The sequence below is a fragment of the Budorcas taxicolor genome, chromosome 5 (genome assembly GCF_023091745.1).
Source record: "Budorcas taxicolor isolate Tak-1 chromosome 5, Takin1.1, whole genome shotgun sequence".
In the NCBI taxonomy this organism is placed as follows: domain Eukaryota; kingdom Metazoa; phylum Chordata; class Mammalia; order Artiodactyla; family Bovidae; genus Budorcas; species Budorcas taxicolor.
Window position 1 is genome coordinate 105995873 of NC_068914.1, and position 72089 is coordinate 106067961.

Below are 72089 nucleotides of genomic sequence, written 5' to 3' on the forward strand. Positions count from 1 at the left end.
TGGCAGAAAGTGAAGAGGAGTTAAAAAGCCTCTTGGTGAAAGTGAAAGAGGAGAGTAAAAAGTTGGCTTAAAGCTCAACATTTAGAAAACGAAGATCATGGCATCTGGTCCCATCACTTCATGGGAAATAGATGAGGAAACAGTAGAAACAATGAGAGACTTTATTTTGGGGGGCTCCCAAATCACTGCAGATGGTGACTGCAGCCATGAAATTAAAAGACACTTACTCCTTGGAAGAAAAGTTATGACCAACCTAGATAGTATATTCAAAAGCAGAGATATTACTTTGCCGACTAAGGTCCGTCTAGTCAAGGCTGTGGTTTTTCCTGTGGTCATGTATGGATGTGAGAGTTGGACTGTGAAGAAGGCTGAGTGCCGAAGAATTGATGCTTTTGAAGTGTGGTGTTGGAGAAGACTCTTGAGAGTCCCTTGGACTGCAAGGAGATCCAACCAGTCCGTTCTGAAGGAGATCAACCCTGGGATTTCTTTGGAAGGAATGATGCTAAAGCTGAAGCTCCAGTACTTTGGCCACCTCATGCGAAGAGTTGACTCATTGGAAAAGACTCTGATGCTGGGAGGGATTGGGGGCAGGAGGAAAAGGGGACAACCCAGGATGAGATGGCTGGATGGCATCACAGACTCAATGGACATGAGTCTGAATGAACTCTGGGAGATGGTGATGAACAGGGAGGCCTGGCATGCTGCAATTCATGGGGTTGCAAAGAGTTGGACACGACTGAGTGAATGAACTGAAGTAAACTGAACTGAAGTTGGAGTGAAAGTGAAAGGGAAGTTGCTCAGTCATGTCCGACTCTTTGCGATCCCATGGACTTTAGCCCACTAGGCTTCTCCATCCATTGGATTCTCCAGGCAAGAGTACTGGAGTGGGTTGCCATTTCCTTCTCCAGGGGATCTTCCTGACCCAGGGATGGAACTCAGGTCTCCCACATTGTTGGCAGACGCTTTACCATCTGAGCCACCAGGGAAGTTGGAGTAGGCTGACCCAAAAGTGGTTAAGTCCTTTGTCCCCAGTAATGTTCATACAGAAATTCATGACCACTTGATAGTGAGGACATCAGCCAGGAATGAAAAAGTTTAGAGTCAAAAAGAATTGAGTTGGACCCTTTGCTCTGTCCCTTAAAACTGCAACCATAGCCAAGTTACTTACTCTCTCTAAGCCTGTTTCATCTTGCAATGGGAGAAACAGTCTATCTCTTATGAAAATTGAGGAAACAAGTTGTCCTGAGGGGCCCCCAAACATTCAGTGGTTCTTTCTCCCTTAAGATAGTCCACATCTTTCAAGATGGTGGAAGGTCAAAAAGTACCGTTTCATTCTTGACTTTGATACTTAGAGAAACATAGCCTGAGCAAGGGCTTCCCTGATGGCTCATTTGGTAAAGAATCCATCTGCAAAGCAAGAAACTGCCTGCATGAGACATGGGTTTGATCCCTGGGTCAGGAAGATCCCCTGGAGAAGGAAATGGCAAGCCACTCCAATACTCTTGCTTGGGAAATCCCATGGACAGAGGAGCCTGGTGGGCTACGATCTATGTGGTTGCAAGAGTCAGACATGACTTAGTTACTAAACCACCAGACTGAGCAAAGTTTTAAAATAAAATTCAAAGGTAACCACTAGAAATAAAAATAAAATGTATACTTTCCAAATCATTGGAGAAACTGAAAATAACTGAGAATACAGGAAGAAAGAAGAAAATCTAAGATGATAGAGATAAATGATATAAAAATAACATATTTATTAATCCAAATAAAAATAATGATGTCAGGACCCATAGCAAAGACCTTATATACTTTATATCATTTAGTTCTCCTGTGTCCCTGAGAATAGCATCATTATCAGTTGTGCTCATTCTACAGGTAAGAAAACTATGGCTTAGGGAAGTAGAAAATTACTAAATTTACCTAAATTTGAACCATGGAAGCCTAACTGCAAAGTACATCACCCTAAACATTATGCCACCCTGTAGGAACAACAGAAGGGTGCCTATGTCTAGATGTTTAAATATGTTCACAGATTTATACTGGTAGGAAAGAAAGGATTGTAAATAAATGAAAATGTTAAGATAGTGTTTATTTCTAGGTAGTGGGATTATGAGCAATCTTAATTTTCTTTTTTAGCATTGTCCATATTTTCTGAAATTTTCTGCGGTGAGCATATATTTTTATAGTCAGGGGAAAGACTATAAAATTTACAATAGATTGCTTCTTTTCTTGTTATGCTAGGAAGCCTTAAGTCACGGTATAAAATGCTTGAGATTTTCATGGGATTTATGCTTCCTGAGGGAAAATGCTTCCAAAGTGCTCTTATTATTTCTTCCAGTGGAGCAAGAATTAAAACTAGTAGATGAAACTGTTTGTTTTGTTGTGCCTAGTATATGGACTTAAAAAAAAAAAAAAAGAGAGAGAGAGAAGGTTTTAAGTCAAAAAATTATTCAATAATCTCTCATCCTATGTTATAATTCAAGTCAAAGTTTAAAAAGTTTTTAAATACAGTTGCCAGAAAGTTCTATGATGAAGCTGAAGCACTATTGTAAAGCTTGTCTCATCTGAGAAGTTCAAAGAGAACCCCCACGTCCAGGAAAATCTCCCCCCACATACCAGTCATATGGTCACACAGCAGCATATTCTCCCTCAAAGTGTTTCCATTCCACCAAACCAAGAAATTGCCAGAAAGCATCCTACTGTTGCGTTCACTCCTTCTGCAATGAGGAAATTGAGATCCTGAAGGGCTGTATCACTTTGTTTCCAGCATTACCTTCCTAGACTAAGCTGGGGTTATCACTTTACCACTCACCTGGATTCCTCCCAATGGATTAGACTTGCCCCCACCCCAGCCTTCTCAAATTCACTTACCACCAAGCTGACGACCCCACTTTCTCACTCACGGGTTCTCACTCACTGTTCTTAAAAGTGTTCTTACAATGTTTGACAAGGTCCTCCATAATCTGACTCCCTCCCTTTTAAGATTATCTAAATTACCCTCTTTAGTTCTCTAAGTTCCAACGACACTCTTCTTTCTGTTTCCCAAACTTGCCATTCTACATCTGACCAAGGAATCTTCACAGGTACTCTCTTCCTCTTCCTGCCATTCCTCTGGATAATTTGCACACAGAAGCCTTCCCAGACTCTAGTCCAAGTCAGATTCCTTTCACCCATCATCTACATATCCTGCCTAGAACTCATCACAGTTGTAGCTTTACATTTCTATATTTTCTCCCCACTAGGTTGTAAATCCCATGGAGTAAGGATATATCCATCACCAGCACTGGCCTCATGCCTGCCACATTGTATGACTCCATCAACATTTGTTAGATGAATGAATAGGTGGCACACAGGGAGTCAAGGACAGTGCAGGGTCAGTGCTTCAACCCACAGTACTTATTTTACACTTTGGGGGATAGAAAAAGGAACTTCTGGAATCCCAGGAATTTGTCCACCCAATATTGTCTAAAATTGCTTATTCCTCTCCTATCTTAGTAAAAGAGTTTTAGAACCAGCTGGCGCTTCACAAAGCAGAAATAGAGACACAGACATAGGGAACAAATGTATGGATACCAAAGGGGAAAGGCATGGTGGTGGCATGCATAGGAAACTTGGGATTGACTGTATATACTATTGATGCATGTGTGTTAGTCACTTGGTCATGTACGACTCTTTCTGACCCCATAGACTGTAGCCTGCCAGGTCTCCTGTCCATGGGATTCTCCAGCAAGAATACTGGAGTGGATTGCTATTTACTTCTCCAGGGGATTTTCCTGACTCAGGGATCAAACCCAGGTCTCCTGCATTGCAGGAAGATTCTTTACCATCTGAGCTATAGAGAAGTTTATAAAATTAGATAACATGAGAACCTACTGTATACCAAAGGGAACTCTGCTCAGTGCTCTGTGGTGACCTAAATGGAAAGGAAATTCAGAAAAGAGGAGATCTATGCATGCATAAAGCTGATTCACTTTTCTGTACAGTAGAAATTAACACAACATTGCAAAGCAATTACACTCCAATTAAAATTGTAAAAAAAGAAATATGCAGATGTTAAAGCTATGCATCAAGCCATTTACAGTGCTGAATATCAGCAAAACAATAAGACATGACACTGTGATAACAATAAAAAAAAGAATCAGTTGAGGCATTAGAAGTCATCTAATCCAAGCTTCTCATTTTATAATCAAAGAAATAGGGGTCCAGAGAAGTTACATGGTTTTCTCCATGGTACACACCAGTAGTGATAGAATGAAAACCCAAAACTAGGACTCTAGCATTGTTTGTAGAGAACCCATCATCTCTTCCACACAGGGCTGCCTTTATCCATTCATCATCAGTTCAGTTCAGTTCAGTCACTCAGTCGTGTCCAACTCTGCAACCCCATGGACTGCAGCACACCAGGCCTCCCTGGCCATCACCAACTCCTAGAGCCTGCTCAAACTCATGTCCATCGAGTTGGTGATGCCATCCAACCATCTCATCCTCTGTCGTCCCCTTCTCCCCCTGCCTTCAATCTTGCCCAGCATCAGTGTCTTTTCCAATGGGTCAGTTCTTCGCATCAGTTGGCCAAACTATTGGAATTTCAGCTTCAGCATCAGTCCTTCAAATGAATATTCAGGACTTATTTCCTTTACAATTCACTGGTTTGATCTCCTTATGGTCCAAGGGACTCTCAAGAGTCATCTCCAACACCACAGTTCAAAAGCATCAATTCTTCAGCACTCAGCCTTCTTTTTGGTCCAACTCTCACACCCATACATGACTACTGGAAAAACCATAGATTTGACTAGACAGCCCTTTGTCAGTAAAGTAACGTGTCTGCTTTTTAATATGCTGTCTAGGTTTGTTACAGCTTTTCTTCCAAGGAGCAAGTGTCTTTTAATTTCATGGCTGCGGTCACCATCTGCAGTGATTTTGGAGCCCAGGAAAATAAAGTCTCTCACTGTTTCCATTGTTTCCCCATCTATTTGCCATGAAGTGATAGGACCAGATGCCATGATCTTCCTTTTTTAAATGTTGACTTTTAAGCCAGCTTTTTCACTCTCCTCTTTCACTTTCATCAAGAAGCTCCTCAGTTCCTCTTTGCTTTCTGCCATAAGGGTTATGTCATCTGCATATCTGAGGTTATTGATATTTCTCCCAGCCATTCATCATAGTTAAAGCCAAATACTTCTGACTTCTCTCAAAATCTACCTTTCCACCCTCAACTCCAAGTCCCCATTGAATTTTTTCATATTATTTAGAATTGCAAAATTACTTGCTTGTGTTTGATTTAACATTCATGACATTCTGAAGTCTCAATAAATCAACCAGTGACAAAAAAAATGTGTTCAGTCCCTTCTGTATTTTCAGAACTAATCTGGGTACTGCAGGCAATAAAGGAAAGACACAAATGTCCTTATATCCATCAAAAAACAGAAAGGCTTTTTAATGACATAGTTTGCACAACTAACACTATTACTAGAAGGGGAAAAAGGCAGTAGTGATGGTAATCAAGTTTTTGAATATAGACCCTAAGTGCTACAGGAATTCAGCCAAAGAAAGACAAGGAAGACTGCATACGGAAGGTAAAAACTGATTTAGAGCTTGAAGGAAATGAAGAACTTGGACCTGCAGAGAGGAGAAAGAAAAGCATATCACCATCTCCAACAAAGGATAGTGTCTTAAAAAGCTTCATCAGCATGTTTTATAAAATATCAACCAAATGAAGATCAGGGCCAAGGACAATGATGTGAGAAAAAACAAGGGCATAAGGTCTTTCCCAAATTCCATAGACAACTGAGAGAGAAGTTAGGGAGGTTTGGAGTATGACTCTTAGACTCTGCTATGACCTCTCCATTATCATCTTGTCCAGATGTCAGTATCAAAAGTTAATGACCAAGTTAACCATTATTGAACTCTAACTACACAGCATGCATTCTGTTGTGCTTTGCATATATTATCTCACTCACTCTCACTTAATCCTCCCAATACTTTTATGAAAATAGATAATGTTATTATCCTCACTTTCTATGAGAAAACTGAGACTTTGGCAGAGTGAACAACTTGCGATAGAAGTTTACATGGCTAGATTACATAAATCCAGAGTCTCAACTCAAAATTTCTGACCTCATCTCAGAACCTGAAACAATAAAGATCACTCAGACATTTCCAACATCATTTCTAAAAATCTAAATAATAGCACAAAGCAGGAACTGAGACCATCCATTCTACCTACTATAGATAATTATAAGCAACGTTTTTGAGTTGTATGGGAATAGAGAGATGCAAAAAAGTCAGTTCTCGCAACTTTATGGTATCAAAATTTCATTAGTTTAAAATCATAAAGTCAAAACTAAGAGGGGGAAAAAGCTAAAGTGTAAATGAATTGGTGACCCCAAAACTAATGAATTTCTCTCCATTCTTCCCCCAACACTGAATTGTTCCTCTTGATGTAACTAACAATAACAGCGTTTTAACACACACATTGTGTAATAGACACAGAGGATGTAAACTGCAGCATCAAAGGAAAGAAGGGAGGGAGGGAGAGGGAAGATCCAAAAAATTGTCTTCTGTTACTGTCAAAGGATGCCAGCCTCCCCCCAACCTCCGGTAATGTGAGTTGACAACAGTGACACCTCCTGGCTAAACAAACTCAATCTCCTATAGGATTTCCTTTTGCTCACTCACTGCAAATTACTCTTGACTCTTCTTGTTGCCACCAGGTGTAATTTTCTTTCCTTTATCTGTAAAAGTGTACACTGACACGGTCCATCCTCAACCTCAGAAACTCAACAACGCAGTGCTGTCCTGACCACAGAACTCCATTATGGAAAGCCACCCCCACCCCGCCCCACCTAGTTTCATCCTGAACACTTCAGCATGATTAGCCCAGAGACCCAACTCACAGTCTTCCCACTTACAGTTGCATTAAATATAAATAAAGCAAACTAAATACCAGCTACTGAAAAATAGTTCAATTAAACCCTACAGTGAGAATGCCTCTTGATTTTAATGTGCTTGATCCCCTGGGAAACATGGTTGGTGTATGCCTTTCTTTTCTTGTAGAATGCTTTTTTGGCTTCAGACTTGTGTAAGTCATACAGCCACCAAAAAGAATAAGAGATATTGGCTTTATTGTTAACCAGAAGCAGAAGAAGATTTTTTTAATGAGTGTGGAAGGTATTGTTTCATCTCATTTGCAGAACATTCTAGGGCATGATCCCTGTGGTGACTCGCCTTGATAATAGATTATTGGAAATACAGTGGGGTGTTTTGTCCCTTCTTTGAAAGCAGTGCAGCATTTTGTTTGTTAAACTAGACCATAGAATAGACATAGCTGAAGGAGAGAGGAATTGGCCAATCACAAGAGAGAGTAGAGAGCTCAGACCCCATGGTATTCTCAAATTTTATAAAATAGCTGAAGACATCTGTTGTTCTCTCTAAAAGGAAGGCATTGAGCATTTCAAAGCATGAAGATTTACCTTGAAACTGGGTTTGCTTCTATTCCATTCACAGTCTGCACAATGTGAGTGTTTGGCTAACTAAACTTTGTAAGTTCACAGGTTAGAAAATGTCTATGAACTTTCCCTTAGTTATGCTTTTATTTTGAAAAGACTCCTCCAAGAGACATGCACACTAATTCTCAGGTGTGCTTGCATCCCAAATTAATAAAAATTCAAACCCTAGCTCCTTCCCACATCTAGCAATTCTTTTGGCAAATAAACCTTGGAGATTAGATTATGTCTTTGCTATGCATGAACAGAAAACACTTGTATTAGAGAGAACAAAAGCCCTTCAAACTGATCAAAAAGGAAAAGGCAGTTGGGTTGAGGAGGGTATGTTTTTGCTTCTGTTTTGCTTTTCAGTGAAAATTGTGGCTGAAATTTCAACTTCATTCTGACACAGTGATGATTTTAAACATGGGCCTTTCAAGTCATTCATGCAAAAGTGAACTGTGGTGGGGGAAGGGGGAGAAATTCCTAAGCTCTCTGCTTGCCTTAAAACACATATGAAAGATAGACAACAGGACTAGAATGTGTTTTATGATGAATACAGTATCAAAACGACAGCTCTGGATCAAGTCCGCACATTATATACAAATAACAAATATATGTTTAGATTTCTTAAGTAGTTCATTCCTTCTGTCATCAGCGAATAAGGTCTGTGCAATGGGTTAGGCAAAATGCTAGGTGTGGGGAACAAGGATGACCCTCAAGTGAGATCAGTCTGGTGGGAGAACAATCGGCTGTTTTGGACACACACATGCTAAAAAATCATTCATTGTTTATCTGAATTTCAGGTTTAACTAAGTGCCCTGGATTTTTATCAATTATATCTTATAACTCTCAGAGAAGGTAAATGGACTATTTCAACACAGCATAAAGTGAAAAGTGTGATCTGAGTGGTAAAGAAGTGTATAGGAGATATTGGTAACCCTGACTTGGGAACCAGGATCTGAAAGGTGAATAGGAGTTAATCAGGAAAAGAGAAAGAGGGAAGGAATTTCAAGAGAAGGTTCAAGTTCTTCTAAGTTCACAGGGAGTCCAAGAGACTGGCACCTGTCACAGTTTTTCAGAATGACAGGGCACAGTGTGACAAGGCAGAGGAGATGAGCAGATGCCAAACCATGGGGACCCTATAGAAGCATTTGGGCACTTTGAGGACAGTGGAAAGTTGTTAAGATTTCTAGGCAGAGGCATTATACTATCAGATATATGATTCTGGGTGGATGGTGGAAGATAGATTGACAGCTGGCAAGACGGGAAGCGAGGAAACCACTTGAAATAAGTTACCTAAGGGACGCTGTTCGCTTGGACTAAAATCCTAGCAATGGGGATGTAAGAAGTTGGTAAATTAGAAAGACACTTATCACAGAAATAGAATAGGAGATAGGCACAAGAAGCTTTGGTGATCAACTGGATATGGAGCTGTTGAAAAAGAAGGAATGAATTATAATAAAAAATGACATGAATTGAGCACTTATTATAAATCAGCCACTGTGCTGACTGTCACATATATATACATTCAACTCTGACAAGTCTGTGAAATAGGTACTATTTTTCGTGTTCTATAAATGAGAAAAACTGAGACTTAGAGACAAATAAGTAATTAGCCTGTAAGACAAGTAAGGAGTGCAGTAAGGACGATGATGAGATTTGGAGCTTGGGCTGAGTGCTGAGCAATGAGATGAGATTAGACGCTCATGAGATGAGATCACCACTGAATGAGACTAGAAACACAGGAGGCACACATTTGTGGGAAAGATGCTGAGCTGCTTTTTAGAGTTATTGAGTCTTAGGTGCCTGGGAATGATGTCTGAAGGAGACTGGGTAGATGGGTTTAGAGCTCAACCAAAGGATTGGGCCAGGGATAGAGACCATGGAGTCAGCGGGGTAACAATCAAAATTGAAAGTTTAGATAAAATGAGAGTATAGGTAACTATGAGAGTAGAAATAAGATGACCCAGAGAAGAGAATGAGAATGAGACCAGAAAGGGAGCTAGTGAAGATCAAGAGTCTGGTGTGACCAAGGTAGCAAGAGAAAGACCAAGACACTGTGCCAAAGAAGAAAAGAGGACATTCTAAGATGTAGGATGCGTCAGTCCTGTGATATGACCTATGTGAGATGGGATTCTGTACACGTTCTGTATACAGAACAGAAGTTTCAAAGCTAGTTCATTGAAGTAAAAGGAGTTAAATTAGTACTTTTAGGATATATATTGGTATACAAGGAGAAATGGATACAGCAGGAGAGAGAGGAGGTTGGGAGTGTAAACTGCTGTGTATTGCTGATGGCCCTGTGACTTTACTCCAGATAGGAATAAAGTCAATTTCAGTAAAGACTCTAGTAAAGACTTTACTTCACTAAATTCTCCAGGCCAGAATACTGGAATGGGTAACCTTTTTTTTCAGGGGATCTTCCCAATCAAGGAATCAAATCAGGGTCTCCTGCATTGCAGGTGGATTCTTTACCAACTGAGCTATCAAGGAGGCCCCATTCAATAAAGACTAAACTGTACATTTTCAATTCAGTTCAATTGCTCAGTTGTGCCCGACTCTTTGTGACCCCATGAATTGCAGCACACCAGGCCTCCCTGTCCATCACCAACTCCCGGAGTTCACCCAAACTCATGTGCATGGAGTCGGTGATGCCACCCAGCCATCTCATCCTCTGTCATCCCCTTCTCTTCCTGCCCCCAATCTCTCCCAGCATCAGGGTTTTTCCAGTGAGTCAACTCTTTGCATGAGGTGGCCAAAGTACTGGAGTTTCAGCCTTAGCATCAGTCCTTCAAATGAACACCCAGGACTGATTTCCTTTAGGATGGACTGGTTGGATCTCCTTGCAGTCCAAGGGACTCTCAAGAGTCTTCTCCAACAACACAGTTCAAAAGCATCAATTCTTCAGTGCTCAGCTTTCTTCACAGTCTAAATTTCACATCCATACATGACCACTGGAAAAGCCATAGCCTTGACTAGACGGATCTTTGTTGGCAAAGTAATATCTCCGCTTTGCAATATGCTACCTCAGTTGGTCATAACTTTCCTTCCAAGGAGTAAGCATCTTTTAATTTCATGGCTGCACTCACCATCTGCAGTGATTTTGGAGCCCCCCAAAATAAAGTCTGACACTGTTTCCACTGTTTCCCCATCTATTTCCCATGAAGTGATGGGACCAGATGCCATGATCTTCGTTTTCTGAATGTTGAGCTTTAAGCCAACTTTTTCGCTCTCCTCTTTCACTCTCATCAAGAGGCTTTTTAGTTCCTCTTCACTTTCTGCCATAAGGGTGGTCTTATCTGCATATCTGAGGTTATTGATATTTCTTCTGGCAATCGTGATTCCAGCTTGTGCTTCTTCCAGCCCAGCATTTCTCATGATGTACTCTGCATAGAAGTTAAATAAGCAGGGTGACAATATACAGCCTTGACGTACTCCTTTTCCTATTTGGAACCAGTCTGCTGTTCCATGTCCAGTCCTAACTGTTGCTTCCTGACCTGCATATAGGTTTCTCAAGAGGCAGGTTAGGTGGTCTGGTATTCCCATCTCTTTCAGAATTTTCCACAGTTTATTGTGAAAAGTGCCCTAAGTTCTATGAAATAAAAGAGTTATTTCATGTTTCATGTTTCTAGTAGTTGGCCTAAAGGAACCATGGATTCCCCTGGTGCCCCATGAGATTGACTTAGGATCAGAACTTAGATGGGTTACCCTAGGATCAGAGCTTAGTTTGCTCTTACTGTCCTGAAGTGAAAAAAAGTGAAAGTGTTAGTTGCTCAGTCATGTCTAACTCTTTGGAAGTCCATGGACTGTAGCCACCAGGCTCCTCTGCCCATGGAATTCTCCAGGCAAGAATACTGGAATGGGTTGCCATTATGTTCTCCAGGAGATCTTCCCAATCCAGGGATTGAACCCAGGTCTCCTGCATTGCAGACAGATTCATCTACCATCTGAGCCACCAAGAAAGCCCTCTTACTGTCTTACTCTCATCCAAAGCACTGGGTCTGCCCAGAGGAGGTCCTCAAAGAAGAAAAGGTAGTTGGATCAGGCTTGGATCAATGATCAGGGTGATGGAGGCCTTGGAGCATAATTGATTGAGTCCAGCAGAATTCTCAAAGCAGATGGCAAGCTGTGTTACTGGGCTTACTGCAGAGACCAGATCACACTGTTCTTCCAAGTCAATAAAACAAGGACTAAAATAGTCTAGTGGGCTTAGCAACTGCATCACTGCTCCTCTTTCCAAGAACAATTCTGATGGAGTCAAGGAGAAGAAAAATTGTATTGAGATGAAGTTGGAAAGGAGGTGAATAAATAGGCAGTATGTGAAAATGGTGCTGTGATAAGCTCAGTTCTAAATGAGAGGACAGATAATGTAGTCTTCAAACATGGTATCTGCCCATTCTATCTATTATAGAAAGGCAAAATAATACATTCTTGGAAAATTTTGGGGGGGGGGGGGTTACTGGTGAGGGAGGGTTTCTCTGGTGGCTCAAATGGTAAAGAATCAGCCAGGAATGCAGGAGACCAAGGACAGAGGAGCCTGGCAGGGTACAGTCCATGGGGTCACAAAGAGTCAGACAGGACTGAGTGACCATTTCACTTCACTTTTCTAGTGAGGGAACCTAGTTTAAAACTAGTAGTTATATTGAACCAAAAGCTCTTGAAACAAAGGATTTCTTCATGAATATTCTTCCAGATTTGTTAAATTAGACCACTGAAGAGACATAATAAATTCTTGTATATTAAATGACTTTTGCCTTTTTGATCCAGTGTGAATGAACATTTAAATGAATCCAACTTGCTTTACTCCACTGACTAATGTACATTTATATCTTTCTCTGATGTATTCTAGTTGACAATATGTATTCAAAGTGCTCTTCTTCAAAAATTTCCTGCAACCAGATTATCAGCTGTCCATGGCCTCCTCCACCCTCACATCATTATTCTAAGCTAATGAGGTCTGGCTGCCTAGGTAATAATTATGTTTAGAGATATATAAAATACTTCTTAAAGTTCTGTTCATGATTTCCAACCTGGAAGAGTAAAATGTAAAATAGCATTGTCCTTGCTATGGAGGCTGTCCAGAGAAAGATCCAAATATCTTCCTCTTGGTAGAGAAGTAAAGTCATTCAGACATAGTTAATAGTCTAGTGATTCAGACTCTTTTGCTTAGAAGACATATATTATCCTGGTTTCATTACTCTAGCCAAAGATATGTTTTGATATATTCTCTTTTTGCAACTTATCTCCCTAAGTGAAATGGAGCTGGTGGGGCCAGTCAAAGATGTCTTTATTCCCTGAGGGTCAGTGAGAGGTCAGAGCTTTGAATCAGAGGATCAATGAGAGGTCAGAGCTTCATTCAAGGGTGGGAATGCTGTGGCCTGGATCTTGCTGGACCACCTGATACACCAAAGTTAACAATTCATGACTTCTATAAGAACACAGCAGGCAACTAAAGATGGGAACATGGCAGCAGTCAAATCTTCATCCAAGTAGAGTTATTTGCATCATATCCAATGTCATCTACATCCTTCCTGAAAAAAAGCATCCAGGTTGTAAGAACCGGTATCATTTTTAAGCCAAAAACAAGAGAGAGGGATGAGCCAATGCATGCCAGCTATATTCTTCTTTTGGTCTATAGCCTTTAAGTCAATAAATGTATTTTCTTTTTGCTAAATATTGTATGTTTATGCAGGCTGAATTTGAAACGGGCAGCTACATTATTCCAACTAGCTTAGAAAACTTGCAAAAATGGAACAAATGCTCCAGAGTTTCATTTGTCTGACTGGTAGGCCTTGATGTTTAAATGTTATGGTGCTGGAGAAGACTCCTGAATGCAAGATCAAACCAGTCAATCCTAAAGAAAATCAACCCTGAATACCCACTAGAAGGACTGATGTTGAAGCTGAAGCTCCTATAGTTTGGCCACCTAATGCAAAGAGCCGACTCACTGGAAAAGACCCTGATGCTGGGAAAGATTGAAGGCAGGAGGAGAAGGGGATGACAGAGGATGAGATGGTTAGATGGCATCACCAATTCAATGGACATGAGTCTGAGCAAACTCTGAAGATGGTGAAGGACAGGGAAGCCTGGCATGCTGCAGTCTATGGGGTCACAAAGAGTTAGACACAACTTAGCAAGTGAAAAATAGGGGTACACTACTCAGTTTCTCATCTCTGCTATAACACATTTTTATTGGCTTAAAATAACAGAAATTTATTATCTCATATTTCTGAGGGTCAAAAGCTCTAAATCAGTATCACTGGGGCAAAGTCAAGGTGTAAGCAGGACCATACTCCCTCCAGGAGCTCTAGGGGAAATTTTATTCCTTGCCTTTTCCAGCTTCCAGTTGCTGCTGGCATTTCTTTGGCCTGCAGCTATCTCACTCCAATCTTCAAGGCCAGAATCTTGAAATCCTTCTGCTCTGGCTCCACATTAGCTTCTTCTCAGTGTGTGTCAAGTCTTCCATTCATATAAGGATACTTGTTACTGCATTTAGGGCCTAACAGGAGATGCAAGAGACATGGGTTCAATCCTTAGGTTGGGAAGATCCCCTGGAGGAGGGCATGGCAACCCACTCTGTTTTTCTTGCCCAGAGAATCCCATGGGATGAGAAGTCTTGTGGGCTATAGTCCATAGGGTCACAAAGAGTCAGACACAACTAAATGGACTTAGAATGCACACACATGAAAGAATAATCCATTATATCAACCTGTCTCAAGATCTTAACTTAATCACATGCATAAAGACCCCTCTCTGAGTCCAACAAGGTAAAATTCACAGGCACTAGGGACTAGGATGCAGAGATATTTTGAGGGCCCATTTTTCAGTGTACCACACTCACTGCTTACCTATCATTTAACACATAAAGTCACATAGATAGAGGCAGAGATCCAATCTGAAAGCCAGTGACAAATTATCAGATTACTCTTCTTAAAATTTTGCTATATTCAGTTATCAGGAAAATTCACTTAGAGGAACTCTTTATTCATACAATGCTAGATGAATAAGATGCCTAGGAAAACAAAACAGAAAGCTTCTTAGGATCACCATTTTGCGTCATGCTGAGGAAGAGCTTAATATGGAAATGAGAGAACAGAGACCCTGAATCTCTCTGCATCCTGAGACTGTGCTACATCTACCCTCAGTTTTGGTCAACTGAAGCAGGTGTGTGAGGAGAAGAGAAAGAATGGAGTTGTCCACCCTTGGAATTCAGTATATCCTTACAGAAACTCTGTGACAAAGTGAAAGCCATTTGCTTCTGTATTGGAAGAGGACATGCATCCCTGGGGTAATAAAACAAAATTCAATTCAATCCTGGGCCCAAGGGAGTATATAGAATTGGATTCAGAGTTAAACCATTCAGAATTTAAATACATCAAATTCCTAATATCTCCAAATGTCATGTTGGTGAGTCATCCAGGCACCATGGTGTGGTGGAAGAGATTAGGGGTGGAGACAGATCAAGAGTAAAAACAAGGGCTGAGAGGCTGCAACTCCAGAAGAGCCCAAGGCAACCCCGAACCTCAGAAACACTGAGGAGGAGGAAAGCTGCCAGTGAAGTCTTCCAGAGGAAACCTTTGTTTTGTGTTTCCACATTTCATTTCCACTCTTTTCTCTCTTCCATTAAATAATTTCTAGCCCTATAATAAACGTAATGTTCTGAATGACTGTAAGAGGTACTCTGGGATTTTAGACCAGAAATCACCCAACAGACCAGAGGCATATGCACACCCGTGCTCCCCGCCCCCCCCCCGCCCCCTCACACACACAGAGTCATCCTCACCATAAGACTGTGAAGACACCCATGTGTTGTGCAGAAGGTAAAGTGACTCATGAAGCTAAATTGTGCTGACAGTTTCTAATCCCAGCTCACCAGGGATTTAAATTGTACAATAAGGAAATGACTTATTGGATAACTTCCAGAGTTTGTCTTAAAATTTAATTGCAATCTACCTAACACTTTTATAAAATATATACATTTTACTTACGTTTCTTAGTCAAAATATTCCTCTAACCTTTTTTCTAAGTAAGTGACAAAAGTGTTCTAGTTGTAATTAATGGAGTACAAAAATATTGGGGAAACATGCCTAAAGGCTTAAACTATAATTCTATTACTAATATATTCCCTTGGCTTGCTTTTTGAACTCCACTGCCTCCTGCCTTGCAGCTGTGTTTAATGAGTGGAGAGATTATTCAAATGAGCCCACAGCAGAGCATTATTTCTGAGGCGCTCGCCATCTTGAACAGGCATCCTCTCACAATCAGGCAGTCGGAGCAGACCATCCATCCCACTTTGGTTACCTGACCATGTATGTGGTAATATAACTCCACAGACATCCGATTACATCCCTAGATATGGAGAGAAGCTACTAATGATCCTGTGACCAAAAAAAAGGACAACAGAAACAGACTTCAAGGTGGAAAATGAGAAGATACCTACACCAGGCTCTACCCCACTTCAGCTTTCAATTGGTCACTGCCTGTCAGTGATGGAGAATGTGAGTGTCTCATAACAAAAACATGCAGCCATGCAAAATAGTCTCTTTTAAAAAGCACTGTTTATGGGCATATGGCCTTTGCCCCAACTAATAATTGAAATGCAACCCTTTGCAAATGGGCAGGCCGATGTTTAATGATCTTTAGGATGTTAAAATGAGCTTCTACTCATGTAAGATTTAAAGTAAGAAAACTCTCTAGGGGAGAAACCCCTGAGATGGTTACAAAGTTGCCAAGAAAATTTAATAAGAACTAATTTTGAATTGATAAGTGTTCATTCCAATATGGTGGGATTAAGCAATAAGAATTATTCCTGGGAATTTACAGAGAGATAAGCATCTCATGAATAAGTAAATTCTGAAACAGGAGGCTACAGGGTGTTTACTGATTTTGAAATCATTTGTTTGAGAAACTGCCCTTGAGGAAAAGACTATTATGGTTGATAATATAATAGTTATATTCAGAGACAACCCACTTCTTTGGCTGATGGCTGAATATAAAGATTACCCACCCAATACAAAATTTATAAGCAAAAATTTAAATTGTAAAACCTGGGTTACTCATTATTATAAGCTTCCATTTCCTAATTTCTAGAAGTTAATTTTCAGATGCAATACAAAAGTCAAAAATAAGTAAAATCTAAATAACTGAAATCCTCAGTCCACTAAATATTTTTGCTACAACTGGAATTGGGGGATTTGGAGTGGGAGGGGACTCTCTCCAGGGACATCCTAAATTCCATATCCATTAATATCAATGTCTTACACCATCTGTATCTACTTCTGCAACTCAGGAGAACTGGAATTAAAATGTGGAGGCATACACGTGCTCCCCATCCTGAACCCCCCCTCCCTCCTCCCTCCCCGCACCATCCCTCTGGATTGTCTCAGTGCACCAGCCCCAAGCATCCAGTATCATGCATCGAACCTGGACTGGCGATTCATTTCACAGATGATATTATACATGTTTCAGTGCCATTTTCCCAAATCATCCCACCCTCACCCTCTTCCCAGAGTCCAAAGTCTGTTTTATACATCTGTGTCTCTTTTGCTGTCTTGCATACAGGGTTATCGTTGCCATCTTTCTAAATTCTATGTATATGTGTTAGTATACTGTATTGGTGTTTTTTCTTTCTGGCTTACTTCACTCTGTATAATAGGCTCCAGTTTCATCCACTTCATTAGAACTGATTCAAATGTATTCTTTTTAATGGCTGAGTAATACTCTGTTGTGTATATGTACCACAGCTTTCTTATCCATTCATATGCTGATGGACATCTAGGTTACTTCCATCTCCTGGCTATTATAAACAGTGCTGCGATGAACATTGGGGTACATGTGTCTCTTTCAGTTCTGGTTTCCTCAGTGTGTATGCCCAGCAGTGGGATTGCTGGGTCATAAGGCAGTTCCTGTGGTGGATTCATGTTGATGAATGGCAAAACAAATACAATATTGTAAAGTAATTAACCTCCAATTAAAATAAATAAATTTATATTTAAAAATAAATAAATAAATAAATAAACTTTGGAGGCAACTTTTGAATCACTTCAAAATTTTTAAAGCAAAATATTACTTCAAAGTATCATTCTCATGAAAGAAAAAAACACAATCATTTTAACAATGGTTGGAAACATAAAGGGTTTCTCTGTAAATTCTGAATTAAAAAACTCTATATTTCCAATATACCAGTATTTCCAATACAGAAAACCCTCTGTGTTTTCTAACAATTAAAACAACTGTTTTTTCCTTAACACTTCTCATGAAGAATGTCTCCTAGTTGCCACATTTCTTAACTGTCATCCAACATAAAGTAAGTTAACAGAATTCAATTTAGTTGCCAATAATGACTCAGCTTCTATAAAAAAAAAAAATATCATCGTCTGTTCAGGTCATACCACCCTCAACATGCCCATCTCATCTATAACAATACCATCTTCCACGACCTGATGAATCACTTGAGTTTCACACAGGTAGTAAGATGCTTAGCCTTCTCTCTTTATCTCTAGTCACTGAGAAAGAATGAGCAACTCTCCCTCTCTCTGTCCTCTCAATTTCATCCCTTCCAGAACTTCAGTGCATCGTGCCCTCTTCTGTGTCTATACTTACCTCTTCTATTGGCTATTTCTTTCCGCTCAGTCTAGTAATGTGCTCAAGTGATCTTACCAGCAAAAGTCGCTCAGTCGGGTCTGACTCTGTGACCCATGGACTGTAGCCCACCAGGCCCCTCCGTCCATGGGATTCTCCAGGCAAGAATACTGGAGTGGGTTGCCATTTCCTTGTCCAGGGAATCTTCCTGACCCAGGGATCAAACCCAGATCTCCCGCATTGCAGGCAGATGCTTTAACCTCTGAGCCACCAGGTAAGCCCTGATGAAGTGATCTCACTTCACTAGAAATTAAGATCAACCTCTCTCAAGTTACCAACTCATCTCCCTCCACATTCTTAAGTAACTACATACTGGTCTCTACATGGTCACTTCACATACTGCTTCACCCTTTGATCCATTTTCTATCAACAAACTGAAATGTCTCTTAAACCTCACCCATGTTTAACTGCTTCAGGTTCTCTGCAACATTTAATGCTATAAGGTAACTTCCTTAATCCCTCTCTCTGGCTTCCATGACCCTGCATTCTCTTGAAAAATTCCTGTTCCTGGCAAGTCTTCTTGCTGGATTCAGAGCCTGAAATACCATGCTATCTTCTTCTCCTAAAGAAACTATAAATTCTTCAAGGTCAACTGCAAATGCCACATTGTCTATGGAATCTCCCCTGACTATCCAAAAGGAATCATCCACACCTGTACATACCTCTCACCAAATATTATTGACCATCTTCTTGGTGCCAGGTACACTTTCAGGAACTTGGGACATCTCAGTGAATAAAACCAGGCCCCTGCCTTAAAGAAGTTGCATTCCAGTGGGATGAAATAGTTCATTCAGTTCAGTCGCTCAGTCGTGTCTGACTCCTTGCGATCCCATGAATCGCAGCACACCAGGCCAGCCTGTCCATCACCAACTCCCGGAGTTCACCCCAACTCATGTGCATCGACTCAGTGATGCTATCCAGCCATCTCATCCTCTGCCGTCCCCTTCTCCTCCTGCCCCCAATCCCTCCCAACATCAGGGTCTTTTCCAATGAGTCAACTATTCTCATGAGGTGGCCAAAGTATTGGAGTTTCAGCTTCAGCATCAGTCCTTCCTATGAACACCCAGGACTGATCTCCTTTAGGAGGGACTGGTTGGACCTCCTGAAAGAGTAGTCAACCATAAAAAGGAATGAAACAGTACCATCTGCAGCATTGTGGATAGACCTAGAGACTGTCATACAGAAGACTATAAGTCAGAAAGAGAAAAACAACTATCATTTATATGTAGAATCTAGAAAAATGGTGCAGATGAACTTATTTGCAAAGCATAAAAAGAGACACAGATGTAGAGAACAAATCTGTGATTACCAAGGTGGGAAGAAGTGAGTGGAATGAACTGGGAGATTGGAGTTAATACATATTTGCTGCTAAGTATAAAATAGATGAAAACTAATGAGAACCTACTGTATATCTCAGGGAACTCTACTCAATGCTCTGTGGTGACCAAAGGGGAAGGAAATCCAAAACAGAGGTGATATATGTGTACATATGGTTAATTCACTTGGCTGCATAGCAGAAACTAACACAATATTATAATGCAACTATATCCCAATAATATTTTTTAAAATGAGAAAAGTTACATTCCAGTGGGAATAATTGTGACATATAAGAATATTGTACATTCAGTTCAGTTCAGTTCAATCACTCAGTCATGTCCGACTCTGCAACCCCATGAATCGCAGCACGCCAGGCCTCCCTGTCTATCACCAACTCCCAGAGTTCACTCAAACTCATGTGCATCGAGTTGGTGATGCCACCCAGCCATCTCATCCTCTGTCGTCCCCTTCTCCTCCTGCCCCCAGTCCTTTCCAGCATCAGAGTCTTTTCCAATGAATCAACTCTTCACATGAGGTGGCCAAAGTACTGGAGTTTCAGCCTCAGCATTAGTCCTTCCAAAGAACACCCAGGACTGATCTCCTTTAAAATGGACCGGTTGGATCTCCTTGCAATCCAAAGAACTCTTAAGAGTCTTTTCCAACACCACAGTTCAAAAGCATCAATTCTTCAGCACTCAGCTTTCTTCACAGTCCAACCCTCACATCCATACATGACTCCTGGAAAAACCATAGCCTTGACTAGACGGACCTTTGTTGGCAAAGTAATATCTCTGCTTTTCAACATGCTATCTAGGTTGGTCATAACTTTCCTTCCAAGGAGTAAGTATCTTTTAATTTCATGGCTGCAGTCACCATCTGCAGTGATTTTGGAGCCCCCCAAAAATAAAGTCTGACACTGTTTCCACTTTTACCTCATCTATTTCCCACTAAGTGATGGGACCAGATGACATGATCTTCGTTTTCTGAATGTTGAGCTTTAAGCCAACATTTTCACTCTCCTCTTACACTTTCATCAAGAGGCTTTTTAGTTCCTCTTCACTTTCTGCCATAAGGGTGGTCTTATCTGCATATCTGAGGTTGATATTTCTCCTGGCAATCTTGATTCCAGCTTGTGCTTCTTCCAGCCCAGTATTTCTCATGATGTACTCTGCATATAAGTTAAATAAGAAAGGTGACAATATACAGCCTTGACGTACTCCTTTTCCTATTTGGAACCAGTCTGCTGTTCCATGTCCAGTTCTAACTGTTGCTCCCTGACCTGCATATAGGTTTCTCAAGAGGCAGGTCAGGTGGTCTGGTATTCCCCTCTCTTTCAGAATTTTCCACAGTTTATTGTGATCCACACAGTCAAAGGCTTTGGCATAGTCAATAAAGCAGAACTAGATATACATTACGTAGTATATTAGAAGGTCATGTGCTCTACAAAACACGAAAAAGTACTTCATAAAAGGGGATAAGGACTGTAATGGTGGATCAAGACAGCAGTCAGATGATAAAATTTGGTGTATGTATATCCCCTGCTGGATTGTGATCTTGAAGGCAGCAATCATGCCTTATCTGTTGTTTTATGTCCAGAGTTTAGCCCAGTGCTTTGTACCTGGTGGATTGTCATTTATTTATCTGCTACTTCAATAGTCATCTATTGAGGAGTGATTGTCCCAGAGACGATGCTAGGCACTATGAATAATAATAATAGCAATATTTCTTAACTGTTTATTCTGTGCCAACGACTTCCATTTCATAGATGAAAAAGCAGAATATCAGGGAGGTTTAAAAAAAATCATACTAGTCCAAGGTCACAATGCTAATGAATGGCTGAGCCAGGGTTTGAACACAGCCAGTCAAAGTCTAAAGCCTAAAATCTTAGCCACATTACACCAGCTCTCTAGCTCCTATTCTCAAGTATGCAAAACTAATAGATAGGACAAATATTAACAAATAAGAGTAACCAACCATCCTCGTTTGCCCAGGACTATCCTAGTTTCAGTACTGGAAATCTGGCATTGCAGGAAATACCTCGGTCTCAGGCAAATTGGAATTTGTTCTATCTAAATCTCAAAGTGTTCAAATTTTGTTTTTTCAACTAGGCCTACTCTGTCCTTCAAATCTGCCCTCCTGCACCACTCCTATACACTGAACTACTTTTTCCTATCATATTCACTATCTTATAACAAACTATATAATCTGCTTATTTGTTATGTTCAGCATTTCTTGGCTGTCTATCAATTAGAGTGTAAAGCAAGCACCCAGAACAGTACCCAACACTCAAACAGTTGGTTTCTAACACCCAAGAATGCAGATATGCAGATGATACCACTCTAATGGCAGAAAGCAAAGAGGAACTAAAGAGCCTCTTGATGAGTGTGAAAGAGGAGAATGAAAAAGCTGGCTTAAACTCAACGTTCAAACAACTAAGATCATGTCATCCGGTCCCATCACTTCATGGCAAATAGAAGGGGAAAAAGTGGAAGCAGTGACAGATTTTCTCTTCTTGGGCTTCAAAATCACTGCAGATGGTGACTGCAGCCATGAAATTAGAAGCTGCTTGCTTCTTGGAAGGAAGGCTATGACAAACCTAGACAGCATATTAAAAAGTAAACACATCACTTTGCCAACAAAGCATCATATCATCAAAGCTATGGATTTTATAGTAGTCATGTATAGATGTGAGAGTTGGACCGTAAAGAAGGCTGAACGCCAAAGAATTGATGCTTTCAAATTGTGGTGCTGGAGAAGCCTCTTGAGAGGCCCTTTGACATCAAGAAGATCAACCCAGTTAATCCTAAGGGAAATCAACCCTGAATGCTCCTTGCTGAAGCTGAAGATCCAGTACTTTGGCCACCTGATGTGAATAGCCAACTCACTGGGAAAGACTCTGATGCTGGGAAAGATTGAAGGCAAAAGGGGAAGAAGGCAGTAGAGGATGAGATGGCTGAATGGCATCACTGATTCTATGGACATGAACTTGGATGAACTCCAGGAGATGGTGAGGGACAGGGAGGCCTGGCACACTGCAGTCCATGGAGTCATGAAGAGCTGGGCAGAACTTAATGACTAAACACCAACAACAACTCAAGAATGAGTGACCCAGCATGGTAAGTGTCCTTAAGGAAATAAGCCTCTCATTTTATGAAGTCATCAAGGAGGGTCAAGAAACTCCTTCCTGGAGGAACTATGGCTAACTCAAAGCCTGAGTAGTGGTTTGATTAGTTGATCAGGAGAACCCAAGGGTATGGGAAAGATATTCTGAACAGAATGAATGAAAATCATAAAAGCCTAACTGGCATGGTGCTGTAAGTATATATATATATGAGATGTGGGGTGCTAAGAAGTTTGGAGTTGCTGGGATACAAGAAGCAAGGCAAGAACTGGCCAGAGATAAGGGTGATAATATAAGCAGAAAGTATATTGGGGTTTCTGTTTGTATTGAGGATAAAGTCCAAGCTCTCAACATACAAAGTCCTTTTTTTATCTAAACCTCTAAGCTTCCTTTACTGCTTCATGAATCCTTCATTCCAGTCAAGCTAGACAATCTACTATTCTCTGTGCATAATCTAGATTGTCCTGCCTTTTACGTCTTTATAGAGAAATACCACTATTTAAAGGGGCTTCTTCGGAGAAGGCAATGGCAGCCCACTCCAGTACTCTAGCCTGGAAAATCCCATAGACGGAGGAGCCTGGTGGGCTGCAGTCCATGGGGTCGCACAGAGTTGGACACGACTGAAGCGACTTAGCAGCAGCAGCAAAGGGGCTTCTCAGGTGGTGCTAATGACAAAGAACCCACCTGCCAATGCAGGATACTTAAGGTGTGCGTTCAACCCCCGGGTCAGGAAGATCCCCTGGAGGAGGACATGGCAACCCACTCCAGTATTCTTGCCTGGAGAATCCCATGAACAGAGGAGCCTGGTGGGTTATAGTCCATGGGGTCGCACAGAGTCAGACACAACGAAAGTGACTTAGCACTCACGCACTACTTTTTAAAATGTTCTTCCTCTCCAGCTTCTCAGGTGCTCTCCTTCAAAGTACAATTTAAACCCACCAAGGCCCTGCAAAAGCAGTGATTCTTTTGCTCTGAAGGCTCAGAGCTACTCGTCTTCATCTCCAACCCCTGCCTGCTTTCTTCTCTCTGTCAAGGTTACTTTATGCAGAATATTTACCCCCATCTGCCTCTGACTTTACCTCTGACCTCCCACCTCCTCTGAGAACTTTGGCTTCTATCTGCTTCAGGAAATCATTTGCTTCTACCTCAAGACTTTGGCACTGGTGTTCCTTCTGCCCAGGAAACAATCCTTCAAGATCTTCACTTGATCCATTTTTTCTCATCATTCAGATATGCTGCTCAGAGAAGCATCCTAGAACTCTTCTGCGGTCCCAGTCACTCTATCATGTTACCTCTCTATTCATTTCTCTATAGAACTCCTCAGCACTTCTTTGTTTCTTGCCTGCATTGCACAGCTTGCAGGATACTAGTTCCTAGACCAGGGATTGAACCTGGGCCCCAGCAGTGAAAGCACTGAGTCCTAACCACTGGACTGCAAGGGAATTCCCTCATCAGTACCTATGTTAAAATGTGTTCACTATTGATAGAATGCAAGCTCAATGAGAGCAAGGACCTTGTCTGGTTTGCACCCTACTGACTCAGTGCTTATAATACACAATAGGATATGTGTAATAATATGTATGGAAAGGTTAAAAAGCTCAGAGCCTCTGTTAGCTCACCTGCTACCTTGAGAACAGAGAAATTCCTTTATGTCTTTGAACACCCAATCAGTTGCACACAGTCCTTTTCCTAATGGATAGTAGTCATTCAAATACTTATTAAATGAATGAACAAGAGTTCTGTAGATGTGTTCTAATGATAAAAACTCTACATACCAATGACTTTTAACCCTTGCTGCCTATTAGAATCACTTGGAAACCTTCTTAGAAATGCCAAAATCTTCATTCTACCCTCTGACATTCTAATTCAATTGACTTGGGAAGGGGCTTAGGCATCAACATATTTTTAAAGCTCCTCGTAAGATTCTAATGGAGAGCCGAGGTTGAGAACTGCTCTAAACCCTACAAAAGAATGCTAAGTTAACAAAATGTTGAATTCCAAACAAGCTGCTGGGCATGGCCATTGATTTAACTCTTGAATTGCTCTTCATGAGGAATTGTGAGCAAGTGCCCTCTTTTGCAAAGGCCTGCTGAAAGAGAACACTCAGAAGGAAAAAAAAAAAGAGAGAGAGAGAGAGACTTTGGTGCCATACACTGAAGGAGGTGGCCTTTCAAAGCAAACACTTCTTAGACCCATCTACTGTTCACAATTTCTTTGAAAAATTCGTTGGCTATAGCACATGCAGACCCCCACAAGTCAAAGAGGGAAAATGCATACTGTGTCGTAAAGGCATTTGCTATCATTCTTGTAGTGATTTGGCGGCTTTATGCAAAAGGGTGGATTATACCTCCCTATCGTGGTATTAATATGAATGTGTAAGCCCATTGTGTTCAGGATTCAGTAGACCTGCAATGATTTAGGCAGAGAGGGTATTTGTGAAGCAGAAGAAAGCCTGCCTAATTAAGAAACAAGGACCAGGAAAATAAATAAAGGGGTTGAACAAAGTCAGCTTTGGCTCTAATTTGCCTGGAGACATCCTAACACTTGCTGCAAAATAAATCGAATTTTTGCTGTATACATTCAATATTTGTTAATAAGCTGCCAGCTAGCAGGTTTGTTTTTTTTTTTCCCTGTGTTTCCTGCACATACAGGGAATGGCATACATACTGTCAGGCTGGCAAATGCAATAAGCAACATGAAGGCAACTCCCAGGCTATGGAGGGACAGCATGGGCCAGGAGAAGATTTTGCCCAACTTGAAAAAATGGAGGAGGGGTCAGAGGAAGTGGGGAGTACAGTACAGGAGAGATCCTTGGGTTTCACATACTATTTGGGGAGGAAAATATGATCTTTAGAAGCAATTTGACAAGGAATTTCTATCCTGCTAGTCTGGGTTAGCGTTTTCTGAATGTGATAAATAACAAGGCTCTTGGATAGCCCATTTTTTCTTTATTTTGATACCCTTACTGCAGTAATCATGCCTCTTGTCAAGTGTTATAAAGATAAAGACAAATGTTCCCTATTGCTATTCTGTCAATGCAGCTCAAGCCAGGCTCAAGAAAGGCACCCCGGCCAGATGTGTGGAACGTACCATTTGTCTTGTCTCCATCATAGATCGAGGCACATCCTGTCCTAACAGGATCCTCAGGTCAGAAAAATAGAAACCCACTGCTGACAGGGTTGAGGCTTTGCCTGCTCTAGAAACCAGCACCCCATGCATGTTCCCCCCATGCTGACACGGAGATTTATCTTCCTATTCTGGGTCTATTGATTAGACTGTGCAACATATCTGTAAGGTCAAATAAGCAAAACAATCCCTTTGTCCAATAAGATAGGCTTTGGCATCAGTGATTTTTTTTTTTTTTAATCAGAAAGATTCCGCATGGTTGTCATTTACTGATGGTAGCAGTATTTGAAAAACGTGAAATCATTTCCAAAGATGTGGTTCAGGAACCCATCTGAAAACTTGTGTATGCCAAAACAGATGGAGTTTGGCTTAATTGTTGAAATAAATTGCCATATGGAACAAAACACAGCTGATTATTACATTAACACTACTGTTAATATGCTTCATTATTCTGTTGTCATTTTAGCTACAGTTGTCACCAGACTTTAATCAATTTGTTTGTAAGGGGACTCAAAGTATGGAATTGGGGGCCCAAAGGAGATTTCAGAGATAATCTAGTCATTTTACAGATAAGGAAACTGAGGCCTAAAGAGGACGGATGATTTTTATTAAAACATACACCTCACAGGGCTTCCCAGGTGGCACTAGTGGTAAAGAACCTACCTACCAGTGCAGAAGATATAAGAGATGTGGGTTTGATCCCTGGGTCAGAAAGATCCCCTGGAGGAGGGCATCACAACCCACTCCAGTACTCTTACCTCGAGAAGCCTATGGACAGAGGAGCCTGGCAGGCTACAGTCCATAGGGTCGCAAAGACCTGGATACAACTGAAGCAACTTAGCACAAACATATACTTACAACCTGAATATAAAAGGTATTTTTTAAATGTAGGACATATTTAGGCAAGTTATTATAAAAATCAAGGCTGTTATAACTAAAGATTTTTAAAAAAATAACATGACTATAAATGAGCATGACAGGAGATTTTGTGCAATTAAATGAAATAGAACTACCTAATTTGGCATGAATTCTTTTTTATGCTTAGCATCTCTTAGTTAACACCCAAGATATTATAGATATTCTCTTCTGGAATTTTTGCAGTGATTTCTCATTTAATATATTTTCCCCAGGATATTCTCAATATAAAACAAAAACCATTGTGGATGATAGGAGGAAAACACAAACAAGCCAGAAAGAAAATGGGACATGAGAATAAAGAGATATCTTCCATTTCCAGTTGTGGTGAGTGGAGTTTTTCCCTCTTAGTTTTTCTCATAACTGTTGATCCTTCTCTGGCCCTCTTTTCTCTGTAAAGTGGGAAATGAATGGGAATTGATCTGAAAAGCTATTTCAAAAGTTATTACAGGATTGTCAGTAATCCTCTAAACCGAACCTTCGTTCCTACTGCCACCCCTACACCTGACACAGAAAACCCTTTGAAAAGCTAGTGTTGGAACTCTGCAGTGAAAAAACAGTAGCCAGTGGCCACCCCTACCCCCGCCCCAGCTCAAGTTCAGTGACCCAGACACAAGTGAAAGGAGGCCTCCAAACTCTGTGAAAGAAATTGTACAGGTGCATTGAATGGATGGTTCGTTTCATGATTTGTGTTTCATCCTACTGCAGCAAACTTTTAAGAGCTATCCAAATCCTTTCATTTTCTCTGTATAGCACCCCTGACAGAGTAGTCTGTTATGGTACTCTACACCTTTAATTTCCCTTTTTTGTTAGTTTTTTTCTATCTTTCTCTTCTCATTTGTTAGCTCCCAACCACATCCCCCCCAAAAAAAGTAATTATCCGTGCAACTTTCTGCCTAATACACAATAGGAGCTCAGTCACTGTAATTGAATAAATGTAAGAATTTAGCATTTATTGAACTCCTGAGTTCCAAGTACTATAGAGGTAGTGTGTGTTTATGTGTTTATGTCTGCAGTGTTAACGTATGAGTTAGGGTAGAGGCCTCAAAATATAGTGGCATACTTAAGATAGAAGTGCATTTTTCTCCTACATAACAGACCAGTCATAGACAAGCGGTTCAGGATGAATAAGAGATCTGATTTACAAAGTCATTCTGGGATCTGAGTTTGTGGGTTATCTCTGCCACCCTTCATATGTGGCTTCCATCTCTGGGTCTAAGGTGACTCCATTTCCCAGCCTGAGAAAATGGGGAGGGGAAAATGAAAGGAAAGAAAGGAGAATGGAATGCAGCAGCTTCCTTACCACCCATTTCTTCCATTCACAACCCACAGGTCAAAACTTTGTCTGTGATCACACCTTAGCTGCAAGAGAAGCTTGGACATTTAGTCTCCAGCTAGACAGTCAGGTGCCCAGATAAAACTCACATTTGGGGAAGTGGAGGAAGTGTGGAGGTTTATTAATAAAGAAAAAGAGAAAAGTGGACGTAGGGGGACTAGTCTGCAATATTGTGGTTTACAGTATAGATGTATTAATCACTCAGATGCCGAAAATACATTTCTCATATATACTTAATCTTCATCCATGGTTCCTGGCTCACAATTCCCAAAACCCTAGCAATTTCTTGAGTTATAAGAGCAATGGGAACATCTTTGGTGATACTTGGTCTCTAGTCTTCTTCCTGAAATCACCTCTTAGCCATAAATGTGAAATGGGGTCTTGTTATTCCTAACCAGCCCCTTTCCACTGCACTTGGGCTTATGCTAATGGGATGACTTTTTCAAAGCTCCCAAAAAAAGCAATGTGAGTTAAGTCTCAGCTGATGTGGTTCATCCCTGGTTCACATGTTGTCGGTCAGGCTCAATCATGTGTCAGCTGAAAGTAGCCTCACTGGTGTGTCTTGTGGTTGATTGTCTATTGCTAGTAGCAAAAAAAGGTAACTGGCCATATGTCATCATCCAGCAGGTAATTAGTAGTAGTCCCAGGGTTACCAAGAGCAGCCAGGGAGGGTCCTGTGTGCTATGTTTTGACATGTTCTACTCACATCACTGGTGTTAATGTTCCACTGGCAAAGCAAATCATAACCCCAAGCCCAGGTTCAGGGTGTAGAGAAATTGATAGCATCTCTTGACAGGAGTTGCTGCAAAGCCACATCACAAAAAGGCATCCTATAGGAAGAGGAAGAATTCCTCACCATTTTGCAAACAAGTTACCACAAAAGCTAGACCCAAAGCACACAAAAGAAGTATTATGGAACATTCTGCAAAGTTTAACAAGAGAAGGCATATGCTAAAATTCTTGGCTAAATTTTATGAAAAGAATAATTAGATATACATTATCTGTAAGATCATCAAAAGTACAAATCTAAGTGGAATCAACCACTTCATTCTCTAACTTAAAGAGTTAAATAAATTCTTACGAAACAGTATCATAGGAGCATTATGAAAACAAGAATTATTCACATTTTGGGTATCAAGAGTGATGCTCCCCAGAAAGAGTATATTTTGAGCTGAGCAAATAAAATTATTTTAGCCCTAAAGAAATGTGGAGAACATTTTACATATCCTCCCATTTTACCATTCTAATTTAATTCCACAAGTTTTTATTGCATACCTACTACATGCTAAAATGAAAGTGGAAGTCACTCAGTTGTGTCCAACTCTTTACGACCCCATGGACTATACAGTCCATAGAATTCTCCAGGCCAGAATACTGGAGTGGGTAGCCTTTCCCTTCTCCAGGGAATCCTCCCAACCCAGGGATCAAACCCAGGTCTCTCACATTGCAGGCAGATTCTTTACCAGCTGAGCCACAAGGGAAAACCTATGGCAATTATGTAAAGACAAAGAATATTATCAGATCATGAGTTTGGGTATTATTTTCTTTTTTTCTTGTTATACCATTAATAAAGTGAACTTGGTGAGAGTATTTCCATTTTCTTGGTAGGAGAACTGAGTAAGAAGAGTGTTTTACTAAAACTGTCCAAGGATACAGTGTCAGGACCTGGAACAGCATTCAGAGTGCCTCTGCAGTGTGCTGGGTGGGGCACTGTTGATGAGAAAATGGCAAACAAGACAAAAGAGGACTAGATATGGGCATACCTTATTTTATGAATTTTTAAATGCAAAAATAGGTCATGAAGAATTAGATGCAAGTTATAAAATTAACTCTATGCAGTCAGCATAAAGTATTAATAATATGCTTCCAGAAGCTTTTCATCTCTCTCACGATAAAATGAGAGTCCTTACCTATCCTTCAAGGGCCCGACAGACCTAGCTGTTCCTCTGACCTCATCTCCTTGAGGCTCCTCTCCCTCTCTCTGCTCCTACTCCCCTGCCTCATTGCTGTTCCTCAAAAACACCAAGACATCTCACCTTAGGGTTTTGCTCTTCCTATCCCCTCTGGCCGGACTACTTTTCATTCCCAGATCTCTGCAAGCCTTCTTCACTTCTTGCCTCAGACATTACCACACTAAAGATGTACTATATGGAATGTAACCCTGCTTCTGCCTTTCATTCTCTGCCTCCCCCCCCAACATGTTCTCTATTTTTAGCCTTAGAGTTTATCATCTCCTGATTCAACATATATTTATTGTCTGTTTCTCCTACTAGAATATAAGTTCTTCAGGACTTGGTCTGTTTTTGTTGACTATTTTATCCTCAGTACCTCTATCTGAGTATCTATCTGAAGAGATAGCATCTATCACACAGAAACTGTTAAGGTAAGTTTGTTGAATGAATCTTACATCATTGACATAGACATGTATTAGGTACATATACATCTATGCATATATCTATATGTATATATACATAACAATACATTCGAGGCAGAATAACTGTCAGTGAAGCCAGGACCCATACAGTAGCCATCTCTTCTCATCAGGGCTTTGCTGTCACTCTAAAGTTGTTAACTACCTAAAGTTGTTTCTACCTGGTTCTGATCTTCTTTTGTTATTCTGTTTCATCAGTGTTCATTGATTGGTTTCTGATTCATTATTTCACACAGATTCATGAATTTCACCTCCTTTTGTCAGACCAGGTATGACTAATTAAAGAGAATCCCTGTGACCTTCAGCTGCTTAAAATGTACTCTTTCAAGAAGAGAGAACATCTGCCTTGCAGTGCATAGATACCACCTATAATAGTTAACTCTATTGATCTAGATGTTCCCTTTTACATTTGTTATTACCAGACGCAGGCAGTGAGGAAATACAATGCCTCCATACCTCAGACACTGCATTACAAAATGCCCCCACAAAATTCCTGCTACACAGTATCCATTGCAGATACATAATGAGGAGGCTCAAGAGGACCTCTCAATAGTGTGGTGTCCTATAAGAAAAGGAAGGCTTTCAGAGTTTAGTTACTGTTTGGAAACCTCTCAATTAAACAAAAACTATCTGTTGTGTCATTGTCTTCTGCTTCTAAAATATCACCTGCCTTAAAAAAAAAATGGGGATAAAAGCTGTCAACTTCCTAAATCACTGAGGTCTTGCCATGCCAACCTTTATACAGGTGGGTTAATGAGTACAGCGAGATCACCATAGGAGATGCACAGAACCTGGAAAGATAGACAGGAGGAACCATAGCATGGAGACCATTTTCTCCATAGCATGGAGAAAAAGGAACAACGTGCAGGAAGGAGAATTTACAAGGCAGCACCTATTTTTCCAGATCTCAGTTCTAGCCCTTCTCTTCACCACTGCCACCACTTCTTCTTCTTGTTCTTTTTTTTTTTAATTTAAATTTTATTTTTTTACTTTACAATTGGTTTTGCCATACATCTTCAGTCTAGACCCTCATCTGCCTGCCAATGCAGGAGATACAAGAGACATGGGCTCAATCCCTGGGTCCAGAAGATGCCCTGGAGCAGGAAATGGCAACCAACTCCAGTATTCTCACCTGGAAAATTCCATGAACAGAAGAACCTGGGGGCTACAGTCCAGAGTTGGACACACCTGAGCATAAACACATGTGACTCTCTCACTAGACTATTTCAGTGGCCCCTGACTGTCCTCCCTGACTCCACTTTCTCTCTCCTCTAATTCCTCCTTGACAGAATCACCTGAGTCTTTTTCCTAACTCACAAATGGGATCCTATCGCTTCAGTATCCTTCAGTGCTTCCTGCTACCCACAGCATCAACTCTGCACCCCTTTGTGAACCTCTTGCTAATCAAATCCCAGGCCATTTTCCCAGTTTCATCTCCCAGTTCACACCCTCATTCAGCATCAACACTGCAGCTAAAGAGAGCTGCACATTGGGTCATTTCTGTGTTTCCTCACTTGATTCTTTTTGTTTCTTTCACCAAGAAATTATTCCCTTGACATCCAGCTCCCTCCTCCATATTCAGACCACAGCTGACTGAATTCATGACACCTTCCCTGGTCCTTTCAGTTGAAATTAATTGCTCCTTTCTCCATGCTCCACCAGGTTCTACAATTTCTCCGCTATTGAACATGTATCATACTCCCCCTTGTTGTTGGTATATGCTTTAGTCTCCCCCAAGAAACTGCCAGCTCTTTAAAAATGTATTCATCTCCATATCCCTTCTTGGGCTTTTACCATAAGCTAGGCATGATTTCAAATGCTGCAGGTACATTACCAATTTTTTTATCCTTATAGCAAGCCTACAGAGTAGATATGTTTATCTCCATTTTATAAATAAGTAAAAAGAGATACAAACAAGTTAGGTAATTTGTTTGCCTTCACAGAACTAGTAAGTACGGAAGCTAGTCAAACTGACCCCAGAGTCCATAAAAACACTATTGTATGAATACATTTAAATTTATCCAAAGAAAGTATTAAAATAATTCCAAAGACTGATAGAAAATGCTATAAAAACAGATTATAAGAATATTAGGGAATAACTCAGACTGAGAAAGCCCAGAGAAGTTAAGCTGCTTATCTGAATTCACAGTTACAGGTAAAGACAAAATAAAATCTGTGTCTCTAAAGACTGGCCTAGTGCTCTTCAAACTAGATCATGGCTGCCATATGGTCCCTATGTAGTGGCTGGGTGAGAGAAAAAAAAAGAGATGAGAAATGTAACTGAGTCTCATGTAATCCTAAGAAGTAATAAGGAAATCAGTCAGGGATGGAGTTTAAGACACTGTTAAAAAGCTCCCTAATAAACACACAATGCAAAAAACTTAAATCCAAGGATCCAAGTAAAAACATGGGCAAAATGTAAATGGTCAGAACCTGAAATTTAATAAACTCTTTTTTTCAGTACTTACCATACATTAGGAGTTGTGCTAGCACTTGATCTAAGTTAATCATCACAACCAACTCATCATCATTACTATAAGCCTCATTTTAAAGAGAAAGGAACAGTCTATGAGAAACAAAAACTTCCCCAAAGTCACAGGGAGAGTAAGAAGTAGCACTGGGATGCACATTTCAAATGAACGAATTTTTCTGTTAATAGAAGCTTATTCCGTAAAGCCCTAAAACCATTTTGGATTTCCACACACTCATACGCAGTACATACTCTCCTGCTTTCCAAGAGAAACAACTGGAATATATTTTAATTTTTTACCTGGTTCCCAAAGTCATCATTATGTGCATTGCTATGCACCAGTTCCCTTCAAAATGGTTGTAAAGAGGCAATTATCATACAATGCCTTAATGAGGCAGGTGTATCTAGGGTCTGACAATAAATGATCTCTCAAATACTGTTTTCTTAGTCCCTTTGCCTGCTATTATAGTTTTCCCACATTTTCTCACCAAAACACAGCAGCTATGATTTCTTGCAATTCCGTGCCTTCATCAGCCTTATGCTGTCTGCCATGGGCTAGGAGACCACATAAAGGGCATGATAAAGTTGGTAAAAAATTCAGAGCTGTTAAAATTTGAGTGAAAGGCAGAGATACTGCACCACAAGAAAAGTTTCTGAGCAGAAGTAAAGTCATGTGCTTTCTTTTCACTGGTCAAACCCCTTTCTTTAGCTGCAATCCCAATTATTTAAATACTACATGAATACTGGGGGCAGGGTTGCTGTTGGGAGATGACCACATAACATTACCTGATAAGGATAGATTTATCAGGGTGAATTTTTAAAAGTACCACTTTTTAAAAAAAATAAGAAAATATTCTGATAGAATCATATTGTAAAAATTCAAATTCTGCTTTTAATCTCCATTATATATTAGAAGTACAAGTAGGGTTTATAAAAGACAGAGGAACCAGAGATTAAATTTCCAAGATTCATTGGATCATGGAGAAAGCAAGGGAATTCCAGAAAAACATCTATTTCTGCTTCATTGACTGCACTAGAACTTTTGTGTGGATCACAGCAAACTGTGGGAAATTCTCAAAGAGACGGGAGTACCAGATCACGTTACCTGTCTCCTGAGAGAGCCGTATGCAGGTCAAGAAGCAACAGTTAGGCCCAGACATGGAACAACAGACTGGTTCAAAATTGGGAAAGGAGTATGACAAGGCTGTATATTATCACCCTGCTTATTTAACTTCTATGCAGAGTACATCATGCAAAATGCTGGGCTGCATGGATCAAGCTGGAATCAAGGTTGCCAGGAGAAATATCAACAACTTCAGATATGCAAATGATATCTCTGTAATGGCAGAAAGTGAAGAGAAACTGAAGAGCCTCTTTATGAGGGTGTGAAAGAGGAGAGTGAAAAGCTGGCTTGAAACTCAAAAAAAAAAAAAACCAACTAAGATCATGGCATCAGGTCACATCACTTCATGCAAATAGATGGGGAAGAAGTAGAAGCAGTGACAGATTTTATTTTGTTGGGCTCCAAAGTCACTGCGGATGATGACTGCAACCATAAAATTAAAAGACGCTTGCTCCTTGGAAGGAAAGATATGACAAATCTAGACAGCATATTGAAAAGCAGAGTCATCGCTTAGATGACAAAGGTTTATATAGTCAAAGCTATGTTTTTTTCCAGTAGTCATGTATGGGGCTTCCCTGGTAGCTCAGCTGGTAGAGAATCCACACGCAATGCAGAAGACTCCAGTTCAATTCCTGGGTTGGGAAGATCCCCTGGAGGTGGGCATGGTAACCCACTCCAATATTCTTGCCTAGAGAATCCCCATGGACAGAGGAGCCTGGCAGGCTACAATCCATAGGGTTGCAAAGATTTAGACACAACAGAGTGACTAAGCACAGCATAGCACATGTATGGATGTGAGAGTTGACCTTAAAGATGGCTGAGTGCCAAAGAATTGATGATTTTGAATTGTGGTGCTGGAGAAGACTCTTGAGAGTCCCTTAGCCAGCAAGGAGATCAAACCAGTCAATCCTCAACAAAATCAACCCTGAATATTCACTGGAAGGACTGATACTGAAGCTGAAGCTCTGATACTTTGGCCACCTGATGTGAAGAACAGACTTCTTGGAAAAGAGCAGAATTTCTGATGCTGGGAAAGATTGAAGGTAAAGGATAGCATCACCTACTCAATGGACATGAATCTGAGCAAACTCCAGGAGATAGTGGAGGACAGAGGAGCCTGGTCTGCACATTCCATGGGGTCTCAGAGAGTCAGACACAACTTAGCAACTGAGCAACAACAACAACAAATATTAGAGAGGTGATATAAGATATAAGAACATGGACTTTAGACCAAGAAATACTTATAGTCTCTCTCTACTGCTTTCTGAAAACTAACTTTGGAGCAGTTACTTAAATTTCTCTGAGTCTCTATTTTTTATCTTCATATCTTAAACTGTGGATAACGAAAAAATCTATCCCATAAAGTATGTAAAATACCTGACACATAACAATTAGCTTTAAAATCCCATATAACAGAGTGAAGATCATATTTTTATTACTTGAGCTTAAAATATGCTTAGTCTCAAAGTTACTTTCCATGGTCTAGAATTTATAATTCATAATTATATTATAAGAAATTTAAAGAATTCACATTGTCATCTTAGAAACTCTGAAACTAGCAGAGTTTCATCTTCAGAGTTTTTGTATGGCTTTAATTTATCAATCATCATTTGAGCCAGAGAGCTTAACTTCAATAGTTTCTTGCTATATATCTGTTGGAAGAATGGATAGGTGGATGGATGCATGGTTGAAAAGAAATACCAACACTTGGACACAAAGTTAATATTTAAAAATGATGGATTTACAGTTGAATGCATGTATGCATACTTGCTAAGAAAACTATTTTAATGAGATTGGGAGCACCACTGAATACAAGATCAATTTGGCAATATCTATCTGGACTTGAGCTTTGTTTGAAGAGACCTCAGAAACATGGGATGGAAGAAAGAGGAGAGAAACCAGATAGGGTAAGAATTGTGGTGAGGAGGCACAGAAACTGGCCCAGCTGCAGGGACTGGCCCAGAGAGAGGCAGCTGGATGGTCTAGACTTGGAATCCAAGGAGTCCGGAAAATTTAGCACAATTCATGAGACTGTTACTCCTGGGTGAGCTGGTCTGACAGCAGGCATTTGAGCAGCAAATTTTGAAAGGAGGAGAGTAAGAACTCTCAGGAAATGGAGGAGGGCAATAATGGCAGTGCTGGGAGACCTACCCATTCCCTATAGATGTGGGGCCCACAGTGTGATATACGAGGGTAATACCCTACTCCTCAGGGAAAGAGACTGAATGAAACCAAGAAGGCTGATGTTTGGGGCCGGAGGGCCTCAGAAAGTGTGCAGAAATATATGGCTGACAGAAGAGTGGGAGATAAGGTGGAAGCCCAGAAAAAGGAAGGTGCCAGACCAGATAAAAGAGATAGAGGAACAAATTCCATCCATGTGATGACAAAACAGTATCCCTCTCAAATCTAGCTAAGACGCAAGGAAGCAACATCCCAGGGTCCTTGGCTGAGTCTTGGGTCCTGGATCCCAAGAGTGGGACTCATTTTCAAGCCCTTCTGAAAAGTGAAAATGAGGCTAGATTTCCGCCTCACTCGGGTTAGCTTTAGAATCAGGATGTAGCGGATGCTGGGTGCTGTGTGCTGTGCTAAGTTGCTTTAGTCATGTCTGACTCTTTGCGACCCCATAAACTGTAGCCCACCAGGCTCCCTTGTCCATGGGATTCTCCAGGCAAGAATACTGGAGTGGGTTTCCATGCCCTCCTCGATGCTGGGTAGTGAGAATCAACTAATGAGAAATTAGAAGGCAGAAGCAAGAGAAACAGCACTGATAATGTATTTTTGATGTCAGTATACTTTGAGAACCTTCTTGTGGGCATGAACTAAGTTTTCTTTATCTACTCATACCTTGTAACACAGGCCTTGCACAGGGAGGTGGACGCTATAGGTAATCCTTAGCAAAAGTTAAATGTATAGTCATGGGTACAAAATAAAGTGCATCAATCATTGTTTAATTATTACAAGCACCTTTTTCTCCCATGTATCTGTAGACAAGGATATCCTGCCATATCCCCTTTGCTACTCAAAAATATTTTTGTTGCTTCAGATTTTATCTGGGCCCTAACTGCTTTTCAAATGAACATGTTAATTACTGCATAGGACTTATATGTTAATCTGAAACCCTCTTATCAAGGGTATTATGACCCATATAGATTAGAGCTCTGAGCTTCCGAATAATTTTCTCTTCATAGTAGTGCTACATTTAATTAAACAAATATTTGTTTAGCAACTACCCTGGAGATTAGATGGTTAGACAAGGTCCCTGTCCTCAAGAAGCTTTAAAACTAGTCAATAAGCAAATACAAATAATGAAGTATGCTAAAGCTGAATGAAACAAATACTACAATGAAAATGCAAAGAACATGAAAGCAATTAATTCTGACTCAAAGTGCATATATTTATAATCTCAATATCACCTCCCCTGAGCATATCCTGAGCCCTCCAACAAACTGCATTTACTCTCCTCTCTGAAACTCCAGAGAATTTATTCCAAATTATGATGTGACTTTCTTAGACTTTCTACCATCTTATTTGCATGTTCCCCACCCTCCAAGTAAACTGAAAGCTGATGGAGGACTTTTGTGCCTCTGGCACAGATTCTCATACATAGAAACCATTTAATCTCCATTTCTTGAATTGAACATAAATACACACACATAGGAACACACACAGTTAACACCTATTGTTTCAGGAACTAATAATTATCCTTAATATTTGGATTTCAAAATATCTCACCCAAGTATCCATGATTAAAATCCATGATTGAATTGGAGATGGTTCATCTCCCATTAGTTTCAAAACAACTGTTTTAGCTACTTTTAATAAAGAAAATTACAAAATCATTATTTAATTTTCTGATGTTGGAACACAAGTAATTTACAGAGAAAATCTAAATACATCACTACCATAAAACACACAATGTATAATATCTATAAAATGAAATTTTAGCTATAGCTAGGTATACAAAATATTGTAAAAGTTATGATAAATAACAAAAACTCACCCTTTGCAGAAGACAATAAGTACAGACACTTGATTACTGCTTTAGACCATATACTACTCTAAGGCACAGAATATATGATTTTTAAATTTAATATTTAATTGGAGGAAATTACAATATTGTGATGATTTCTGCCATACATCAACATGAATCAGTCATAGGTATGCATATGTCCCCTCCCACCTCCCTGGTGGCTCAGTGGGTAAAGCGTCTTCCTACAATGTGGGAGACCCAGGTTCGATCCCTGGGTCAGGAAGATCCCCTGGAGAAGGAAATGGCAACCCACTCCAGTACTCTTGCCTGGAAAATCTCATGGACTGTAGCCTACCAGGCTTCTCAGTCCATGGGATCGCAAAGAGTCGGACACAACTGAGCGACTTTCCCGTCCCTTCCCTTCCCTTCACCTCCCTCATAAGACAGATGATTTTGAAGTTAACATTCCATTATAAAAAAGGACCCTGTCTGATGCTTACCAGTGTAAACCTCTTTTCCAGACCACTCTTTTTTCATTGGTAATCCAAGGGCTGGCATTCAGTGTCCACATCCAGAGTTCTTGGACCTCCAATCTTTGCAAGTTATTTCCCCAAAGAGTTTGATAAACAAGGATGGGTGGATATGATACTTTCCTCTAATGTGACTATGTCAGGGCTAGAGACCTTAATAAACATGTGTTGGAGGAAGGAAGGGAGGGAGGGAGAAAGGGAGGCAGGGAGGAAGAAAGGGAGTGAGTGAGGGAGAATGGATTCTATTTTATCTGATGAATTTAAAATTTTAAATTCTCTAGAAATTGTCTTCTGGGACAGAGTCATCCCTGGTGAAGGAAAAAAATTACAGAGAGGATGTCCCTCCAGAGATGGTTTGGGAGAATGGCATTGAAACATGTATAATATCATGTAAGAATCGAATCGCCAGTCTATGTCCGATGCAGGATACAGCATGCTTGGGGCTGGTACACAGGGATGACCCAGAGAGATGTTATGGGGGTGGGGGGGGGTTCATGTTTGGGAACGCATGTACACCCGTGGTGGATTCATGTCAATGTATGGCAAAACCAATACAGAATTATAAAGTAAAAATAAAAATTAAAAAAATATAAAATAAAATAAAAAATAATGAATTCTCTAGAAATTATCTTAACAGCATACAGCAAATGGAGAAACATGTATTGAAGAAAACTCTAATAAATCTTGAAAAGAATAAGAAGAATTCATGGCATTTGAGTCAAAACATGCTCATACCTTCTACACCCCTGCTCAGTGCAATGGAAGTTCTATTCTGGGCAGTTACAGCCAGAAAGATGGGGCAAGAAGGGAAGAACGGAGAGAGTGCGGGAGTTTAACAGTTATTATATGCCAACTTGACAGGACCAAAAGTTACCCCAGATAAGTGATCAGCATAATTCCGATGTTTCTGTAAGGGTGTTTTTCATGGGATAAACCTTTAAATCAGGAGACTGAGAAAAGCAGATTACCCTCCCTAATGCGATGGACTTCAGCCAATCAGTTAAAGGTTTGAATAGAACAAAAAGGCTGACCCTCTTCCAAGTAAAAAAATGAAAATATTTTATAGAGTATGAAACTATGAAACACCTAGAAGAAAACAGCTAGATTTATAGAAGTAAATCTTTGTGACCTTGGGTTAAACAAAATCTTCTTAGATACAACACAAAAAGTACCTGTAAAAGCACAAGTGATGTGCGTTTTTGTTTGGGGTAAGAACACCTGATATGAAATCTACACTCAACAAATTTACAAGTGTACAATATAGTATTATTTCCTATGGGCACTCTGTTATCAGCAGACTTCTAGAAATTCCTTATTGTATATAACAGTAATTACATGAGAACTCCCCATCCCGCCCTCTCCTCAACCCTTGGCAACCATCTTTCTATTCTCTACTTCTATGAATTTCATTATTTTAAGTACCTTATATAAATAGAATTACGCATGGTATATTTCACTTTAGCACAAGGTCATCCAGGTTCTTCTGTGTTGTAACAAATGGCAAAATTTCCTTCAAGACTGAATAATATTCCATTTATGTATATACTACGTTTTCTTTATCAAGATCATAGACTTTGAAAGCATATTCCTCAGTATAATCATTCTTCTAGCTGCTTGACCTCTGGCAAGCGACTAACCTCTCTGAGTGTATCTCTCCACCTATAAGATGGGAATAAGGCACCTCATATATAGTTCTTATCCTAGTCCCTGAGATAATACATTGTACCTCCCACACCTTCCCAGTCTATAACAAGTATTCAGTTCAGTTCAGTTGCTCAGACGTGTCTGACTCTTTGTGACCCCATGGACTGCAGCATGCCAGGCTTCCCTGTCCATCAACAACTTCCGGAGCTTGCTCAAACTCATGTCCATCAAGGTAGTGATGTCATCCAACCATCTCATCCTCTGTCGTCCCATTCTCCTCCTGCATTCAATCTTTCCCAGCATCAGGGTCTTTTCTAAGGAATCAGTTCTTCGAGTCAGATGGCCAAAGTACTGGAACTTCAACTTCAGCATCAATCCTTCCAATGAATATTCAGGACTGATGTCCTTTAGGATTGACTGCTTTGATCTCCTTGCTGTCCAAGGAACTCTTCAACACCACAATTCAAAAGCACCAATTCTTCAATGCTTAGCTTTCTTTATGGCCCAATTTTCACATCCAAACATGACTACTGGAAAAGCAATATATTTGACTAGACGGACCTTTGTTGGTAAAGTAATGTCTCTGCTTTTTAACAGGCTGTCTAGGTTTGTCATAGCTTTTCTTCCAAGGAGCAAGCATCTTTTAATTCATGGCTGCAGTTACCATCTTCAGTGATTTAGGAGCCTAGCTTTTTCACTCTCTTCTTTCACTTTCATCAAGAGGCTCTTTCGTTCCTCTTTGCTTTTTGCCGTAAGGGTGGTGTCATCTGTATATCTGAGGTTATTGATATTTTTCCCAGCAATCTTTATAATAATAACAAGAATTCTATAGTTGCTAGTTCTGATCCTCCTTCCTCCCTTTTTCATTCCCTCTTTACCGCTTCTGGTTCAATTTGGATGCAAATATAAAAAGATTCACAATTATTTCTATCTTTTGGTTATTTTTGTTGTTTTCAAGAGTTGAATGAGGGAAGTTAGTCAAGTTGTTTTTTTTTTTAAATTACCAAGCTTGAAGGACAATGAGGTAATAGACACGACCAATAGATCTCCACTGTAATACCAATTCTGAGTGGTGAGAACACTGGGAAGCCTATCAAGGGGAAAAAAAATGCTTTATGGCTTGGTTTCCTCATCTAAAAACTGAATAGTTGTAATTAACCTGCCTGCCAAGTAATATTTTTATAAGAATCAGATGGGTCAGAAAAGGTGAAATATTTAGAAAAAACTCATAAAGACATTATACTAACACTCTTTTTGCACCTATCTATATGCTTCCCTTGGTGAGAAACTAGGTTCAAAGCTATTAAGAAATTCGCACACCCTCCCTGTTACTCCCCACTCACATCCCCCAACCCAAGCCCCTCCTCCAATGGTCATTCATTCTTGAGTTGAATGAGGATTTTGTTTACTCTTCAGGAAAGTATCACTGCACTAGAGCAAAAGTAATAATTCATACACATTCCACTATTAGCATTTCTAAAATCTTCAAAGTTAGAACTGGGGGATTTATTGCAGCTTCAGGCTAGGCTGAAGGTGCCCCACAGCAATAATTGATGCTCTGAAAGCACACAGAGAGGAAAAAAAAATCATCTGAATTCTTTCAAGCTGTTTCTCTTCAAATTTATGAAATATTGATAGAAAAATATAAATAGGTATTAATGCTGTTTTAGCAGAGATTCGGTCTGGTGGAGACAGAGCATAATTTATTTCCAGCCTGTAGGATTAACACTGGAGTTGCCACTGATTCTGCATTAATAGCCAGAAATGTATTTCATCACTTCATGTGCTCCAGGTTTCTCAGGCAGGAAATGAGCCCTCAGCTTGCCTGTGGAGGACACTGCATTAAAGCCTCCAACTCCTATAGAGATGCCCTGCTCACACAATCAAGGGCCAGAGACTCTCTCCTGTCCTTTTTCCCCTATTTTCCCAATGCCTACCTGCATCAGTCAAGGTCTGCATTTGGTTCTGAGCCTTAGAAAACCCATTTGTCGGGGCTTCTACAAGAAACCTGAGAGGTAATTGATGGTGTTGATTTGTCAAGTGGAGGATATTGGTCTCTAACTTTCCTTGTCTTGCTATGGCTGCTAGAGCTCCAGTGTGTGTGTGTGGAATACGGGAGTGGGTTGCCATTTCCTTCTCCAGGGGATCTTCCCAACCCAGGGATCAAACCCGGGTCTCCTGCATTGCAGGCAGATTCTTTTCTGTTTGAGCCACCAGGGAAGCCTATCCATCACATTTATTCCAGGCAGAAAAGGAAGATAGAGTGTAAAATAAAGGTGGATGGTGTTGTCCATTGTATCAAGAAAGCAAAGGCTTTATCAGAAATCTCAAGCAAGAATTCCTGTTTGCATTTCATTGGTCAGAATAGTGTTACATAGCCACCCATAGTTTCAAGGCAATCTAAAAATGTGTTAGCTTTACAACTTCTATAAAAAAGGGTAAGGCAAAGTGTTTGGAATGGATACTGAGAAAGATCACATTGTATCTGGCTTGCAAGCTCTAAATTATATTTGACAAGATGAATGTGGTCATCAGAACTAATTCTTGCTTCACCAGTAACTGGTAGAGAGAATTTTATGACCCTAGGAGTACAAGTGAAGTGAAAGTGCTAGTCTCTAAGTTGTGTCTGACTTTGTCTGACTCACAGTCATACCCGACCTGCCAGGCTACTGTATCCATGGGATTTCCCAGGCAAGAATGCTGGAGTGGGTTTCCATTCCCTTTGCCAGGGGATCTGTCTGAGCCACCAAGGAAGCTGAGTAAGTCCTCTATATATGAATGAGATACATCCCAAGAGTGTGTTCATAAGTCCAATTTACTCTTAAGTCCAACAGAGAGCTGTGTGGGGTCCTAGACAAGTCTCTCCCATTTCACAGCCAGGTAGACAGTTTCAGGGTGATTGCATGTGACAGTGAATTTCATGTGTCAACTTGACCAGGACAGATATCTGATTAAATGTTATTTCTGGAGGTGTCTTTGAGAGTGCTTCCAGAAGAAATCAGCATTTGAATTCATGGTGTACTGAGTAACGCAAACATCCTTCTCTGATGTGGACAGGCATCATCCCACACTGAGGGCTTTAAGAGAACAGGAAAACAGAAGGCTGAAATCCCTCTCTCTTTGCCTGACTATGTGAACTGGTTCATCAGTCTTCTTCTGCCCTAAATGCCCTGGTTCCCAGGCTTTCAGATTTGAACTGGAATCTACATGACCAGCTCTCAGTTGGTCCAGGTCTTCAGCTCCAGTTCTCAGGTCTTCAAACTACACCACAAGCTTGCCCAGACCTCCAGCTTGCAGATGGCAAACTGTGGGCTTCCAGAATCGTGTGACCCAATCCTTATATTAATTATATGTATTGTGGGATTTCCCTAGAGGTCCGGTGGCTATGACTCCAAGCTCCCAAGGCAGGGGGCCCAGGTTCAATCCCTAGTCAGGGAACTAGAACTCACATGTTAACAACTAAAAGTTTGCCTGTCCCAACTAAAAGATCTCACATGCCACAATGAAGATTGAAGACCTATTGCCACAACTAAGGCCTGGCATAGCCAAATAAAATAAATAAATAAAAAATTTAAAAAGCATATACATTATATTGTAGCAAAAATGGATAGATAGATAATCTCCAATATGAATTCCATTTCTCTGGAGAACCCTGACTAATGCACTGCGCAAATCTGATGCCCAAGATAAATAGCAAATATGGCTGGCCCTGGTATAATAGTAAAAAAATTAGGCCAGAATTTTGATATTAGATATGGATAACATGCAGTTTGTACAAGTGGCTTGAGAAGGCATTTTTTCATGGCTTTCAAAGTACCTGATCCTCTCCATTCACAACAGGAGATAACCATTAAATCTCACATGAAGGCATTGAGGGAATTCTAAAAGTTGTGCTTACCCTATAACCTCAGAGCTAGAAGCCAACTCATGTACTGTGTGCCTTCCTTCTTTCTTTCCTTTCTTCCTTCTTTCCTTCCCTCCTTCTTTTATTTTTCCATTCAAACTTATATTTGAGTACCCATAAAAATTTTCTCTGAACTGGACCTGATCTGAGGCCTAAAATATGGGAAATTCTGATCCAGGCAAATAAGAAAATCTTCTAGCAATCAAAGCACAAAGTAGTGTCTAGTCTTAAAAAATAAATAAATAATTAATGTATATACCACTTTTGCCAATAAAGTAAGTCTTATTACGTTAGAATTTTGTAGTAGCTATTCAAAGAATCTCCTCAGTTACACAAGGCTCTTCTGTGTAATATTCAACTTGTTGCTGTAAGAACTTTGGTCAAAAAGATTCAGCAAGGTCTTAGAATAGAAAGATAAATAATGTTAGTTACGTCATAAAGGCAGCAGTGATAGAGAATACAGCTTCAAGCATAGATCCATATGGCTAGAGTTGAAAGAATGTGTGTATATGATCTGTCTAAATTGACTTCTCCTTTCATTCTCTGAAATTTCACCATTAGAAATTCAATCCTTTGCTATAGATAGTGCCCAGTCCTGGCATTTAACATGTAGCTATTTCTGAAAGAATTAACATATTAAGTGTCTAAGAAAGCATAAGTATACTTAAAGTGAGACACAAACAGGAGGCAAAATGCAACAAAGACTCATTCCCAAGGGTATATCCTAGGGTGTTTTTAATTACTTTTCATTTTTTTTTGCAAACAAAAAGTAATAAAAGTAGAAATCTAGTAAAGACTCCCATCAAATATTTTTTAAAAAATGAAAAAATGAGCATTCATAATGATATTTGATTAGCATTTTCATTACTGATTTTCCTTTATCCTTGTCTACAGATGTCAGCATATAAACTGGGCCTCTTTGGTTTTGCTTTCTTTCATAGCTTCATGTTTTAAGCCCAGAAAATCTGGCCATTAGAAATTTATTTTTAAATGGATTAAGTGCTCTCCCAGGAGCGATCTTTAAACTTTTCCATCTATATTTTGATAAAACTCCACATGAAGTCAATAACAAATTAGAGCATAAATATTTAAGCAGCTCAAAGATAAAATGAGAGCTTCCTTCTTTCTCTCTTTTTTATGTTGCTGGTAATATGCCAAACAGAGAGGAATTAAGGGTCTTGGGGAATATGTCAAAAGCCTCTGCTTGTGCAAACAAGAAAAACCAAGCAAAAGGTCACTAATCCAAGAGAGGCTGGTGTCACCGTGGAGTTGATCTTATTCACTTCAGGAGTTCCTAATACTCTCTCCATATTCTCCATAGAAGTTTTTAATGCAGGAGGAAGTATACTAATAATTTTTCATGTAAGGGTTTTGCCCTTAATTAAGGCTTTTTATTAGAACTTTTTTTTTTAATGTACAGGAAATTCTATTTATTTTTCAAAGGACACCTAAAGAAGAAACGGGTTTTTCACTTCAAAAGCAAATCAGATGAAATAAGGAGCAGACAGAGAATCCCCATCAAAAGAAACAATCAACGAAATAAATACATGCTAATATGCTCAAACAAGTTCAGAAATTATAAACTTAAACAGATTCAGTTCAGTTCAGTTCAGTCGCTCAGTCATGTCCGACTCTTTGTGACCCCATGAATCGCAGCATGCCAGGCCTCCTTGTCCATCACCAACTCCCGGAGTTCACTCAGAGTTGCATCCTTCAAGTCAGTGATGCCATCCAGCCATCTCATCCTCGGTCATCCCCTTCTCCTCCTGCCCCCAATCCCTCCCAGCATCAGAGTCTTTTCCAATGAGTCAACTCTTCGCATGAGGTGGCCAAAGTACTGGAGTTTCAGCTTTAGCATCATTCCTTCCAAAGAAATCCCAGGGCTGATCTTCTTCAGAATGGACTGGTTGGATCTCCTTGCAGTCCAAGGGACTCTCAAGAGTCTTCTCCAACACCACAGTTCAAAACCATCAATTCTTCAGCACTCAGCTTTCTTCAGAGTCCAGCTCTCACATCTATACATGACCACTGGAAAAACTGTGGCCTTGAATAGACAGACATTTGTTAGCAGAGTAATATCTCTGCTTTTCAATATACTATCTAGGTTGGTGATAACTTTCCTTCCAAGGAGTAAGCGTCTTTTAATTTCAAGGCTGCAATCACCATCTGCAATGATTTTGGAGCCCCCAAAAATAAAGTCTGACACTGTTTCCACTGTTTTCCCATCTATTTGCCATGAGGTGATGGGACCAGATGCCATGATCTTCGTTTTCTGAATGTTGAGCTTTAAGCCAACTTTTTCACTCTCCTCTTACACTTTCATCAAGAGGCTTTTTAGTTCCTCTTCCCAGCAATCTTGATTCCAGCTTGTGCTTCTTCCAGTGCAGCATTTCTCATGATGTACTCTGCATAGAAGTTAAATAAGCAGGGTGACAATATACAGCCTTGACGTACTCCTTTTCCTATTTGGAACCAGTCTGTTGTTCCATGTCCAGTTCTAACTGTTGCTTCCTGACTTGCATATAGGTTTCTCAAGCAGAACAGGTGGTCTGGTATTCCCATCTCTTTCAGAATTTTCCACAGTTTATTGTGATCCACACAGTCAAAGGCTTTGGCATAGTCAAGAAAGCAGAAATAGATGTTTTTCTGGAACTCTCTTGCTTTTCCCATGATCCAGTGGATGTTGGCAATTTCACCTCTGGTTCCTCTGCTTTTCTAAAACCAGCTTGAACATCTGGAAGTTCAAGGTTCACATATTGCTGAAGCCTGGCTTGGAGAATTTTGAGCATTAGTTTACTAGCATGTGAGATGAGTACAATTGTGCGGTATTTTGAGCATTCTTTGGGATTGCCTTTCTTTGGAATTGGAGTGAAAACTGACCTTTTCCAGTCCTGTGGCCACTGCTGAGTTTTCCAAACTTGCTGGCATATTGAGTGCAGCACTTTCACAGCGTCATCTTCCAGGATTTGAAATAGCTCCACTGGAATTCCATCACCTCCACTAGCTTTGTTCACAGTGATGCTTTCTAAGGCCCACTTGACTTCACATTCCAGGATGTCTGAATCTAGATGAGTCATCACACCACCGTGATTATCTTGTTTGTGAAGATCTTTTTTGTGTAGTTCTTCTGTGTATTCTTGCCACCTCATCCTAATATCTTCTGTTTCTGTTAGGTCCATACCATTTCTGTCCTTTATCGAGCCCATCTTTGCATGAAATGTTCCCTTGGTATCTCTCATTTTCTTGAAGAGATCTCTAGTCTTTCCCATTCTGTTGGTTTCCTCTATTTCTTTGCATTGATCACTGTGGAAGGCTTTCTTATCTCTTCTTGCTATTCTTTGGAACTCTGAATTCAGATGCTTATATCTTTCCTTTTCTTCTTTGCTTTTCACTTCTCTTCTTTTCACAGCTATTTGTAAGGCCTCCCCAGACAGTCATTTTGCTTTTTTGCATTTCTTTTCCATGGGAATGGTCTTGATCGCTGTCTCCTATGCAATGTCACGAACCTCCATCCATAGTTCATCAGGCACTCCATCTGTCAGATCTAGGACCTTAAATCTATTTCTCACTTCCACTGCATAATCATTAGGGATTTGATTGAGGTCACACCTGAATGGTCTAGTGGTTTTCCCTACTTTCTTCAATTTCAGTTTGAATTTGGCAATAAGGATTTTATGATCATGATCTGAGCCACAGTCAGCTCCCGGTCTTGTTTTTGTTGACTGTATAGAGCTTCTCCATCTTTGGCTGTAAATAATATAATCAATCTGATTTTGGTGTTGGCCATCTGGTGATGTCCATGTGTAGAGTCTTCTCTTGTGTTGTTGGAAGAGGGTGTTTGCTATGACCAGTGCATTTTCTTGGCAAATCTCTATTATTCTTTGTCCTGCTTCATTCCGTGTTCCAAGGCCAAATTTGCCTGTTACTCCAGGGGTTTCTTGATTTCCTACTTTTGCATTCCAGTCCCCTATAATGAAAAGGACATCTTTTTTGGGTGTTAGTTCTAAAAGGTCTTGTAGGTCTTCATAGAACCGTTCAACTTCAGCTTCTTCAGCGTTACTGGTTGGGGCATAGACTTGGATTACTGTGATATTGAATGGTTTGCCTTGGAGACGAACAGAGATCATTCTGTCATTTTTGAGATTGCATCCAAGTACTGCATTTCAGACTCTTTTGTTGACCATGATGGCTACTCCATTTCTTCTAAGGGATTCCTGCCCACAGTAGTAGATATAATGGTCATCTGAGTTAAATTCACCCATTCCAGTCCATTTTAGTTCGCTGATTCCTAGAATGTTGACGTTCACCCTTGCCATCTCCTGTTTGACCACTTCCGATTTGCTTTGATTGATGGACCTGACATTCCAGGTTCCTATGCAATATTGCTCTTTACAGAATCGGACCTTGCTTCTATCACCAGTCACATCCACAACTGGGTATTGTTTTTGCTTGGCTCCATCCCTTCATTCTTTCTGGAGTTATTTCTCCACTGATCTCCAGTAGCATATTGGGCACCTACTGACCTGGGGAGTTCCTCTTTCGGTATCCTATCATTTTGCCTTTTCATACTGTTCATGGGGTTCTCAAGGCAAGAATACTGAAGTGGTTTGCTATTACCATCTCCAGTGGGCCACATTTTGTCAGACCTCTCCACCATGCCCGCCTGTCTTGGGTGGCCCCACAGGGCAGGGCTTAGTTTCAGTGAGTTAGACAAGGCTGTAAATTAGAGACACCAAGGGAAATTTTCCTGCAAAGATGGGCTCAATAAAGGACAGAAATGGTATGGACCTAACAGAAGCAGAAGATATTAAGAAGAGGTGGCAAAAATACATGGAAGAACTACACCAAAAAGATCTTCACAAACAAGATAATCACGGTGGTGTGATGACTCATCTAGATTCAGACATCCTGGAATGTGAAGTCAAGTGGGCCTTAGAAAGCATCACTGTGAACAAAGCTAGTGGAGGTGGTGGAATTCCAGTGGAGCTATTTCAAATCCTGGAAGATGACGCTGTGAAAGTGCTGCACTCAATATGCCAGCAAGTTTGGAAAACTCAGCAGTGGCCACAGGACTGGAAAAGGTCAGTTTTCATTCCAATTCCAAAGAAAGGCAGTCCCAAAGAATGCTCAAAATACTGCACAACTGCACTCATCTCACATGCTAGCAAAGTAATGCTCAAAATTCTCCAAACCAGGCCTCAGCAATACATGATTCATGAACTTCCAGGTGTTCAAGCCGGTTTTAGAAAAGGCAGAGGAACCAGAGATCAAATTGCCAACATCCGCTGGATCATGGGAAAAGCAAGAGAGTTCCAGAAAAACATCTATTTCTGCTTTCTTGACTATGCCAAAGCCTTTGACTGTGTGGATCACAATAAACTGTGAAAATTCTGAAGAGATGCAAATACCAGACCACCTGACCTGTCTCTTGAGAAACCTATGCAGGTCAGGAAGCAACAGTTAGAACTGGACATGAAAAACAGACTGGTTCCAAATAGGAAAAGGAGTATGTCAAGGCTGTATATTGTCAGCCTGCTTATTTAACTTCTATGCAGAGTACATCATGAGAAACGCTGCACTGGAAGAAGCACAAGCTGGAATCAAGATTGCTGGGAGAAATATCAATAACCTCAGATATGCAGATGACACCACCCTTTTTGGCAGAAAGCGAAGAGGAACTAAAAAGCCTCTTGATGAAAGTGTAAGAGGAGAGTGAAAAAAGTTGGCTTAAAGCTCAACATTGAGAAAACGAAGATCATGGCATCTGGTCCCATCACTTCATGGGAAATAGATGGGAAAACAGTGGAAACAGTGTCAGACTTTATTTTTGGGGGCTCCAAAATCATTGCAGATGGTGATTGCAGCCATGAAATTAAAAGACGCTTACTCCTTGGAAGGAAAGTTATGACCAACCTACATAGTATATTCAAAAGCAGAGACATTACTTTGCCGACTAAGGTCCGTTTAGTCCAGGCTATGGTTTTTCCAGTGGTCATGTATGGATGTGAGAGTTGGACTGTGTAGAAGTCTGAGCATCGAAGAATTGATGCTTTTGAACTGTGGTGTTGGAGAAGACTCTTGAGATTCCCTTGGACTGCAAGGAGATCCAACCAGTCTATTCTGAAGGAGATCAGCCCTGGGATTTCTTTGGAGGGAATGATGCTAAAGCTGAAACTCCAGTACTTTGGCCACCTCATGCGAAGATTTGACTCACTGGAAAAACTCTGATGTTGGGAAGGATTGGGGGCAGGAGGAGAAGGGGACGGCAGAGGATGAGATGGCTGGACGTCATTACTGACTCGACGGACATGAGTCTGAGTGAACTCCAGGAGTTGGTGATAGACAGGGTGGCCTGGCGTGCTGTGATTCATGGGGTCGCAAAGAGTCGGACATGACTGAGCGACGAAACTCAGAACTCTAGAAGATCTTTTAGGTCTTCATAGAACCATTCAACTTCAGCTTCTTCAGCATTACTCTTTAGAGCATAGACTTGGATTACTGTGATACTGAATGGTTTGCCTAGGAAACAATAGAGATCATTCTGTCGTTTTTGAGATTGCATCCAAGTACTGCATTTCGGACTCTTTTGCTGACCATGATGGCTACTCCATTTCTTCTAAAGGATTCCTGCCCGCAGTAGTAGATATAATGGTCATCTGAGTTAAATTCACCCATTCCAGTCCATTTTAGTTCACTGATTCCTAGAATGTCAACGTTCACTCTTGCCACCTCCTGTTTGACTACTTTCAGTTTGCCTTGATTCATGAACCTAACATTCCAGGTTCTTATGCAATATTGCTCTTTACAGTATCGGACGTTGCTTCTATCATCATTCACCAGGGGTTAGTCATAGCTGGTATTAAAAGTTGTTTTAATGGTGTAGACTTTAATGTTCTCGGTATACTCAAAGAGCATTCTCATATGTCATAACAGATGCTAGTTCCCACTTGGAGCAAGCTGGAAACTGACATATTAAGTGTCCACTTGCCCTTGACTAACAGAAGCATCTCCACACTGTGCTCTGACTAAGAGGCAAATGTAGGCAACAGTCTGGGAGACGGCAGTCTGTCATGATTCACTTCCATTTCATTAAGGATAGGAGAAGGCATTCAGTGTTATGCCATGTCAGGTCATGAAGGTGTATTTTCAGAGGTAACTTCATGATGTTTTTATCTAACTGAACGATAATAACACAAGGGATATGAGTGGGGATCCCCAGACAGTCTCCCTAGTCCATCTCCACGGGAAGGTAGAAAGACTAGAACACAGGCATGCATTCGTTCATTCATTCAACAAATATTGATTAAGCAAGTTCCAGGCTCTGCACTTGATGTTGCAGATATGGCCATCAGCAAGAGAAACACGTTCCCTCACCACTGCCCCAGACACCCCTGAGCTCACATTGTCCGACTGTATGAAATTTGAGCAAAAATGAACATAAAGACAAGAGTTTTTAAGTTCAACTGTCAATTATTAGCAAAGTACGGAGTCACTGTCTGCCTCATAGAACCCAGAATGTTAGCATAGCACCAAGAGAAAAAATGAGGGCCATTTCCTTGTTAAGGGAGGTGATGAAACAAGATCAGAAAGGTTAAAGATCTCCCATGGGTATTTGAGGGGTAAAGTCAAGACTTGAACTCAGACTTTCTAGTCTTCATCTGATGCTTCTACACCACTCCACAGGGCCTCCTTCTCCCAGCCCCCACCATCCATGTTCACTTCAGAGAAAGAGAAGGTCTAATTTCTGAATGATGGCTACACAGATTACATCATATGTTACTTAATGATAAAAGCAGGACTTTAATACATGCATACCTTAAATAACATATTACACTTATCACTGCTGATATCTTTAATTATGCCAAGGCAAAATTGGAGACAGTCTAAAGGGAAATACGGATTACTTGTTAAAATTATTAATGGAGTTAATGTGCTTACATTTGTTTACGTGTACTGGAATCAGCTCAGATATTTGACTGCAATGACAATATGTGTAAAGATCAATTAAAAGTCATAGAGATGAGATATTGGATTTCCAGACCCTAATAGGATTTCATCTGCACTTGCTGTATTATGTTATACAATTATAATTGAGCTTCCATCAAACTGCAGAATCTGTCACCTCACCAATTTATTTTCCAAGCACTAATGAAACGTATTTCCTATTGAAAATGCTTTTAAAAGCATAACCCTGAAGAAGAGAGGTGACACAAGAGGTGATGGGCTTCTATTTACTTAGCAAATCCAGGTAAAAACTTGGACATAAGTAAAATGAATTTGACAGTTTTAGGAGAGTTCTCAGTAGCCATTTGTTCATATTATAAAGAACACCTAAGTGCTTTCAAAAGGAATTGCCAACAGCATATATAACTCATGCTCACTTTGAGCCCTAACAGCAGATTGATTCTCTGTGCCTTTATTATAACGTAGTAAAGCTAAAGGCAGAATTGATACAATATTTTCTTCTGGATCTTTCTTAATTATTTTTCCCAAATTGATATCATGCATTGAATTATAACACAAACATCTCTGTAAAAGAACTCAGTGAGGCTGCTTTCACTTGATAAAATGAAAATTCTCTTTCCCATTTTGTTCAGAGAAATGAAGACAATATCTAGAGACCATAGACTAATACAGCTGCAAGATGGCAAACATCTGGAAAGGCAAAACAACGATCCTCTGCAGAGAGACTCAAAGCTCCTGTAGTAATAATCCTGTGTTCCTCATTCTGATTTGTGATGGTACAGTGACCAGTGAGAAGGACAGCTTCCCATGGCTGGCAGGGAATGTAATTCTTTAGAATCATTTCTTTACAGACAGTTCATAAGGGACAAGTGGACTGCCCAAGTGGCGCTACTGGTAATGTATCCTGCTGCAATGCAGGAGAGCTGGGTTCAATCCTTGGGTAGGGAAGACCCACTAGGAAATGGTAACTCACTCCAGTATTCTTGCCTGGGAACACCCATGGGCAGAGGAGTCTGGCGGGCTACAGTGCTGCTGCTGCTGCTAAGTCGCTTCAGTCGTGTCCAACTCTGTGCGGCCCCATGGATGTCAGCCCACCAGGCTCCCCGTCCCTGGGATTCTCCAGGCAAGAACACTGGAGTGGGTTGCCATTTCCTTCTCCAATGCATGAACATGAATAGTGAAAGTGAAGTCGCTCAGTCATGTCTGACTAGTAACGAGCCCATGGACTGCAGCCTACCAGGCTCCTCTGTCCATGGGATTTTCCAGGCAAGAGTACTGGAGTAGGTTGCCATTGCCTTCTCCTGGGCTACAGTGAAGGGGGCCACAGAGTCAGACATGACTGAGCACAGGACGTGAGGGACAATAGAGATCATGTGATGTGGAACTCAACAAGAAAAACCCTTGCCTGACAGATGTATGGCCAGATCCACCTGAACATACCCAGGAATGAGGCATTCACCTCTCTAAAACAATTGCCAGACAATTGTCAGAAAGTCCCTCCTTATGCCTTGCTGGTATCTGCCTCTTTGTAACTTCATCTGAAGCCCCACGGTGCAGCTTAGGTCGAGAAGCACTGACTCTGCACTCATGTGCACCCAACAGATGCAGCAGATAGCTGGAACTCAGTGGCCCTTTGCTTCAGCTCGCCACACTGTAGCTCAAATGGTAAAGAATCTGCCTGCAATGTAGGAGAACAGGGTTCAATCCCCTGGTTGGGAAGATCCTCTGCAGAAAAGAACAGCAATCCTTTCCAGTAATCTTGCCTGAAAGTGAAAGTAGCTCAGTCATGTCCGACTCTTTGTGACACCATAGACTATACAGTCCATGGAATTCTCTAGGCCAGAATACTAGAGTGGGTAGCCTTTCTCTTCTCCAGGGCAATCTTCCCAACCCAGGGATCGAACACAGGTCTTCCACATTGCAGACAGATTCTTTACCAGCTGAGCCACAAGGGAAGCCCAAGAATACTGGAGTAGGTAGCCTATCCTTTCTCCAGTGGATCTTCCTGACCCAAGAATGGAACCGCAGTCTCCTGCATTGTAGGCAGATTCTTTACAAACTGAGCTATCAAGGAAGCTCAGACTTGCCTGGAGAACCGCATGGACAGAGAATCCTGATGGGATACAGTCCTTGGGGTTGCAAAGAGTCAGACACCACTGAGCAACTAACACACACACACATCTCTCTTCCTAACCCAGGGTTTCTGAGGGAGAATATTTGGACTGGGACACACTCCCCAGTTTCACAATGCATGAGTTCAGAGAACACCTACGCTCATTTTCTGTGGCCATCTAAAATTTTAATAGAGGTACTCTTAGCTGGTCACTTAGAGGGAGACAATGAATTTAATCAAAACATTATTTAAGCAATGCTGTACTATTTGAAAATGTCTCTCATGTATCCTCTTTACCTCTTTTGACTAAATATGCCCAGTTCTCTCAATGAATTTATTCTCCATTCTCTAAGAGAGTTTTCCTGAGGGTATCCCAGTTACCCTTCACCCAATCAGTCACCAAGTACTACTGAAAATACCTCTTTGATCCCTCTTCCTCCCATCTCAGGTGACTGCAGTGGCTTCCCATCATCTCTCTGCCTCCATCCCTTTCAATTACTGCTTAGACTATCACCTGTGATCTTTTCAAAATACTAATTTCACCATGTCACATCCCTGCTGAAAACCCTTGATAACTCCCAATTACTCTGAGCATGAAGTTCAAACCCTTTGTCTCCTCAGATATAAACTCTTTATAATCTGATCTCTTCTTAACTCCTCTCTTCTCTGATAAGGCTCTGAGTGCATGTTCAGTCACATCCGACTCTTTGCGACTCCATGGACTGTAGGCCACCAGGCTCCTCTGTCTATGGGATTCTACAGGCAAGAATACTGGAGTGGGTTTCCATTTCCTCCTCCAAGGGGTCTTTCCCACACAGGGATTGAACCCACGTCTCCTGCATCTCCTGCATTGGGAAGCAGACGCTTTACCACTGAGCCACAGAAGAAGCCTCCTTTTCATCTCTCTCCAGTCTCCCCCTTGAAAATATTATCCCCAGGAAGAGAAAGCTTTTCAATTTATACAACATGCTGTATTCTCTCTCACCTCCAGGCCTTTCCCCATGCTGTTTCTTGTGCATGCACACCCTCTCCCAAATCTTCATCAACAACCCTCTCCCCAGCTAATGTAAGCTTCCAATCTTACATTATCCTTCCTCAAGGCACATCCTCTCATATACAGGTCACCCAGCCATGCACTCCCAAGGCACCTTGCAATTCCCCTGGCCTTGTACTCATCGCACATGTTTGTTCATTACTTACTTTGTTTCCTTTCTTCCATCTGAAACATCAGCTCTCAGCAGGCAAACACCATGCCATCTTGTTTGTACTTGAATCGCAGACCTTAGCATAGTGCCTAGTACACTGTGCATGACTCTAAATATTTTTGAAGGAAGAATGGAGAAAGGAGGGACGGGGTACAAGGGTAGCTCTGAAGATAAACTCTGCCTTCCTCACCGTTTTGCCCAAGGCTGTCTTGGGCACATTTCTGTACCTTTATTGAACTGCCATTCTTTAAAGCTGGATTGTCAGCAAGAATGCAAGTGTTATCTGTTGAATTTCAGCAGAGCTCAATTCCCCCGACGTGCACTGTTTAGGTTTGGTTTATCCTTCTCTCTCTTTTAATCTATTATCCAAAGAATAGTCAGAAAAGAAACGTTACCAATAAGTGATGGTTCTATTTACCTTAAAATTTTCCCCTCAAGGCATGGATGTAGGTATGCTTTCAGTGATTGCTGAAAATATCGTCCTTCCATAGTGGGGGTACAGCAAGGAGATCCAGCCAGTTGATCCTAAAGGAAATCGGTCCTGAATATTCATTGGAAGGACTGATGCTGAAGCTGAAACTCCAATCCTTTGGCCACCTGATGCGAAGAACTGACTTATTGGAAAAGACCCCGATGCTAGGAAAGATTGAAGGTGGGAGGAGAAGGGGACAACAGAGGATGACATGGTTGGATGGCAGCACCAACTCGATGGACATGAGTTTGAGTAAGCTCTGGGAGTTGGTGATGGACAGGGAAGCCTGGTATGCTTCAGTCCATGAGGTTGCAAAGATTCAGAAACAACTGAGTGACTGAACTGCACTGATGTGGGGGGACGGGGGGCGGGCACGGATTATATTGGTTTTTACCATATTTCTGTGGTGAACTTAAAGTGCTGAAGTGGTATAGGATACATTGTCCCAGAAATTGCTCTCAGGCCTCCAATGACTTGGATGGATTCAGGATGAGAACTGTGAGATTTAATAACACCATGGTGACAACTGTAGTTTAAACCCATAAGCTGCAAATGTGTGTCTGACCAGAAATAAAAAGGATCTGAGTGTTACATCCTCCTAAGCAGATTCTTACCGTAGAGTAATGTTGGGGAAGAGTCTAGCCCCGAGTGCTTAGCTTTGCAATTCAAAAGAGTTGTGACTTAGCTTCCCTTATATAACATGGGCAGCTTTTCATTATGTTTATTTGATGCAGTGTTATTGAGGCAATATTTTATATGAATAATTCATTTCTACTCCAACTTTATCTAGCAAAGTCAAAAGCAGAATCCTAAATTTCAAAACAGATCAAAGAGTTCCTTAAATAAATTGGAAATGCCTTGAGTCGCCTGCTTTCTGAACCTCCCTGTCTTGTCTATGCATTAAGCAAGCACTTACTATGGGCTGTTAGATACCCAAGTTATTAAATGTTCACAGCTCTCCCTGCATTTTCTTCAGCAAAGATGAATTTTAGTGCCCCAGTTTTGCACTGTTTCCTCTTGTTCTTATCCAGAAATTGAGTTCAATGAGAGCAAATCACATCCAAGAAATTTTTCTTTTACATATTTTTAACATCGGTTGTACGTGCCTGACTTTCTGAGGCCATCTCAGCCCTGATTACCCTCTGTTCACTGGGCAGTCTGATGAACACAGCAGGCAGGCTGGGGTGAATAAAATAGAGCAATTACATTTGGATGCTCAAGACTGCCAGCTGTCTGGGGACGCCTCATCACAGCCTCCCCATCCTGTTATCCTCCTTTCAGATCTTACCAAGTCATGCAAGAAAGTCACCCTTCAAAATGATTGACATCCAAAGACTTGCCTAGGCTTTATCCAGCCACAAAAGCTGCAAACAGGAATGGAGCAGTCAGAGAGAAAAATTAAAAATGGAAGAAAAAGTATTCAGAATCACTGAGTCATACCTAAGTGTACTTTAAAAAAAAATGGTTTTAGGACAGTAGGAAAAAAATAGAAATAGCCAAAAGATTTCAAACCATCGAAGAATGCTCACTTCTTAGATGACTGTGTTAAGGTGTCGGAGGCAGTCATCTGGTCACCTTATTGCATTTGAGAGGAAGACCATCTCTCTTGGCTGGGGCAGGTAAGCATTTAGGGAAGAATGTGATGGAGGCTGAGAAGTATAACACACACAGGCCTCAGAAAAATATAGCTTCCAGTCATAGCTACTTCCTAGCTAGGAGGCTTTAGACAACTTGCTATATAAACATTGTTAGATCTCTGTAACAGAGGGATAATACTACTTACTTTATGAGCTATTGTTGGAAAATGTAAATAAGCTGATGGTGAAGTGTCTAGTACACAATAGAAAATGGTACCTTGTATTCAGGAATCTGCATTAAGAGTTTACTCTTTGAATTTTCATAAGGATACTCTGCAGTTGTTGACTGTTGCCTGAGTAGCACCATGTGTTGAGGACAAGTGAAAATACCTGCTACAAACACCTTCCCTTAGTCACTTGATCCCTGTGGTATGTTGTTCAGTGGTTATTCAATAACCAGAGCTACTTCCTGCATCCTCTGGGTGGAGCCTGCTTCCATGAAGGAAGCTCAAAATGCCACACACTCATTTCCCATCAGGCTTCCCTCGTAACTCAGTAAAGAATCTACCTGCAATGCAGAAGACCTGGGTTCAGTCCCTGGGTTGGGAAGATCCCCTGGAGAAGGAAATGGCAATCCACTCCAATATTATTGCCTGGAGAATCCCACGGACAGAGGAGCCTAGCAGGTGACAGTCCATGGGGTGGCAAGAGTCAGACATGCCTTAGCAACTAAATCACCATCACCATTTCCCATCATGCCTTGGGGCTAAGCATAAATGACAGTTTCTGGGAACTTTTGGGAGGGAGTGTTTTCCCTGATAAAAGAAAGAACCTAAGGAGAAAATCCTTTCCTGTTCTCTAACCTTCCTGGCACCCTTTCCTGTTCTCTAGCCTTTCTGGCACACTTTCCTGTTCTCTAACCTTTCTGGAATGTAAGGATATACTTCAGGCTGCTGCAGCTATATTAGGTCTTGAGGAAACAGCCAAAACAGACTCTGACTTTACTCATTATTGCCACAGAGCCACTGAACTAACCTGAAAATGACCTAGCACCACACTGCTTGGCAAGTAAGACAAAGAAGTACTTTCATGACTTAAAATATAGCCCCTCTCATTATTGATTTTTAAGAGCTTCCCTGGTGGCTCAGACAGTGAAGAATCTGCCTGAAATGCAAGAGACCTGGTTTCCATCCCTGGGATGGGAAGATCCTCTGGAGAAGAGAATAGCATCCCACTCCAGTATTCTTGCCTGGAGAATTCCATGGACAGAGGAGCCTGGTAGGCTACAGTACATGGGGTTGCAGAGAGTCAGACATGACTGAGTGATTAGCACACATTCATCATTTATAACTCGGCAATACAGCCCTTATTTTCTTGTCTTCCCCCAGGGCATCGAGAGATTTTTCATCTTATGCTTGAGCATTTGAGCAGGAGTATGTAGATGTTATTAAACATGGGTTCATATTTATGAATAATGCTAGCTAATTTTCAGAGAAGTTGAGTAACTCATCGAATGTCACACAACCAACAGCAGAAAATAACTGAAACTCAGATCTGTTTGACTCAACAGGTCAGTATTTTCAGAATACTGCTGCTATACACATAGCTGTTAGTCACTCCAAGAAGAAATATCCAAGAAGAAATGTCTTAAATAAGTAAAGTTCCCTTTCCTTTTCTAACTCTCAGTTTATATTCTGAGTTCATAATCCCAAATTGCCCCAAGTTTGACCTCCTTAAACAAACTCAAGTTCTGAAAATTTTCCCTTTTTCTTCCTCCTTCTCATCAAACTGTCCCTGTTCTGGGTTCCATATCCTCAGGGAGCCAATATGCCTAAAAAGTTAAAACTAGATAATACGTAAAGTTCTTTAATGGGATCCTGTTTGGAGAATGCCTTCAGTGGAAGTTTGCAATGCCCTAGAGGATCAGAAAGTGAGGTAGTCCTTTCATATTGTGGGGAGGTGGACGGGTGGAGGGGTGGTGGTGGTCAGATGCCTTCCTCAGGCAAAAAGAGCTGTTTCTGCCAACAGGAGTTAACTGGGATATGGAGCATGATTAGAAGTCATTTATTCCTTAAATAAGTACTTATTAAGCACCTCACTTACTATGCCAACAGAATTCTTGATGCTAGGATTATAGCATCAAGCACTAAAAAAAAAAAAAACAAGTTCCCTCCTTTCATGAAATGTAAACTCTAGTTGGGGAGAGATAACTTAAAAATAAATACTCTATTTCTTTTTAAAGGTGAAAAATGCTCTAAAGAAAAGCAAAGCAGGTTAACAAGGATAGATTGGTGGGGGTAGACTGTCTCATTAGGAGTGATCAGGACATACTATATAAAGAAAGGAATGTAAATGTTAAGCATATGACAAGATGAAATTCATGGGAAAGCATGATGGGAGAGGAAGATGAAGAAAACCTCAAGAAACCTATTACCCTCTCTTTTAAAAACTTGAGGTATAATTACTTTACAATGCTGTGTTAGTTTCTGCTGTACAATTAAGTGAATCAGCTATATGTATACACATAACCCCTCCCTCTTAGGTCTCCCTCCCACCTCCCCCATCCTACCCATCTAGCTCATCACACAGCAAAGAGCTGAGCACCCTGTGCTTTGTAGCAGGTTCCCACCAGCTGTATAGCTTACATATACTAGTGTATATGTCAATCATAATCTCCCAATCCACCTCACCCTCCCCTTCACCCCCAGCATTCATGTGTCCATTCTATACATCTGCATATCTATTCCTGCCCTGGAAATAGGTTCATCTGTACCATTTTTCTAGATTACACATATATGTGTTAGTGTATGACATTTATTTTTCTCTTTCTGCATTATTCATTCTGTATGACAGACTCTAAGTCCATCTACATGTCTACAAATGACTCAATTTCATTTCTTTTTATGGCTAAGTAATATTCCATTGTATAAATATATACCACATTTTCTTTATCCATTTATCTATCACTGGATATTTAAGTTGCTTCCATATCTTTTTTGTAAATAGTGCTACAGTGAACATTGGGGTACATGACCATTCTGACCAGGGAGAGGTGATACCTCATTATAGTGTTGAGGAATGGCAAGCCACTTCAGTATTCTTGCCTTGAGAACCCCATGAACAGTATGAAAAGGCAAAATGATAGGATACCGAAAGAGGAACTCCCCAGGTCAGTAGGTGTCCAATATGCTACTGGAGATCCGTGGAGAAATAACTCCAGAAAGAATGAAGGGATGGAGCCAAAGCAAAAACAATACCGAGTTGTGGATGTGACTGGTGATAGAAGCAAGGTCCGATTCTGTAAAGAGCAATATTGCATAGGAACCTGGAATGTCAGGTCCATCAATCAAGGCAAATTGGAAGTGGTCAAACAAGAGATGTCAAGAGTGAACGTCGACATTGTAGGAATCAGCGAACTAAAATGGACTGGAATGGGTGAATTTAACTCAGATGACCATTATATCTACTACTGTGGGCAGGAATCCCTCAGGAGAAATGGAGTAGCCATCATGGTCAACAAAAGAGTCCAAAATGCAGTACTTGGATGCAATCTCAAAAATGACAGAATGATCTCTGTTCGTTTCCAAGGCAACCATTCAATATCAGAGTTATCCAAGTCTATGCCCCAACCAGTAACGCTGAAGAAGCTGAAGTTGAACGGTTCTATGAAGACCTACAAGACCTTTCAGAACTAACACCCCCAAAAGATGTCCTTTTCACTATAGGGACTGGAATGCAAAAGTAGGAAGTCAAGAAACCCCTGGAGTAACAGGCAAATTTGGCCTTGGAATACGGAATGAAGCAGGGCAAAGAGTAATAGAGTTTTGCCAAGAAAATGCACTGGTCATAGCAAACACCCTCTTCCAACAACACAAGAGAAGACTCTACACATGGACATCACGAGATGGCCAACATTGAAATCAGACTGATTATATTATTTGCAGCCAAAGATGGAGAAGCTCTATACAGTCAACAAAAACAAGACCAGGAGCTGACTGTGGCTCAGATCATGAACTCCTTATTACCAAATTCAAACGCAAATTGAAGAAAGTAGGGAAAACCGCTAGACCATTCAGGTGTGACCTAAATCAAATCCCTTATGATTATACAGTGGAAGTGAGAAATAGATTTAAGGTCCTAGATCTGACAGATGGAGTGCCTGATAAACTATGGAATGAGGTTCATGACATTGTACAGGAGACAGGGATCAAGACCATCCCCATGGAAAAGAAATGCAAAAAAAGCAAAATGGCTGTCTGGGGAGGCCTTACAAATAGCTATGAAAAGAACAGAGGTGAAAAGCAAAGGAGAAAAGGAAAGATATAAGCATCTGAATGCAGAGTTCCAAAGAATAGCAAGAAGAGATAAGAAAGCCTTCTTCAGCGATCAATGCAAAGAAATAGAGGAAACCAACAGAATGGGAAAGACTAGAGATCTCTACAAGAAAATGAGAGATACCAAGGGAACATTTCATGTAAAGATGGGCTCGATAAAGGACAGAAATGGTATGGACCTAACAGAAGCTGAAGATATTAAGAAGAGGTGGCAATAATACACGGAAGAACTGTACAAAAAAGATCTTCACGACCAAGATAATCATGATGATGTGATCACTAATCTAGAGCCAGACATCTTGGAATGTGAAGTCAAGTGGGCCTTAGAAAGCATCACTGTGAACAAAGCTAGTGGAGGCGATGGAATTCCAGTGGAGCTGTTACAAATCCTGAAAGATGATGCTGTCAAAGTGCTGCACTCAATATGCCAGCAAGTTTGGAAAACTCAGCAGTGGCCACAGGACTGGAAAAGGTCAGTTTTCATTCCAATCCCAAAGAAAGGAAATGCAAAAGAATGCTCAAACTACTGCACAATTGCACTCATCTCACATGCTAGTAAAGTAATGCTCAAAATTCTCCAAGCCAGGCTTCAGCAATACGTGAACCATGAACTCCCTGATGTCCAAGCTGGCTTTAGAAAAGGCAGAGGAACCAGAGATCAAATTGCCAACATCCTCTGGATCATGGAAAAAGCAAGAGAGTTCCAGAAAAACATCTATTTCTGCTTTCTTGACTATGCCAAAGCCTTTGACTGTGTGGATCACAATAAACTGTGGACAATTCTGAAAGAGATGGGAATACCAGACCACCTAACCTGCCTCTTGAGAAATCTGTATGCAGGTCAGGAAGCAACAGTTAGAAATGGACATGGAACAACAGACTGGTTCCAAATAGGAAAAGGAGTACGTCGAGGCTGTATATTGTCACCCTGCTTATTTAACTTCTATGCGGAGTACATCATGAGAAACACTGGGTTGGAAGAAACACAAGCTGGAATCAAGATTGCTGGGAGATATATCAATCACCTCAGATATGCAGATGACACCACCCTTATGGCAGAAAGGGAAGAGGAACTAAAAAGGCTCTTGATGAAAGTGAAAGAGGAGAGTGAAAAAGTTGGCTTAAAGCTCAACATTGAGAAAACGAAGATCATGGAATCTGGTCCCATCACTTCATGGGAAATAGATGGGGAAACAGTAGAAACAGTGGCTGACTTTATTTTGGGGGGCTCCAAAATCACTGCAGATGGTGACTGCAGCCATCAAATTAAAAGACGCTTACTCTTTGGAAGAAAAGTTATCACCAACCTAGATAGTATATTCAAAAACAGAGACATTACTTTGCCGACTGAAGTCCATATAGTCAAGGCTATGGTTTTTCCTGTGGTCATGTAAGGATGTGAGAGTTGGACTGTGAAGAAGGCTGAGTGCTGAAGAATTAATGCTTTTGAACTGTGGTGTTGGAGAAGACTCTTGAGAGTCCCTTGGACTGCAAGGAGATCCAACAAGTCCATTGTGAAGGAGATCAGCCCTGGGATTTCTTTGGAAGGAATGATGCTAAAGCTGAAGCTCCAGTACTTTGGCCACCTCATGCGAAGAGTTGACTCATTGGAAAAGACTCTGATGCTGGGAGGGATTGTTGGCAGGAGGAGAAGGGGACGACAGAGGATGAGATGGCTGGATGCCATCACAGACTCGATGGACGTGAGTCTGAGTGAACTCCGGGAGTTGGTGATGGACAGGGAGGCCTGGCATGCTGCGATTCATGGGGTCACAAAAGTCGGACACGACTGAGTGACTGAACTGAACTGTACTGAACTAGTGATGTTTAACATCTTTTCATGTGCCTCTTGGCCATCTGTACATCTTCTTTGGAGAGATGTCTATACGACATACGAAATCAAGAAATACTGCTAAAACTTAACTGAACAAAAAAGAGAAAATTAACTATTTTACTTAAACTTACAAAGAAAAACTTATGGTAGAAAAGCTAAAAAATCCTGGAGGAGAAAGAATAGGAAAAGGGTTATTGTCAGTGAGCTCAATCTTCATTTTTCATTTCTAGAAGTCAATAGAAACTGCTTAATTGGGAAAATAGGTTTTATCTCACATACTAACTTCCACTGATCAGTGGTGTCTGCCTCGGGCTCTCCTAAGTAAAACTGCATACACAAGACCCAGCTCTTTAAGAAAGTGTGCTGTGATCAGTTAATTAGTGCTATCTGCCATGAGGGAAGAAGGGATCAATGACAGCCCATAGGTCAAGAACTGTCATCTCTGTTCGGAGCAACACTGAATCATCTGGATACGCGATGGCCCAGGGCAAGGAGAAAGCACTAGCCGCAGTAAGACTAGGTCATATTAGAATATAGAAAGAGAGACAGGATGGTAAGGGGATTCTTGTGTCATACTTTTTGTTTGGATTGACATTCTGAAATGTACAAGGGAGATAAACTGTAGAGAAGAGTGACAGAAAAGAGCTAGCTTCACATCACTAATGTAAGGATTGCATGTGTTGGGTTTCAAATCCTGCTTTTCCAAAGTCTCAGAGAAGAATTTAAGTAGCAGAGCTTCTAAGACATGTGCCTTCCTTGGCTGGATTGTATCTAGTGACTCATTTAAAGTCAGTGAAATGTGTTTCGGGTATTGTGAACCTTCGGTGGAGAAAACTGACTGTTGGCCCAATGAAGCCCTCCCTGCTGTACCAATTACCTAAACAGAGGATGCCGAGATACCAGGGTCCCCACTGTACCATCACGCCAAATCCTGGGAACACAAACAAAGCTTGAAATCTTGTCTCTAATTAAATCATGTGGTGCCTGGTGACTTTGCTGGCCTCCTGCTCAGCAGAAAATCATGTGAAACTCTGAGCAGGCTCCCTTGGTGGCTAATGTCTGTAATAAAGACACAACTCCCAGCCTGTCTGCACTCCCTAGGACTGGCACCAAACGAAGAGGATAGGAATGCTTGTGGTTATCAAAAGGGCACAGATAGAGAGCTACGGGCTCACTAAACACAGCAACAGTGAAATTTCATAATCCTTCAGCATCCTAAGTCTGTCTGCACCTCGGTGAAAAGCACCCAGACAGGTGACTATTGCAAAGAGCCCCACACTTGAGTTTTCATTCACACCTCAGCTCTGATACCTTTACTGACTCATTCAACTAATATTCTGCCCAACTCTATGCTAAATGATAGATTACCCAGTCACTCAAACTCCAGAACCCAGGCTTCACCAGTAGTTGGGATATCTCATTTTACAGTGTTAATTCCAGCATGCAAAAATTGTTTCTAGTGTGGCCATATAGGCTGCTTCTGTGCTGGGGGTCCCCTGAAGAATAGGAACCTAATATTAGGTTCATCCAGGAACCTAATATTACATGCATATCCCTTTAATTCCTTATTAAATGCCCCATAGAAATGGCTCTGCACACTTATCAGCCATTACTTTAGCATGATATGTTCCCAAAGGAAAGCCTGTTGTGTGCCTTAAATAGACTCTATAATCCTCAAAACATTCTAGCAAGGTCTAACCATTCAATGCACACACAGACATGCACAGACTTTTTTTGAGGACCTACTACATGTGGGGCATTGGTATTCAGGTGGAAGATGATTTGGTGCATGGTAACTAAAGCTAAATCATGTATAGCCCTGAGAACCATCTAGTAGGAATAATAAGATATATATAAAAACAAATATAATATAAATTACAATGAATTTATTGCCATGACAAATACATAGTGTTATGTTTGGGATTTAGATGTGTTCAAGACCAGGCTAGGACCTAGTCATTCACTCAACACTTATTTATAAAGCACAAATAGACTCTCTCATATGAGAGACTGCAGGACCAAAGACTTTAAACGTTAGGATAAATGGGATGTGTGTGAGATATATACTCAAGTGAGGGGTAAAGAAGGAGAATGTGGAGAGAATCTTAAGACTATCAGTTTGGGTGGGTGATGCATGAAACGGGGGAAAGGGAATATAAAATTAGAAAGATCAAGAGAGGCTAGATCATGGAAAAGTTTGTATGCCACACTAGAACAGTTAGACCTTATTTTACAGTCAGTAGGGCTTCCCTAGTGACTCAGATGATAATGAATCTGCCTGCAACACAGGGGCCCTAGGTTCAATCCCTGGGTCTGGGAAGATCTCCTAGAGAAAGGAATGGAAACCCACTCCAGCATTCTTGCCTGGAGAATCCCACTGACAGAGGAGCCTGGCAGGCTACAGTCCAATTGGGAGCTACAGGAATTTTAGAGCTGGAAATAAATATAATCAAGACTTTGCTTTCTGACAACAATGTATGGAAACAATTGAACTAAAAGATAAATAAGGTAGGAGGCTGATGAGGAAATTACTGAATGCTTTAAGTAAGAGGGAATAGGGCATGCACCGGAACATCTGATAGTGGAAACAGGGAGGGGGATGAATGCTGGAATTACTGGGTTCTGAAATAGACATCATCAGCACTTCAAGCCCAAATCTTGGGTCATATTCCACCCAAGTAGATTACGCAGTGCCTGGCATGGAGTAAGCATAGGATAAATGTCAGAGGTGGATAAATGGATGGATGAGGGAGAGGGAGGAATTAAAGATAACAACATAAGGGGCAAGATGTCTGGCACCATCTCTGGAACTGGTTTGAGAAATGAACCATGATGGATCCACGTTGTTGACTGAGGGAAATAGGAGATCAGAAAATACCTGAATCACAGAGTTTGGGGACAGCAAAAGGGGCCTGGAAGTTTGACAGGAAAAATGACAGAAGGCAGGAAAGGAGAACAAGGGGCTGATTTCAGACTGCCTCTCAGAACAGGGTGTGCAGACTTGAGGCCCCACAGTTTCAGAGGAATGCTGACCCCTCCAAGGACCATCAGATGAAAAAAGAAGTTGATAAACACTGCAGCAGGACAAGTGCTGGCATGAGGCACTGGTTACAGAGACAGGATTTGCAATCAGAGAGAATTCTGACAAGCTTGTGCAGGAACCCTGATTATGCCACTTACTTAAGCAGGTCACGTTATTAGAAATAACGTGAGGTCTTGATTTGTTCACTGATAAATAATCTTACCAAATAGGCTTATTCAAAGGATGGATGTGATAGCTGCTGTCCAGCAAAACTCTCCAAAACTTGCAGAGTCACTACTGGGAGGAAACCACCCAGCCAGACAGCTGCACATCCCAGTCCCTCTTGTGGCTGAGTATCCTATGTACCGGACAAAAGAACATGAACAGAAAAGACACTTGCCTCTTCTGGCCAGGACTTCTTAAGGAGCAGGTCAACCCCCTCTACTTACATTTCCCCAGCTAGGTGCTGGATGCAGAGGGTCCCAGGTCCTGGAGAATGTGGAGCAGCACCATGGACAGGGCCTGTGTAGTAAAGCATCATGCAGAGAGCTGCCCTGGGACCAGATCTCCAGCCATCGTCAGAGGGCCCTGTGGACAAGAAATGGCTTCTTTGGAGTCAAACCGCTGCCATTTTGTGATTTGTGATGGCAGGATGCTTCATGCCAACAAATATAGCAAGGATTACAAGAGAAATAAGAGATAAAGCAGGTAGCACTATATCTACTCATAGTGAGTACTCAACAGATGGTAGCCAGAAAAAAAAAATCAGAAGAAAGAAAGAAATGTGACAACGAGCAGAGAGGATGGCTCTAGGGAGCACTGAGATCTGTGGATCTGGCTGCTCTTTCTTTTGTTTGAGGCCTGAAACAGGCTCTTAACCTAGTACACATGATGATATAAAGAGAGGGACACTTTCACAGGAATGAATGATAGTTCATGGGCTTACTGAACCCTTCCTTTCTACAATACACCCACACATACTTCCTCCCACCCCCCACTGACACACACACATATGCTCATCCATCTCCCCACTCACAAACCACTTAAATTCTTTGGCTTGCAATTTGGAGCTGCTCACAACCTCCTGCCTCCTGGCCTGAGAGCCCATCTGCCAGGGTTCTTCCCTGTGACAAGCAGAATAATGGCCCCTTGTAAGATGTCCATATCCCAGTCACCAGAACCTGTGAATATGTCCCCTCTTCTGGCAAAAGGGATTGTGTAGATTGATTAAGTTACGGATCCTGAGATGATATAATCCTAGATTATCCAGGTGGACCTAATGTGATCACAAAGGTCCTTATAAGTGAAAGAGAGAGTCAGGGTGAGAGAAAAAATATGATAATGGAGACAAGGTCAGGGAATCAAAATGAGATCTGAAAACACTACACTACACTGTGGGCTTTGAAGATGGAGGAAGAAGCCATGAGTTAAGGAATATAGGTGGCCTACAGAAACTGGAAAAGGCAAGGAAACAGACTCTCCTCCGGAGCTTCCAGAGTCACCAGCCTACCAACTAACAGCCCGGCTTCAGCCCTGTGAAATGGAGTTGGGATTTCTGACTTCCAGGAGTGGAAGATAATAAATGCGTGTTGTTTGAAGTCACTAAACTTGTGGACATTTGCCACAACAGCTACAGGAAACTAATACACCTTCCAGAACCAGTCGCCATGGCCCTGTTGCTGGGTTCCTCCCTGCATTGGCTTTGCTCCACTCAGCACACAGAGATAGGATGCCACTGGGTTCTCCAGCCTTACTTAGTCCCCAGAGCAGAGAAGCCAGTCCCTATACTGATGTTCAGAGCCTCTTCACAGCCCAGTTGTCCAACTCGGTGATCCAGCCATTATCATGGGCCAAAGCAACCGTGATGACACACTAGATAACTACCAGCTCTATTAACTGGGAAATGACTTCTTGGCAACCTAAAGGATTTTACATCATCAGATTACTAATCCATAACCGGGAAGGCTTGATACTTTTTCTTAAGTTCTTCACTAGGTAGTCAATTAGGCAGAGGATGTCATAAGATAATACTATTTTTATTGAAACTTCTACACCCGCTAGATTTGTTTCATGTGTTGAGCAATGTAATGGGTGAGCTTCCAAACTCATTTCATATTTTAAAAGATTAAAATGAGCACATAATGGCACCTAGACCCACATAAAACCTCCTCAAGTGGAATCAGGCCCTCCCTAACCCCGTCCCATTGCTAAAACAGGGTTGGCAATGTAGGAGAGTATTACTGAGTGAATTTCATGCCTCTGAAATTTGTATGTTGAGTTCCAAACCCCAGTACCTCAGAATGTGACTTTATTTGGAAATAGAGTCTTAAAAGAGATAATTAAGTTAAAGTGAGGTCATTAGGGTGGACTTTCATCCAATATGACTAGCGTCCTTGAAAGAAGAGAAAATTAGGACACAGACATGCCCAGACGAAAGACCACATGAAGACACAGGCAGAAGATGGTCATCTACAAACCAGCGGGGAATCTTAGAAAAAAAACCAAGCCGGCCAACACTTCAATGTTGAATTTCTAGTCTCCAAAACTGTGAGAAAATTCAGTTCTGTTGTTTAAGCCACCCAGTCTCTGGTACTTCATCATGGCAGCCCTAGAAAACTAATGCAGGGTTGTTTTGTTTTGTTTTGTTTTGTTTCTATCAACAGCCTGGAAACTGCATTGAAGATTTCTTTACTAGGTGAATAGCTGCAGTTAATGTACTAAGATCTTGTTACCAATATATTCAACTCTTTTATAAAAGTAGCAAATTGGTATCTTTATTCTGTCAGTCCACCAACTAATTAGGCAACTTTTAAAACTAACATTTTTAAAATTCCTGCTCTTTGTATCTGTTATCTAATCCTCAAGGAGGGATTGTTGTTCCTTAGATACGGGACACCTGGGTTCAATCCCTGGGTTGGGAAGATCCCCTGGAGAAGGGAAAGGCTACTCACTCCAGTATTCTGGCCTGGAGAATACCATGGACTGTATAGACAGAAAGAGTAGGACACGACTGAGCAACTTTCACTTTTCACTTTAAAGAAAAAAAAAAAATAGACAAAAATACAGATGAGGAAGTGAAGGCCTAAAGAAGTTAAATAACTTGTCCAAGGCCACGTGGATACTCTGTGAAATTAACATCTCAATCTATGTGGGCTCTCAAGTTCACATGTACCCCAGATTTTGCACAAGCTTTTCCACTGAAAGTGGTGAGAGTTTCTGAGGGGTTACGAAGATTAATAGAGGCCCTCCTCAATCTCCTTTGAGCTTTCAAGCTATTTCTGGGGAGAGGGATGCAGAGTCATAAGAGGATGGGAAAAAGAAATGCATCCTTTTTTATGTATACATAGGAAACAAAAATCTGGCTGCCTATCCAGAGGGTATGTGCATCATTTCCCCTCCCTTGGTAACTGCTGGTGCCGCGGCTGCTTAGGAGCGCAATAAACAAGTTGTAATATATTAGCACGAACAGTTGCAGTGCACTCCTAGAGCTGGCAGAATTCCTGAGAAATGGTTTTTACGGCACTGATCTCCTTGGAGACCTTAAATAACGGCCTAAAATGTATGGTACAGAGATCACAGGGTTTATTACTTTAGTTTCAGCCTGGTGTTCTGCAATTTATAGTTTTCCTGATAAATTGGGATCCATTCAGCTGGTACATATTATTTGGGACAGTGGAATTGTCTCTCACCGTTGAAGGATTAGAAATGGGCAGACACCCTGACTGGGTAACAATGGCACCAGCCCAGGCCGGCAGCACATGGCCCAGCAGCACATCTGAGCTTGTTCTAAAGAGCAATGGGCTCGCACAGTAGGACTGCTCCACTGTATCTCTAAATGTTTTCTAATCCTAGAGGAACCTGACACTGAGCTCACACAACTTGGCTAAAAGCAAACAAACTCAGCTCCCTTTTGAGGAGCATGGAGGGGATCTCCACTAAAATATGCAAATAAAAATTCCACTTCTTAATCTAGCAATAGAGGGATGGCTTTTTATGCAGAACCTAGGAGTAAACTGTTCCCTGTTTTCCAAGGATTAAGTTAAAATAAAATCTGCTATTAGTATCTGAGGCTGGTCTGTATACAATTAATTAACTTGACATTGTTAGGAATCAGATTTTACAGGCTACAAACACCATATATTTGAGAGAAAGCTGTTCATGTTTCTGATTTTCAACCAGTTGATCAGTCTCTTGGCTTAAAAAAAATGTTTCCCCCCCAGGAAAGGGATAGCAACTGAATTGTATTCTGTTGGTGGTGTTCTAGTTTTTACAAAATCAAGCTAGTATGTAGGAATAATAACTTTCTTCCAGCTGAAAGTCTGGTATAGATTTTAACATTTGGACATTGGAGCCCCTTCAAATCCCATCTGGCTGTTAATCAGTGAAGGATGAAGGATTTACTCCAAGAACCTCAACTCCAAGGTGTCATTAAGGTCTATAGGGTCAATAATTCCTGAAAGTGAATTTAAACAACAAAGACCGATAATTCTATAGACATTGCAAGCCTGCTTATTTGGAGGAAAAAAAGAGGTTGAGAGGAGGAAGGACAGGGGCTTAGGTATGAGAGACTGGAAAAATGGTTAGAAAAGAAGAAACAGTCCCCACCCACCATGAATTCTAGACCTTCCTTTGAGCTCCGAAGGTGCCCATTTTTCTGTAGTAAAAAATGTTTTCAAATATGTGGTTGTATTTTGGGCTCAGTCCCAGGTAGACAGGTTTCTTTCTTTCCAATGGGTCTGGTCCTGAGATTAGTTAACACCCTTTTACGATGTCATTCAGCTCCCTGGAAAGGAGTTGGGGCAGAGGATGAAATGGACACCCAGTGCAGTGAGAGACCTGCCACATTCCATGCCTCAGTTACATTAACTGCTGCTGGAGAAACATTCAGAGCCAGCTCTGTTGAAGTTCATACCTGGTCAGGTTCAAGGTCATGAGCATCCTCACCGGGATTTTATCAAGGATCAAGCCAACTATTTTTGATAAATGGATTAGCTTGATTTTGATAAACCCAGGGTGCTCACTATTGTTTAACCCATGGCAAGATTCCCAGTGGCCCTGTCTCCTGGGAAAGATGCGTTCTGAAAACAACTCCTGTAAAAGCAAAGATCCTATGTGCAGTGGCCATTCAAATTGAGAAAGAGGGAGGCAGAGGCAACAAGGTAGAGGGAGAAGGACCCAGTGACTATCCCAACGTGGCTGCCCCATTAGCCAGTCAGGCAGCCTTCTCCTAGATACTCTCATTCCCACAACAATCCCATAAGGCAAGAACTGCAACAAATATTCCCATTTTACCCATGAAGAAACTGACATAGGCAAAATGACCCATTCGAATCCACACATGCTAAGCAATGGAAACAAGGTTTGATATCAGGAGATCTGAATCCTCTGTGCACATTTTAAGTAGTAGGATTAGCCCTTTGGTAGGGAAAAAAAAAAAAAAACTGAGTTTATGAAGCTCACTAACAACCTGAGACCCAACTTTGGGAGCATAATTCATTCACCATTGCTACTGCTAAGCCACTTCAGTCATGTCCGACTCTGTGCAACCCCATAGACGG